Source organism: Pelophylax lessonae (genome assembly GCF_965119305.1).
Source record: "Pelophylax lessonae genome assembly, chromosome: 6".
Lineage (NCBI taxonomy): Eukaryota > Metazoa > Chordata > Amphibia > Anura > Ranidae > Pelophylax > Pelophylax lessonae.
Genome location: NC_138773.1, coordinates 175,646,066 through 175,717,739, shown reverse-complemented (window position 1 = coordinate 175,717,739; position 71,674 = coordinate 175,646,066).

Sequence of the window (71,674 nt, the reverse complement as noted above, 5' to 3'; positions counted from 1 at the left end):
GGGTTTGTCACATCCCTGAGTATCTCTATACCCCCAGTAGGACTTAAAACCTTCTTGACTAGGGGTATTTATGAAGAGTGATATGTTGTCTTTCCTCTTCTTTTACAGAGTCTCCAAATGGAACCCAGCAGGCCCCTAATATAGCACCCCCTATACCTACAGGCACTAGTTCGTCTAAGAAATGTGGTAATTGCCGGGATAGGATACCTAGCTCTCACCAGAGGCGTAACTAGAACCTTCAGGGCCCTGATGCAAGAAACCATGAAGGGCCCCCCAGACCCCTGGCCGGGGCCCTTACCTTCAAGCCCAGGGCTCTTCCCACTAATCCTGGGGCTCTTTACACGCGTTGCATGGCCTTTTATTACGGTCCCGCAGCAGGATTCTTTCACAAGTTCTGCAGTGGGCCCCCTTCCTGCAATCTTGTGGGCCCCTTTCCTGCAATCTTGGGGCCTCCCCACAGTGGTGCAATGCCAGGGTCCGGTCGCAAGTGTGACCTTTGCGATCCTGGAAGTTCACCCACTGGTTTGCTACCGGGCCCCATGGAGCATGGGGCCCGGTAGCGATTGCAACCCCTGTAGTTACGCCCCTGGCTCTCACACTAAGCCTTTTTGTTACAAATGTATTAACAATCTGGCTAGTAAAAAGGCCTCTGGGGTTAATGAAAGATTTCCTAAAATCTATGCAGGAGGAAATGTTAGCCACTATACAGTCTTTCCGTAGCTCAGTTTCTCTTCCCCAGGGTACAGAATCAGGTGAGCTCCCTATTAAAGAGGGCCTGTGTTCCCAGGAAAGCTCAGTATCCAAGACAGGTCCCTCCATCTTTGTATCCCAGGACCTTCCCCCTGCTCAAATAAGAGAGGGAGAAGGTGTAAGGATCATGGAATACCAGGAAAGCTCTCAGGATAGCTCTGAGGAGGAGAGTGAAGTAGACCCTGATAGTGAGGTAGAGGTAGCTAAAAGGAATAGGAACCTTTTTGCCTTGGAGGACTTACAAGGACTCCTCCAAGCGGTTTATACTTCAGAGGAAATTCCTGAGCCCCCTAAGGAAATTTCCGCTCAAGACAAAATGTATAAGGGGTTAGGAAAAACCCATCTAAAGTGATACCAGTTCACCAGTCTCTGAAAGGTTTAATCCTTAGAGAATGGCGATCACCAGAGAAGGCTCTAGTTAAACAGAAATCCTGGAAAAGGAGATTCCCCTTTAAGGAGGATGAAGTTGAAAAGTTTTTCAAAAACCCTAAGCTAGATGCCCCCCTATCTCAAGTAACGAAGAGGTCTGACCTCTCCTTTGAGGATATTGGGAATATTAAAGATGTTATGGACCGCGAAATAGAGTCCCTGCTGAAGAAGGCCTGGGAGGCCAACTCGGCCAGTTTGGGACCAGCCCTTGCAGCCACTTGCGTTGCTAGGAATGCAAATTCCTGGATGGAAAAGCTTACAAAGCACCTGGTACAGGTAAAATCTCAGGATTTATAAAACTCCCTTTCGATCATAGGAAAAGCAGTCGCATATCTAGCAGATGCGGCTGTGGAGTCAGTGGTGGCTTCAGCCAAAACAGGAGCTCTTATTAACTCGGCCAGGAGAGCCACCTGGCTTAAAGAATGGGAAGGTAATTTCACTTCAAAAGCCAAACTCTGTGAGCTACCTTTTGAAGGGTCTCTACTGTTTTAATTCAGGCCTGGATGAGGTCTTGTCTAGGTCCTCCGAGAAGGGGAAAAAGTTTCCTACCAAACCCAAAAGGGAGAGGGCTAGGAAGAATTTTCGTGGCCCCAGAGGACAAAATTTCCCAGAGAGCAAGGAAAGAGCCCATTAAAAGAGGGGGCCTTGGAAGAGGTAAACAAAGGAACAATTTGCTTTTCCCCTCTTCAACCTTTGGCGCCAGAAATAAGTGACGCCAGGTTCAAGATGGGGGGCAGGCTGTGGCATTTTGTTTCCCAATGGGAAAGAATTTCAGTCTGCCCATATATTCACCGACTCGTTCAGGAAGGCTATGTCCTACAATTCTCTTCAAAACCACCAGTTTCAATAACCCTGACTCATCCTCCTATGGAGGTTCAGAAAAGGAGAGCACTGTTACAGGGGATTCAAGCACTAGGAGAACTAGTAATAGTTCCCGTGCCAGAAAACCAGCATTTCCAGGGCTTCTACTCCCACATGTTTGTGGCACCCAAGCCCTTGGGAAAGTTCCATCTTATTATAAATTTAAAGAGCCTGAACAAGTTTCTAGTATACAAGAAGTTTTCAATGGAAAACATTTTTTTCGGTATGCAGAGACCATCAAAAAGATGTTTTTATGACTACCTTGGACCTCAGAGATGCTTACCTTCATGTTCCAATTTATCTGGAACATCAGGCCTTTCTGAGATTTGCGGTGGTCACCGAAAAAGGGACGGAGCATTGGCAGTTCAGGGCACTTCCGTTTGGCCTTGCAGCCAGTCCAAGAATTTTTACCAAAATTCTGGCGGAAGCAGCGACATATATTCATCTCCAGGGAATAGCTTTAATTCCTTATCTGGACGATTTACTGATCTTCGGTCCATCCGCAGATCAAGTGAATTCAGATACCCAGAGGGTATTGACAATCCTGCAGACACTAGGCTGGCTAATCAGCCATGAAAAGTCCTCCCTGAACCAACCCAGGTTCAGACCTACTTGGGGTACCGGATAGAGTCAAGGATTCAGAGCCTTTTTCTCCCCTAGGAAAAGGTGGAAACCCTAAAGGATGCCCCCTTGTGCTCTAGAAAAGAGATTCTGAGAGTTTCAGGGCTCATGACAGCCTGCATCACAGCAGTAGTCTGGGCACAGTTCCATTCCAGAGACCTCCAGTTCTTCCACCTTTTCTCTTGGGACAAGAAGGTAGAGTTCCTGGACGAGATAGTGGTCCTCACCTCCCAGGTAAAGACGTCCCTAGACTGGTGGTTCAATCCAAGCAATCTGAGAAAAGGTAGACCTTGGGGTCAGTGGGACCCCGTAAGGGTCACCACGGACGCAAGAACTTGGGGGTGGGGGGCATATCTAGAATGAGCTCAAGCTCAGGGCATCTGGGACAAGGTGGCACAAGCCTCCTCAAACTTCAGAGAAATGAAAGCGGGACAAAGAGGTGCAGATCTTCTCTGACAATGCTACAACAGTAGCCTACCTAAATCACCAAGGAGGCACCAGGTCAAGACCTCTCTTGGAACTGACCCAGGAAATCCTGGGTTGGGCCGAAGGGAGAATAGTCTTCCTGATGGCCATCCATATAAAAGGCAAAAACAATGGGGAAGCAGACTTTCTCAGTCATCCCATAAAACAAGAGGAGAATGAAGTCCCAGGGTATTTCAGATGCTGGTCAAAAAGTTTGGATGCCCAGAAGTGGATCTGTTTGCCACACGGCAAAACAGGAAAGTAGAAAGGTTCTTTTCCCTGACTCAGGAAAAGGGAATGTCAGGCCGAGATGCCCTGGTCCAAACATGGAAGTTCAGGTTGTTCTACAGAAACTCAGTAATTCCCTGGGGCTCAGCCTCCTCCTGATTGCCCCATGGTGGCCAAGGAGGGCATGGTTTGCAACCCTAAAGACCTTCTCGATAGCTACCCCTTGGAAGCTTCCGAGTTTCCCGGTTCTGCTATCGCAGGGACCAGTTTTGCACCCAAAACCAGACGACTTCCAACTGACGGCCTGGTTAGTGAGCGCCAGGTCCTAAGATTGAAAGGTTGCTCAGACAGAGTGATGGATACACTCTTAATGAGCAGAAAAGCAGTAACAAAAAGATACATCTGAAAGTTCGGAAAACCTTTTGTACTTGGTGTAGGCAGAAGTACACTGCCCCTCCACCTCTGTCCCTACAATCTTGGTAAAAGAAAACTGGTCTAGCACTTGCAATTGTGTACATCTCCATCCCTAAAATTTTGTAAAGACAAGAGAACGGTCGCCCAGGCGGGACTTTATATGAGGTTGCCACAATAGTCATGAAGAGTCAAAGAGTAAAATTTATTAGTAGAGTAAAAGCATACAATCGATATAAATGTATAGCCATAAGTATAGTTACAAAACATGTACAGCATGTAGAAAACAGTTGACAGAATAGCAGCAAATTGCGCATGATGACAGCATTGCAGCATCCGTGTAGCATAGTATTGGGTATATCTTGTATTGTAAACTCTACGCGTTTCGTGAGTCTAATATGCCCACTCATCAGGAGTATATAAGTAGGTCTGTCTAAAAGTAAATAATAAAAAATAAAATATCAATATTTGCTGTGCGTTTATATTGGCCAACAACTGTGAAGTTTCAACAAATGTATGACCCAAGTGGGGAAACAACACTTACATTGGGCCAAATCAGATTGAGAAATGCTGCCATGAGGTGGGGTGCCAACGTCTGATCCGGGAGCTGAAGAGACAAGAGTACCCACAAGAAAATGGGGAGCCGGGCAAGGAAACATGAGTGATGGAAAATGTGATATGACACTGGCTGAAAAATGCAAGAAATAGTATATCAAAGTATTAGAATATGGGCTGTATCACATAGTGAAACATAAAAGTATTCAATGTACAAGGTATGTTCCAGCAGAAACAGTGTCAACATTAGAGAAGGGAAAAAATGCTTTTACTCTACTAATAAATTTTACTCTTTGACTCTTCATGACTATTGTGGCAACCTCATATAAAGTCCCGCCTGGGCGACCGTTCTCTTGTCCCTACAATCTTGGAATTTTTACAAGATGGGGTAGAAAAGGGTGTGGCGGTTAACACCCTTTGGGTACAGATAGCAGCTCTCTGTTTTTTCTAGACGCAAAACTTGTGAAGGAGCCTCTAGTTAAGAGATTTTTGTTAGCCAGGGATAGAGCTACCCCTGTCACTAGAAACAGGTTCCCACCTTTGGATTTGACTAGGGTTCTAGAAAGTTTATTTAGTTGCCCTTTTGAATCTATAGAGGAGATTCCATTTAAGTTCTTAATCTTAAAACGAACCTTCCTGTTGGCCGTCACGACGGCCAGAAGTGTAGGGGATCTACAAGGGATATCTATAAAATAGTTGTTAATCCTCCGGGATAGGATTATTCTCAGGCCAGATCCATTATATCTGCCCAAGGTATCCTCTTCCTTTAACAGGAAGCAGGAAATTTTGCCATCCTTCTGTAATAGCCCGAAGAATGAAAACCAAAAAAATTCACTCCTTAGATGTGAGGAGGTGCCTCCTCACGTATTTACAGAGGACCAAGGAGTTTAGAAGATCTAGTCCTCTTCTAATTCTCCACACTGGACCAAGAAAGGGACTGCAGGCCTCAACCTTCAGTCTCTAGGTGGATTAGACAAGCTATTACCATGTCTTATGAGGTTTCAGGTGTTCCTGTGCCAGCAAAGCGGAAAGCACACTCAACAAGAGCCCTGGCCACATGCTTGGCCAAAAAAGCTGGAGCGTCTTGGGAACAGATCCGCAATGCAGCCACCTGGTCCAGCCATGACACGTTTCTGAAGCACTACCGAGTGGAGGTGCTGTCTCAACCAGATCTAGCCTTTGGCCGAGAGGTCCTACAGGCAGTGGTCCCACCCTAAGGTAGGCCTGTGGTTGATTTATTATCCTCTCATAAGTTTGCCGTCCTGGAAGGTGACAGGAGAAAACCCATCGTTAGTAGACCAGTAATGATTTTTCTACAAACCTTTCAGGATGGCAGGCCTACTTCCCGCCCAGTTAAAAGGGTGTGTGGTAAAAATGTATAAGGTAGGTGGTAAATACCTAAGTGATTATACATTCCTTTTTTTATTGGTTGTGGAAACTACTCTTGTACAACTGAGGAACAAGGGGAAGGGTGGGGCCTTTTAACAAGCTGTGAATTGATTGTGTTTCCGGTAGGGAGGAGCATGAAATCTCTCATAAGTTTGCCGTCCTGGAAGGTTTGTGGAAAAACTGTTACCGGTCTACTAACGGTAAGTTATTTTGGCTATGCTGTCCCAAGGCTTCCAGATAGCATTTTCGGAATTTCAGAAAGATATTTTGTCACAAACCTTCCAAGAGACAACAAAAGCCCTGGCTATGAAGGACCTATTAAAGGACTTGATGCGACAGGGGGTTGAGTCAAATATCATCTGAACGACATCAGGGATTGTATTCCCATATTTTCCTCATTAGGGAGCCATCTGGGGATTGTCGCCTCATTCTCAACCTGAAACCATTAAACATGTCCGTTCTGTACAAAAGATTTCGTATGGATTCAATCTTCACTGTCAAGAATTTGTTGATCAAAGGATGCTTCATGGCATCGATTAAGGGATGCCTATCTGCATATTCCCATAGCCACTCAGTCCCAAAGGTTCCTGAGGTTGGCTGTGGATATGGGGAAGGAAATCCTCCATCTGCAATTTGGAGCCCTTCCTTTCTGCCTTTCATTTGCCCCTCGAATCGTTACAAAGATAATGGCAGAGTGCCTGGCGCCTCTCCGCCTTCAGGGAGGCTCAGTAATTCCATGCCTGGATGACCTCCTCTTCTTTGCTCCTTGCGGGGAAAAATTGCTAGAAGATCTAAGCAAGGCCCGCAGTCACTTGGAGTCCTTGGGTTGGATTGTGACTCCAGCTCAGCAGGTACAGTTTCTGGGCTTCCATATAAATTCAATGGAACAGAAAATCTTCCAGAAGAAAAGAAAAACAAAATACAGTATAGTAACCACGCTACAAACAAATCAGGAGTTATCGGTCAGAAGGGTTATGTCAGCCCTGTGAACCCTAACCTCGGCTATACCAGCCATTCAATGGGAAAAACTCAATTTCAGACCACTCCAATATTTCCTGCTGAAAGTTTGGGATCACAGTCCAAAAACCCTAGAAACAAAAGTAAAGATCCCACCAAGGTCAAAAGGACCCTCTGGTGGTGGAGAAATCAAGCAACTTTGTCAAGGGGCTTATTATGGACCTTCCCAGTCAAAGAGAGTGATAACAGATGCCAGCATCTGGGGATGGGGAGCCCACTGGAATCAGAATCTAGCACAAGGTGTTTGGTCCCAGGCCGAGGCAAGGAAGTCCTCAAACTGGAGAGAGTTAGAAGCAGTCGTTTTTTGCTTTGCCTGCCTTCTCTCCAAACCTCCAGGGGTCCCATGTGCAAATCTTATCGGACAATGCCACGACAGTTGCTTATTGAAACAAACAAGGGGGCACAAGAAGCAGGACCCTTCAGTTGCTGTCGACCGAAATCCTGGATTGGGTGGTAAGTCAGTTACTTTCCTTATCAGTGGTCCATATCAAAGGCACGTTAAACGAGGTGGTGGATTTTTAGAGCAGACGGAAGATTCAGGAAGCAGATTGGAGCCTGAATCCAGAAGTCTTTGCATTAATCACCAGAACTTGGGACAGCCAGAAGTGGATTTGTTTGCGTCAAGAGAAAAAGCAAAGCTCTCTCTTTACTTTTCTCTCCCCTGAAACAATGGTTCCCTAGGGATATATGCCTTGGGGCATCCTTGGAACTTTCTTCTGGGTTATGCTTTATCCCTTTCAGCTCATTCCGCTGGTATTACGGAAAACACAGAAGGAAAGCGTCAGTGATTCTGATCTCTCCATTTTAGCCAAAAAGAGCTTGGTTCTCAACCATTCTACAGTTGGCAGTAAAACCCTTATTTTCAGCTCCCTCTTCGACAGGACTTGCTGCTTTAGGGCCCAGTATGTCTGCCGGAGGTTGCGAGATTTAACCTCACTGCCTGGTATCTGAGGAGTAGATATTAAAAAATAAAGGACTCTCAGAACCTCTAGTAACCACTTTACTTTCTAGTAGGAAGAAAGTTACTAGGGCCATCTACGCTTAAGTTTGGAAAACCTACAATACTTGGTGACATTCAACGAACCAAACTTTGGAAAGTGTTGTATCAGTATTGGAGTTCCTGCAGAATGGTGCGGAAAAGGGTTTGGCAGTTAGTACACTTAAGGTGCAAGTAGCTGCCTTAGGAGTATTTCTGGAGAGACCAGTTGCCTCAGAAGCTTTGGTCGCAAGGTTATTTTAAGGCACTTGCTCGTTCCAGACCAGCACCTGCAAACAATTTTCCCAAGTGAGATTTGTCATTGGTTCTACAGGCCTTCACAAAGGAGCCTTTTGAACCCTAAGAGTCAATTTCTTAAAGGAATCTTTCTCTCAAGACAGTATTTCTAATTGCAATTAACATCCGCAGGAAGGATCAGTGAACTGCACGCTCTTTCAATCATTGAGCCTTTCTTATCTATCTACCATGATAGAATTATACTCAACAGATCCGAGTTTTTTACCAAAGGTGGTGTCGGTTCAAAACCGGTCTCAAGCTATTGAAGAATCCTGTTACACTACCTGGAGGTAACCACAGACTTTAGGTCTTCGAACTCTCTCTTCGTTCTATTTGCAGACAAAAAGAGTCCCCGGGCGGGGATTCGAGCACACTCTACTAGAGCTCTTGCCACTACATGGGCAGAAAAAGCTGGTGCCACCCCAGACCAAATTTGTAAGGCGGCAACGTGGTCAAGCTATCCCGCCGTTTGTATGCCATTATAGTTTGGACCTTCTGTCAGCAGGGGACCAGGCTTTTGGCAGAAAGGTCCTTCAGGCTGTGGTCCCTGCCTAAATTAGTCTCTCATTAATCCTCTCAAGGTACTGTCCTGAAAGTTTTAGGGAAAATTCAAGTTAGACTTACCGGTAACTTGTTTTCCAAGTGTCTTTCACGACAGCAGCAGCCCGCCCTGTTGTATTTTTTGCTGTTATTAACCATATTTGATTGTGTTCCAGCATGGGCCGGAGGTACTCTTCTACAACTGAGGAACTGTGGGGAGAAGCCTCCTTTTTAAAGCTTGGTCGAATGGGTGTTTCCTGTTGGTGAGAGGGAGGAGCCATCTCTCAAAGTGCTGTCCTGAAAAACTCCTGAAAAACAAGTTACGGGTAAGTCTAACTTGAATTTTTTATTTTAGGTGTGTGTTGGACCAGCTTTAGGGTGGTTGGAGGCTGATACCTTTTTATTAGGCATGTGTTGAACTGGCTATTGGTGAGGTTGAAGACAAGGATTTTATTTTATTTTTCTTTTTAGGTGTGTGTTGGATCAGCAAAAAGCAGAAGTTGGAGGCTGGTACTTGTTTTCAGGCATTTGCTGGACCAGCTATAGGTGGAGGTTGGTACTTTTTCTTAGGCGTGTGTTGGGCTGGCTATAGGGGAGGTTGGAGGCCAGTATCACCTGCCATGGGGGGCATTGTCACCTCTTCTCAGGCTCCCACTGCACTGCCTATCTCCTACCGTGGGGGGGGGGGGGGAACCTTCTCTTAGGCTCTATAGGGAGAGGTTGGAGGCTGGTATTTCTATTAGGCGTGTGTTGAACTGGCTATAAGCGAGGTTTGAGGCCAGTCTTTTTTTTTTTTTTTTTTTCTTTTTAGGTGTGTGTTGAATCAGCAACAAGAGGTTAGAGGCTGGTACTTGTTTTCAGGCATTTGTTGGACTAGCTATAGTTGGAGGTTGAAGGCTGGTACTTTTTTAGGCGTGTGATGGATTTGCTATAGGGAAGGTTGGAGGCAAGTATGTTTGTTTTATATTTTAGGTTTGTGTTGGACCAGTTATAGGGTGGTTAGAGGCTGTTACTTTTCTTAAGCGTGTGGTGGGCTGGCTATAGGGGAGGTTGGAGGCCAGCATCACCCGCCTGCTCTTAGGCTCCGCTGCTTTGACCCCCATCTCCCACCAAGGGATGGCGGCGGCACCTCTTCTCAGGCTTCCCTTTGCCCCACTCTCCCTATCTCCTGCCATGGGGAGGGGGCACCTGCTCTTGGGCTCCCCCGCCTCCCCTATCTCCCGCCGAAGCCTACTCTTTGGGTCGCCTCCTCTGCCTATCTACCTGAGAGGTGGCAGTCGCGCCTCTTATGCTCCACCACCCCCAGCTCCATCCATTTCCCACCGAGGGGGGGTTTGGGCATCTGCTCTTAGGCTCTTTTGGGAGAGGTTGGAGGCTTTTATTGGACGTATGTTGGACTGGCTATATAGGAGAGGTTGGAGGCCAGTATTTTTCTTTTTAGGTGTGTGTTGGATCAGCAAAAAAAGAGTTTGCAGGCTGGTATTTGTTTTCAGGCATTTGTTGGACCAGCAATAGGTGGAGGTTGGAGGCTGGTACTTGTTTTTAGACATTTGTTGGACCAGCTATAAGGAAAGGTTGGAAGCTTGTACTTTTTATTAGGCGTGTGTTGGACTGGCTATAGGGGAGGTTGATGGCCAGGCTTTTTTCTTTTGTGTGTTGGATCATTTGTTGAATTGTAATTGTTGGACCAGCTATAGGTGGCGGTTGAAGGCTGGTACTTCTGTACCTGGTGTGCGAGGGAATGGCTATAGGGTAGGTTGGAGGTCAGTATCGCCAGCCGAGTGGGGGCGGCGGTGCCTGCTCTTGGGCTCCCTCGCCCCCAGCTCCTCCTATCTTCCGCTGAGGGTGGGGCACCTGCTTTTAGGCTCCCCAGCCCCCCGCTCCTCCTATCTTCCGCCGAGGGGGTGCCTACTCTTAGGCTCCCCGCTTCGCCTATTTTTCACTGAGGGAAGGAGCGGGGGTGCCACTGATCTGCCTATCTTGCACTGAGTGGGGGCAGGGGCACCTTCTCTTAGGCTCTATAGGGAGATGTTGGAGGCTGGTACTACTTTTAGGCATATGTTGGTCTGGCTATAGGGGAGTTTGGAGGCCAGTCCTTTTTCTTTTTCGATGTGTGTTGGATCAGCAAAAAGAAGAGGTTGGAGGCTGGTACTTGTTTTCAGGCATTTGATGGACCAGCTATAGGTTGAGGTTGAAGGCTGTTACTTTTCTTAGGCTTGTGTTGGGCTGGCTATAGGAGAGGATGGAGGCCAGTATCACCCGCCTAGGGGAGGTGGGGGCGCCTGCTCTTAGGCTCCCCCACCCTTCGCTCTGCCTATCTCCCACTGAGGGGGGGGGGCGGGGGCGCCTGTTTTCCCACGCTCCGACTATCTCCCGGCGAGGGGTGGCGGTGGCTCCTCTTCTCAGGCTTCTCTTCTCCCTGCTCCGCCTATCTCCCACCATGGGGGGGGGGGCGCCTGTTCCTAGGCTCCCCTGAGGTTGGAGGCTGGTACTTCTATTAGGCATGTGTTGGACTGGCTATAGGGGAGGTTGGAGGCCAGTCTTTTTTTTTTTTTTTTTTTTTTTAGGTGTATTGGAGCAGCAAAAAAGTTTGCAGGCTTGTATTTGTTAGGCATTTTGTTGGACCAGCTAAAGGGTGGTTGGAGGCTGATTGTCATGGTCTTACCTTCCTGCTGTTCTCCTTCGTTTGACATGTGCTGGCGGCCATCTTGGTTTCTGGGTTTCTTGTAGCCTCCCACCCTGCGGCTCCTCCTTCCCACTGGGAGGAGCTGGATGCCTAGCTCATATATATAGGAGGTCTGTGGCTTCAGTTCCTTGCTTGGTCCTCCTGTGTTCACATGCTTCTAAGACTGCTGCTGCTTCTGGTCCCTGATCCTGGCTTCGTCTGACTACCCTGCTGGTTCCTGATCCTGGCTTCGTCTGACTACCCTGCTGGTTCCTGATCCTGGCTTCGTCTGACTACCCTCCTGGTTCCTGACCTCTGGCTTCGCAAGGACTCTGCCTCGGTTTCGCCATCCGTTTGGACTTTTGCTTTACAGCTTGATTTTCAATAAAGCCTTCTTATTTTCACTTATCTCTTGTTGTACGTCTGGTTCATGGTTCCGTGACACTGATATTTTTATTAGGCATATGTTGAACTGGCTATTGGGGAGGTTGGAGGCTAGTCTTTTTCTTTTTAGGTGTGTGTTGGATCAGCAAAAAGAGGTTGGAGGCTGGTACTTGTTTTCAGGCATTTGATGGACCGCCCCCAGATGACCAATTTTCGTTTAACCACTTACCGCCCGCCGTCATATGACGGCGGGACGGTGCGGCTATTATCCTGGGCGGCCGTCATATGACGTCCGCCCATTCAAGCAGGGCAGGCGCGCCGCCGTGCACTGCCGGTGTCGGCGTGTCCCCGGGACACAGGCGATCACCGGCAGGGGGTAAACAGCCAATAGGCATGGCTGTTTCCCACGTGATCGGCTGTGTTCCAATGACACAGCCGATCACAATGGAGGCGCCCGGGAGATGACCGCGCATGCGCGATCGGGAGCGCGCAGCGCGGTCATGTCGGTGGCACTGTGTTCCGTAGGAACACAGCTGTCACCGGCGGTAGTAAACAGTCACTGACAGTGACTGTTTACTATGTGATCGGCTGTGAATCCATTCACAGCCGATCACAAAATGTAAACAAAGAGCAGTAACTGACTGTTACTAGCTCTTCTCTCCTCATACAGTTTCCAGTGTGAGGGGAGAAGAGCTAGAAACATTGAGTTACTGCTCTGTACACCTGTAAAAAGTAAAAAGCACACAAATAAAGGTCCCCACACACAGTCCTCAGCCCCCCCCCCCCATGTCACCTGTCACCCAACAGTCACCTCATCAGTGCCCAGAAATTGACACCCATAACGTTCACATGTGAGCGTAGCGATCGCAGGCAGAATAACCGCGATTCTGCCCGCGATCCGGAAATCATTGCAAATCGCGGGGCGCCTGTGCGTTGCCCGTGATTTGCAATAGCACCCCAAACGCTGTGCGATGTTGCCGCCATTTCCGCCTGCCGAATCGCGGTAACATCGCGCAAACATCGCATGACGCCCAAAAAAGGTACAAGAGTTTCTTTGGGGCGTCATGCGTTGTTTGCGTGATGTTACCTCGATTCGGCAGGCGGAAATCGCTGCAACATCGCACAGCGTTTGGGGTGCTATTGCAAATCACGGGCAATGCACAGGCGTCCCGCGATTTGCAATGATTTCTGGATCACGGGCAGAATCGCAGTGATTCTGCCCGCGATCGCTACGCTCACATGTGAATGTAGCCTAAAGTTCACCGGTCACCAGAGACTGCCATCAGTACCGCCGTGCACCGTCACCTGTCACCCATCAGTGACCATCGCCCGTCACCTGTCACCCCATCAGTCATCGTCACCTGTCACCCCATCAGTCATCGTCACCTGTCACCCCATCAGTCATCGTCACCTGTCACCCCATCAGTCATCGTCACCTGTCACCCCATCAGTCATCGTCACCTGTCACCCCATCAATCATCGTCACTTGACACCCCATCAGTGATCGTCACTTGTCACCCCATCAATCATCGTCACATGTCACCCCGTCAGTGATTGTCATCTGTCACCCCATCAATCATCGTCACTTGTCACCTCATCAATCATCGTCACCTGTCACCTCATCAATCATCATCACCTGTCACCCCATCAGTCATCGTCACCTGTCACCCCATCAGTCATCGTCACCTGTCACCCCATCAGTCATCGTCACCTGTCACCCCATCAGTCATCGTCCCCTGTTTGCCATATACATGCAATCACTTACTGACCGCCTAAAGACTATATGCGTCGGCCATTAAAAGCTAAATAGTGGGGTTATGGCAGCAGATAGCCCCCATAACCCCGGTATTTTTTTGAAACGGCGGGCGGTCGGCTTTCAGATAAGGGTGGTCCCAGTGGCGGATTCGCCGCGGAATTACCCTTACGGTGCAGGGGAAGAGGTGCCCCCCCCTCCTGCCGCGTCCCAGACGTTTTCCCAGCTTACCGGACCCGCCGGCAGCGGGGAAAACTATCCGGTCCCGGATCCTCAGAGACAGGAAGTCGAGTGAGGGCAAGATGGCCCTCACTCAACTCTATGGTCTTGGAGGACCGGAGCTACGTCAAAAGACGTTGCCTAGCAACCGGTTTAAAGGGCCGCTTTTTTTTTTTTGCTTTTTTTTTCCTCTTTCAACAATTTTTTTTTTTTTGCTTTTTTAGTGTTTTTGTGAGGTGTGAGGTCTTTTTGACCCCAGATCTCACAATAAAGAGGACCTGTCATGCCTATTTCTATTACAAGGGATATTTACATTCCTTGTAATAGGAATAAAAATGATCAAAACATTTTTTTTTTTAAACTGTGTAAAAATAAAAAAATAATAAATAAAATAGGAAAAAAAAAAAAAATTAAAGCGCCCTGTCCCCGTTAGCTCGCGCGCAGAAGCAAACGCATACGCAAGTCCCGCCCACATATGTAAACGGTGTTCAAACCATACATGTGAGGTATCGCCGCGATCGTTAGAGTGAGAGCAATAATTTGAGCCCTAGACCTCCTCTGTAACTCTAAGCTAGTAACCTGCAGAAATTTTTAAAATGTTGCCTATGGGTATTTTTAAGTACCAATGTTTGGCGCCATTCTGTGAGCATGCGCAATTTTGAAGCATGACATGTTGGGTATCTAATTACTCGGCGTAACATTATCTTTCACATTATGGAAAAAAATTGTGCTAAATTTACTGTTTTCCTTATGTTTTAGTTCAAAAAAGTGAATTTTTTTTCAAAAAAACCTAATTTGGAAGACTGCTGCGCAAATATGGTGTGATAAAAAATATTGCAACAATCTCCATTTTATTCTCTAGGGTCTCTGCTAAAAAAAAATATATAATGTTTGGGGGTTCCAAGTAGTTTTCTAGCAAAAAAAAATGATTTTAGCTTGTAAACACCAAGTGTCAAAAATAGGCCCAGTCTTAAAGTGGATAAATGGACAACTTTGTGTAAAGCGCTACTTGGATGTTAGGCCTATGTATGTGGCCAGGCTGTGAAAAAGTGTTACACATGTGGTATCGCCATACTCAGGAGGAATAGCAGAATGTATTTTGGGGTGCAATTTTTGCTATGTACATGCTATGTGTTAGAAATATTGCATAAATGGACAGCTTTGTGTAAAAAAAATGTGTTTTCATTTTCTTTCCACATTTTCCAAAAACTTGTGGAAAAAAATGACATATTCAAAAGACTCATTATGCCTCAAAAATTATACGTTGGGCTGTTTGCTTTCTAAAATGGGGTCATTTTATGGGGGTTTCCATTGTCCTGGTGCTCCAGGGCCTTCAAAAGTGCGATAGGTTGTCAGGAAATTATATGTGTAATTTGTGCTCCTAGAATGCCGGACGGGGCTACTTGGATGTTAGGCCTCTGTATGTGGCCAGGCTGTGAAAAAGTCTCACACATGTGGTATCGCCATACTCAGGAGGAGTAGTAGAATGTGTTTTGGGGTGTAGTTGCAAGTATACATGTGCTGTGTGAGAGAAATAACCTGTTAATACGGCAATTTGTAAAAAAAAATAAAAAAAAAAATAAATCTTCATTTTGCAAAGCATTGTGGGAAAAAATTACAACTTCAAAAAACTCACCATGCCCCTTATTAAATACCTTGGAATGTCTACTTTCCAAAAAGGGGTCATTTGGGGGGTATTTGTACTTTCCTGACTTTTTAGTGTCTCAAGAAATGAGATAGGCCTTCAGTACATCAGGTGTGATCAAGTGTGATCAATTTTCAATGATTCGCACCATAGCTTGTGGACTCTATAACTTTCACAAAGACCAAATAATATACACTTACTTGGGTTATTTTTACCAAAGATAAGTAGCAGTATAAATTTTGGTCAAAATTTGTGAAGAAAAATTACTAATTTGCAAAATTTTATGACAGAAACAAAGAAAAATGCGTTTTTTCACAATATTTTCAGTCTTTTTTTATTTATAGCACAAAAAATAAAAAACCCAGTATTGATCAAATACCATCAAAAGAAAGCTCTATTTGTGTGAAAAAAAGGACACAATTTTTGTATGGGTACAGTGTTGCATGACTGAGTAATTCTCAGTCAAAATGTGAGAGCGCTGAAAGCTGAAAATCGGTCTGGGCAGGAAGGGGGTGAAAGTGCACTGTAGGCAAGTGGTTAATGTGTATGCAGTACGTCCGTGAAAAATTGGATACGAAAGACCGCGCTTGATCTGAAGTTGCTGACAACCCGGAAGTCTAGGAACAAATGTCCCCAAAAAAAAAATTGTACGAGAAATTTTGTGAACATTTATGCACTGTCAACTAAAACTGATGAGCTGAGCAAGAGAAAAATCTGAGGATATTTCGTCCGATTTCCGTCAAGTGTGTACGGGCCTTTTTGTTTTGGGGGGCGGGGGCGTGTGCTGTTAGGCTCACCTGCTCTGCCTTTGGAAAGTATTGTATCAGTACTGGAGTTCCTGCAGAATGGTGCGGAAATAGGTTTGGCAGTTAGTACACTTAAGGTGCAAGTAGCCACCTTAGGAGTATTTTTGGAGAGACCAGTTGCCTCACAAGCTTTGGTCGCAAGGTTCTTTTAAGGCACTTGCTTGTTCCAGACCAGCACCTGCAAAAAAATTTCCCAAGTGAGATTTGTCAGGGGTTCTACAGGCCTTTTACCAAGCAGCCTTTTGAACCTTTAGAGTTTATTTCTCTAAGGAATCTTTCCCTCAAGACAGTATTTCTAATTGCAATTTTATCCGCAAGAAGTATCAGTGAACTGCACGCTCTTTCAATTATTGAGCCTTTCTTTCCTATCTACCCTGATAGAATTATACTCAAAATGGATCCATGTTTTTTTACCAAAGGTGGCATCAGTTCAACACTGGTTTCAAGATATTGTCCTATTGGCTTTTTGTCCTAACCCTTCAGGGGCTAAGGAAAAACTGTTTCACAATCTAGATGTGAGAAGAATCCTGTTCCACTACCTGGAGGTAACCAGGGACTTTAGGTCTTCGAACTCTGTCTACGATGCCTGATGTTGCCTGAAAAAAGAACAAAGAACAAAGGGATCAATCGCCAGGTGGCTTAGGTCAGCTATTTTAGAGGCTTACTCCCAAATGAAATTACCTCCCCCGCCGGGGATTCGAGCACACTCTACTAGAGCTCTTGCCACTACATCGGCAGAAAAAGCTGGTGCCACCCCAGACCAAATTTGTAAGGCGACTACGTGGTCAAGCTATCGAACATTTGTATGCCATTATAGGTTGGACCTTGTGTCAGCGGGGGACCAGGCTTTTGGCAGAAAGGTCCTTCAGGCTGTGGTCCTGCCCTAAATTGGTAAGTCTCGTTAATCCTCTCAAGGTGCTGTCTTGAAAGACGTTTAGGGAAAATGTAAGTTAGACTTACCGGTAACTTGTTTTCCAAGAGTCTTTCAGGACAGCAGCAGCCCACCCTGTTGTATTGTTTTGCCGTTATTAACCATATTTGATTGTGTTCCAGCATGGGCCAGAGGACTCTTTTACAACTGAGGAACTGTGGGGAGAAGCCTCCTTTTTAAAGCTTGGTGGAATGGGTGTTTCCTGTTGGTGAGAGATGGCTCCTCCCTCTCAAGGTGCTGTCCTGAAAGACTCTTGGAAAACAAGCTACCGGTAAAGCTAACTTGAATTTTTTATTTTAGGTGTGTGTTAGACCAGCTATAGGGTGGTTAGAGGCTGGTACTTTTTAATAGGAGTGTGTTGGGCTGGCTATAGGGGAGGATGGAGGCAAGTATTTTTTTGTTAGGTTTGTGTTGGACTGGCTATAGTGGTTGGAGGCTGGTACCTTTCTATAAGGCATGTGTTGAAATGGCTATTGGGGAGGTTGAAGGCTAGGATTTTTCTTTAGGTGTGTGTTGGATCAGCAAAAAGCAGAAGTTGGAGGCTGGTACTTGTTTTCAGGCATTTGTTGGACCAGCTATAGGTGGAGGATGGAGGCTGGTACTTTTCTTAGGCGTGTGATGGACTGGCTATCGGGAAGGTTGGAGGCCAGTATGTTTATATTTTAGGTATGTGTTGGACCAGTTAAAGGGTGGTTAGATGCTGTTACTTTTCTCAGGCGTGTGAGCTGGCTATAGGGGAGCTTGGAGGCCAGTATCACCCATCAAGGGGGGGTGGGGGCGCCATATCTTAGGCTGCTCCATCCCCCGCTCTGCTTATCTACTGCTGAAAGGGGGCAGGGGCGCCGGCTCTTAGGCTCCCCCGCCCCCTCTCTGCCTATGTCCCACCGAGGAGGGGTGGGGGCGCCTGCTCTTACGCTTCCCCGCTCCGCCTATATTGTGGTTAGAGGCTATTACTTTTATTTGGCGTGTTTTGGGCTGGCTATAGGGGAGGTTGGAGGACAGTGTTTTTTCATTTTAGGTGTGTGTTGGACTGGCTATAGGGGGAGGTTGGAGGCCAGTATTCTTTTTAAGGGTGTGTTAGATCAGCGAAACAAGAGGTTGGAGGCTGGTACTTGTTTTTAGGCATTTGTTGTACAAGCTATAGATGGAGGTTGAAGGCTGGTACTTTTCTTAGGCGGGTGTTGGGCTGGCTTTAGGGGAGGTTGGAGGCCTGTATCACCTGTGGGGGCGCCTGATCTTAGGCAGAGCGGGGAATGGGGGAACCTATCCCTTGCTGAGGGGGGGGCGGGGGCACCTGCTCTTAGGCTTCCCTGCCTATCTCCCGCTAAGTGGGGGTGGAAGCACCTCTTCTCAGGCTCCCTCGCCCCCCACTCCGCTTATCTCCCATCGAGGGGTGGTGCCTTCTCTTAGGCTCCCCCGCTCCGCCCATCTCCCGCTGAGGGGGGGGGGGGCGGTGGCACCTGTTCTTCGGCTCCCTTGCCTGCTCTTATGCTCCCCCCACTCCCCGCTCTGCCTATCTCCCTTGCTGGGAAGGGTGGGAATGCCTACTCTCAGGCTCCCCTGCCCCCCGCTCCGCTTATCTCCCAGCAGCGGCACCTCTTCTCAGGCTCCCCTGCTCCACCTATCTCCTGCCAAGGGGTGGCGGGGGCGCTTTCTCTCAGGCTCCTCCGCTTTGCCTATTTCCCGCTGAGGGTGGGCGACGTCGCCTCCTCTTAGGCACCCCCACCCCCTGTTCCACCTAACTCCCACCGAGGGGGGGGGGGGCATGGGTGTCTGCTCTTACGCTCTATAGGGAGAGGTTGGAAGCTGGTATTTCTACTGGGCGTGTGTTGGACTGGCTGTAAGCGAGGTTTGAGGCCAGTCTCTTTTCTTTCTAGGTGTGTGTTAAATCGGCAAAAAGAAGAGGTTGGAGGCTGGTACTTGTGTTCAGGCATTTGTTGGACTAGCTATAGTTGGAGGTTGAAGGCTGGTACTTTTCTTAGGTGTGTGATGGATTGTCTATAGGGGAGGTTGGGGCCAGTATGTTTAGATTTTAGGTGTGTAGACTCCCCCACCCCCTGCTCCACCTATCTTCTGGCGAGGGGTGGCAGGGGCACCTGCTCTTAGGCTTTATAGGGAGAGGTTGGAGGCTGGTACTACTATCAGGCTTGTGTTTGACTGGCTATAGGGTGGTTGGAGGCCTGTCTTTTTTTCTTTGTTGTGTGTGTTGGATCGGCAAAAAGAGGAGGTTGGGGGCTGGTACTTGTCAGGCATTTGTTGGACCAGCTATTGGTGGTTGAAGGCTGGTACTAAGGCGTGCGATGGAGTGGCTATAGGGGAGGTTGGAGGCCAGTATGTTTATATTTTAGGTGTGGGTTGGACCATTTATGGGGTTTTTAGTGACTGTTACTTTTCTTAGGCATGTGTTGGGCTGACTATAGGGGAGGTTGGAGGCCAGTAGCACCCGCTGGAGTGGGGCGGGGGTGCCTGCTCTTAGGCTCCGCACATCTCCAGCCAAGGGGGGTGGGTCCTACCTGCTCTTAGGTTCTATAGGGAGAGGTTGGGGGCTTGTATTTCTATTAGGCGTTTGTTGGACTGGTTATGGCGGAGGTTGGAGCCCAGTCTTTCTTTTTAGGTGTGTGTTGGATCAGCAAAAAAAAGGTTGGAGGCTGGTACTTATTTCAGGCATTTGTTGAACCAGCTATAGGGTGGTCGGAGGCTGGTACTTTGATTAGGCATGTGTTGAACTGGCTATTGGGGAGTTTGAAGGCCAGGATTTTTCTTTTTAGGTGTGTTTAAATCAGCAAAAAGCAGAAGCTGGAGGCCGGATTTTGTTTTCAGGGATTTGTTGGGCCAGCTATAGGTGGAGGGTTGGATACTGGTACTTTTTTTTTTAAGTTTGTAATGGACTGGCTAGAGGGAAGGTTGGAGGCCAGCATGTTTATATTTTAGGTGTGTGTTGGACCAGTTACAGGTTGGTTAGAGGCTGTTACTATTCTTAGGCGTGTATTGGGCTGACTATAGGGGAGGTTGGAGGCCAGTATCACCCGCCGAGGGGGGGTGGGGGGTATCTGCCCTTAGGCTCCCCCCACCCCCGCTCTTCCCACCTCTTGCTGGGACAGGGTGGGGGCGTCTGTTCTTAGGCTCCCCCGCCCCCACCCGTGCCTATCTCCAACAGAGGGGGGATGGCACCTTATCTCACGCCCCCACCCCCCGGTTCAACTATCTCCCACCAAGGGGGGGGGCATGCTCTTAGACTCCCCTGCTCTGCCCATCTCTCGCCAAGGGGTGACAGCGGCTCCTGTTCTTAGGCTCCCCCTCCCCCGCTCTGCTTATCTCCCGCAGAGGGGGATGGGGTACCTGCTCTTAAGCCCCCCGCTTCAGCTATCTCCTGCTGAGGGGGCGGCGGCACCTGCTTTCAGGCTCCCCATCCCTTGCTCTGCCTATCTGCCACTGAGGAGGGGCGGGTCACCTTCTCGTAGGCTTCCCCACACCACCTATCTCCTGCCAAGGGGGGTTGGTGGTGCCTGCTCTTAGGCTCCCCCCACTCCACCTATCTCCCATGGAGGGGGAGCGGGCGTGCCTTCATGTAAGCTCCCTTGCTCCGCCTATTTCCTGTCGAGGAGGGGGCAGCGGCACCTGCTCTTAGGCTCCCCCACTCTGCCTATCTCCCACCGAGGAGTGGTGAGGGTGCCTGCTCTTAAGCTCCCCTGCCTTCGCTCCGCCTATTTACCTCTGAGGGGGGACAAAGGCCCCTTCTCTTTGGCTCCCCCACTCACTCCTGCTCCGTTTTATCTACTGTCAAGGAGGGGTGGCAGAGCTTTTTCTCAGGCAGAGCAGGGGGTGGGGGAGCCTATCTCTCGCTGAGGGTGGGCAGGGGTTCCTGCTCTTAGGCTCTGCCTATCTCCTGCCGAGGGGGGGGGGCGCCACCTCTTAGGCTCCCCAGCCCCCTGCTCCACCTATCTCACTCTAAGGGGTGCAGGAGCCCCTACTCTTAGGCTCTATAGGAAGAGTTGGGAGGCTGGTACTTCTATTAGGCGTGTCTTGGACTGGCTATAGGGGAGGTTGGAGGCCAGTATTTTAGGTGTGTGTTGGATCAGCTATAGGGTGGTTGGAGGCTGGTCCTTATTATTAGGAGTGTGTTGGTCTGGCTATAGGAGAGGTTGGGGGCCAATATTTTTTTATTTTAGGTGTGTGGGATGTACCAGCTATAGGGTGGTTAGAGGCTGGTACTTTTAATAGGCATGTTTTGGGCTGCCTATAGGAGTGGTTGGAGGCTGGTACTTTTATTTGGCGTGTGTTGGACTGGCTATAGGGGAGGATGGAGGCCAGTCTTTTTCTTTTTAGGTGTGTGTTGAATTAGCCAAAAGAAGAGGTTGGAGGCTGGTAATTGTGTATTTAGGCATTTGTTGGACTAGCTATAGTTGGAGGTTGAAGGCTGGTACTTTTCTTAGGCGTGTGATGGACTGGCCATAGGGGAGGTTGGAAGCCAGTATTTTTTTATGTATGTGTTGAACCACTTATAGGGTGGTTAGAGGCTGGTACTTTTATTAGGCGTGTGTTGGGCTGGCTTTAGGGGAGGTAGGAGGCCAGTATTTTTTCCCTAAACGTCTTTCAAGGCAGCACCTTGAGATGGCTCCTCCCTCTCACCAACAGGAAACCCCCATCCCACCAAGCTTTAAAAGGAGGCTTCTCCTCACAGTTCTTCAGTTTTTGTGTTTCCTCTGGCTGAGGAACACCTGAGTCGGAAGTCAGGGGCTCTCAAGGTGCTGCCGAGAGACCAGGCTCCCTGCCTCCACCTTTAATCTTGTGGAGAGTTTGTTCCTCCCATCCCACGCGATTGGCAGTGCTGTATGGGCTCCCTCTTCCCCTTCAGTGCTCAGGGAGAGCCAGTACCGCTTGTGAGTGCAGCCCCTTGGGGACAAACTACTGGCGGTGAGTCTTTTTTTCACTCCACCGCCACTCCATTTTTATTTTTTTAATTTGCCGCCATTTTTCCAAACGAGAAGATGCTCGTCTGGTCAGAAGTGAGGTATCTGGGAGGGCGGTGCTCGTCGAGCGGGCGCGCTGCGTCACTTCTACCGGAGACGCAGGGTGAGAAGGGAGTAACAAGGCTGGACCCTATTACCGGGTCCAGTCCGACGTAGAGGCGCTTTAGGAGTCCGGAACCGGTATCCTGAAGCCATCGGAACACACTGCCAGCGCCGCTATGGATGGAGTCTCCACAGCAGGTGGGACAGGCACCAGCAAGGCCCAGGTAAGGGCTAATTGGGTACTTGCCCTTATTTTACTGTAGAGTCTCTCCCCTTCTCTCTTTCCCCTCCTTGTGGCTGGGGGCCTGTCTGGGCACATGGGGGCTTATTCTGATACTTTCTGTGCACCTAAGGGACCTTGAGGTTTATAGGCTGATTCATTAGAAAGTTTTTTTGGTATTTTTCTTTTCGTTCTTCCAGGCTAAAAGTATTGACCTAATGGTTAAAAAGAAATTCCCTTCATGCAAAGTTACCTGAACTTTGGAAGAAGACACTTTGCCAGGCATGCATTGACTCCCTTTAGCATGCAGCGAATTAATCGCATCAGTGAGGAAGGGACTAGATGCTACCAATTCAATCTTTTCGGTCCTCTTTAACAGATCCTTCCTTTCAGGGCTCAGTCAATCCCTTCGGTGGAAGTGGAAATGGGTCTTTCTACCCAAGGAAGTTTCCCCCCCCCCTCTCATTCTAAAGAAGTTTCGTAGGAGAAAGGGGTAGAGAATATACCCTCAATGTATAAACTGTCCTTAGAACAAGTAGACGGTTTGTTAAAAGAAGTTTATATCCCTTTAGGCTTGGGAGAAGAGAGATTTATCCCTGCATGATGGAATGTATGCAGGTCTGGGTGAACCTAAAGGTTGCACCTTCCTGGTGCCTTCAACCATCTCAGAGGCAATTAAAAAAGAATGGGCTGAATCAGAGATGAAACCCTTTTTTTTTCCTAAGGCATATAAGAGGCGTTTTCCATTTGATGAAGACATAGGGGAACTTTCGAATAAAGTACCGAAAATTGATGCGGCTTTCTCCCAAGTTTCTAGACCGACTGATTTGGCATTTGAGGATATGGGAATATTAAGATCCCATGGACAAAAGAATGGATCAACAGCTTAAAAGAGCTTTAAAAAGAGCGCAGATTGTTATCCCAAAAAGATCATCCATCCATATCCTTCAGGGCTCCTCTCATTCACAGGAGTTGCAGCGTCAATCAATGCAGTATATATGCAAACAAAAAGACTTTCAATAGCTTATGAAATCCTTAAACAATCAGCTTTTATTAAATAAAGATGGATAAATCTCACTCACATTTGTAGGTGCAACACATGCACTTGGACAATAGCATCAAGTAAATGGTGGAAATCGTGGTGGTATAGTGGGAGAGACTGCACAGCGCCGCCGGTCTCCACAGCGTGCGCCGATAGCTGACAGCCTCACCTAGACAATAGTGTATCGGTCCGTCCGTCCGTCCTTCCTTCCTTTCCCCTCCCCTACGCGTGACGACACAGGGATCACGTGTCTTCCTCAGGGGGATATGATGAATCATATCCCCCTGAGGATATGTGCCCCTCATGTGCCCCTCAAATCTTTACAAAGATAATGGCAGAGTGCCTGGTGCCTCTCCGCCTTCAGGGAGGCTCAGTGATTCCATATCTGTATGACCTCCTCTTCTTTGCTCCTGCCGGGGAAAAATTGCAGGATCTAAGCAAGGCCTGCAGTCACTTAGAATCCTTGGGTTGGATTGTGATCCTTCAAAAGTCAAGCTTCACTCCAGCTCAGCAGGTACAGTTTCTGGGCTTCCAGATAAATTCAATGGAACAAACAATGTTCCTTCCAGAAGAAAAGAAAAACAAAATACATAGTGTAGTAACCACGCTACAGACCAATCAGGAGTTATCGGTCAGAAGGGTTATGTCAGCCCTGGGAACCCTAACCTCGGCTATACCAGCCATTCAATAGGCAAAACTGCTCCATTTCAGACCACTCTGATCCCAAACTTTCAGCAGGAAATATTAAAGTCCAAAAATCCTAGGAACAAAAGTAAAGAACCCCACCAAGGTCAATAAAATGGAGAAATCAAGCAACTTTGTCCAGGGGCTTACTATAGACCTTCCCGGTCGAAAGAAAGAGTGACAACAGATGCCAGCATGTGGGGATAGGGAGCCCACTGGGATCAGAATCTGGCACAAGGTGTCTGGTCCCAGGCCAAGGTAATGAAGTCCTCAAACTGGAGAGAGTTAAAAGCGGTCTTTGGCTGCCTTCTCTCCGAACCTCCAGGGCTCCCATGTGCAAATCTTATCGGACACACCACGACGGTGGCTTATTTAAACAAACAAGGGGGCACAAGAAGCAGGACCCTTCAGTTGCGATCGACCGAAATCCTGGATTGAGCGGAAAGTCAGTTACTTTCCTTATCAGCGGTCCATATCAAAGGCACGTTAAACGAGGTGTCGGATTTTTTAGCAGACGGAAGATTCAGGAAGCAGATTGGAGCCTAAATCTAGACGCCTTTGCATTAATCACCAGAACTTGGGGACAGCCAGAAGTGGACTTGTTTTGCGTCAAGAGAAAACACAAAGCTTCCTCTTTACTTTTCTCTCCACCGAAACGATGGTTCCCTAGAGACAGATGCCTTGGCCCATCCTTAGAACTTTCTTCTGGGTTATGCTTTACCCCTTTCAGCTCATTCCGCTGGTAATACAGAAGGAAAGAGCGTTGGTGATTCTGATCTATTTTGGCCAAAAAGAGCTTGGTTCTCAATTATTCTACAGTTGGCAGTCAAACCTTGTGTTCAGCTCCCTCTTCGACAGGACTTGCTGCTTCAAGGCCCGGTATATCACCCGGAGGTGGTGAGACTGAACCTCACCGCTTGGTATCTGAGGAGCAGATCTTTATTTTTTAATGACTCTCAGAACCTCTAGTATCCACTTAACTTTCTAGTAGGAAGAAAGTTACTAGGGCCATCTACGCTATTGTTTGGAAAACCTACAACCTACTATTTTTTAAATACTTAGGAGTATAATAACGAGGGGTGGTGGTGGCACCACTTCTCAGGCTTTCCTTCTCCCCGCTCCACCTATCTCCCACCATGGGGGGGCTTCTCTTAGGCTCCCCCGCCTTCCCTATCTCCTGCCGAAGGGGGGGGCGAGGGCATCTGTTCATAGGGTTCCCGCCCCCTGCTCTGCATATCTCCCACAGAGGGGGCAGCAGGGGCAACCTGCTCTTAGGCTCCCTCGCTCCTCCTATCTCCCGCCGAGTGTTGGGGGGGGCGCCTCTTCTCATGCTCCTGCCGAGGGAGACTTGGGCTCCTTCTCTTAGGCTCTATAGGGGGAGGTTGGTACTTCTATTAGGCGTGTGTTGGACTGGCTATAGGGGAGGTTGGAGGCCAGTATTTTTTGTTCTAGGTGTTGGACCAGCAATAGGGGGGTTGGTGGCTGGTACTTTTCTTAGGCGTGCGATGGACTGGCCATAGGGGAAGTTGGAGGCCAGTATTTTTTTTCCCTGAACATCTTTCAGGACAGCACCCTGAGAGATGGCTCCTCCCTCTCACCAACAGGAAATGCCCATTCCAACAAGCTTTAAAAGGAGGCTTCTCCCCACAATTACGTTTTTTTTTTTTCCTCTGGCAGAGGAATACCTGAGTGGGGAGTCAGGAGCTCTTAAGGTGCTGCAATAAGAGAAAAGGCTCCCTGTTTTCACCATACCTTTTTAATCTTGGAGAGTTATTTCCTCCCCATCCACGCGATTGACAGCGCTGTATTGGCTCTCTTCCCCTTTAGTGCTTAGGGAGAGCCAGGACCCCTTGGGAGTGCAGGCCCTTGATGGCAAAATGGCTGGCGGTGAGTCTTTCTTTTCCACCGCCGCTTCATTTTTTGAATTTGTCGCCGCCTTTCAGAGAACGAGAGACGTTCGTCCGGCTGGAAGTGATGTATCCGGGAAGGGCGGGGCTCTTGGAGGGGGGCACGTTGTGTCACTTCTGCCAGAGACGCAGGGGAAGAGGGGAGGAGCAAGGCTGATGCTTATTTGGGGTTTGGTCTGCGCAGAGGCGCTTTGGGAATCCGCAGCAGGTGGGAAAGGCACAGGCACCAGTAAAGCCCAGGTAAGGGGTAATTGAGTACTTAACCTTATTTTACTATGGGGTCTCTCCTTCTCTCTCTTTGCCTCCCTGGTGGCTGGGGGCCTGTCTGGGCACATGGGGGGCTTATTCTGATACTTCCTGTGCACCTTGGTGACCCTGAGGTATAGGCTGACTCATTAGAAAGTTTGTTTGGTATTTGTTCGTTTCGTTATGACAGGCTAAAAGTTCTGAGGTAGAGGTTAAAAGGAAATGCCCTTCATGCAAAGCAAAGTTACCTGAACTTTGAAAGAAGACAACTTTGCCAGGTGTGCATTGACTCCCTGGTTAAAGAGGAATCGTCTTCAGCATGCAGCGACTTAATCGCATCAGTGAGGAAGAAACTAGATGCTACCATCCAATGTTTTCGGTCATCTTTAACAGATCCTTCCTCGAGTCAGCCTCACATTCCTCTCAGGGCTCACAATCAATCCCTTCGGTGGAAGCGGAAATAGGTCCTCCTACTGAAGGACGTTTTTTTTCCCTCTCTCCTTCTAAAGAAGTGTCGGAGGAGGAAGGGGTACATAACATACCCTCAAAGTATAAATTGTCCTTAGAACAAGTAGACGGTTTGTTAAAAGCAGTTTATATCACTTTAGGTTTGGAAGAAGAAAAGAGATTTATCCCTGCATGATGGGATGTATGCAGGCCTGGGTGAACCTAAAGGTTGCACCTTCCCGGTCCATTAAACCATCTCAAAGGCCATGAAAAGAGAATGGGCAGAACCAGAGAGGAAACCCTTCTTTCCTAAAGCATTTAAGAGGCGTTTTCCATTTGATGAAGACCCAGGGGCACTTTGGAATAAAGTAACGAAAATTGATGCGGCTTTCTCGCAAGTTTCTAGGTCAACAGATTTGGCATTTGAGGATATGGGAATATTAAAAGATCCCATGGACAATAGAATGGATCAACAGCTTAAAAGAACTTGTCAATCCATCATATGTAACCTCAAACCAGCTATGGCAGTCACTTGTGTATCCATAAACTTGGAGTACTGGGTTAACCAGCTCAGAGCCCATATCACAGCTGATTGGCCAAAACAGGAAATTCTTGATTTCTTTTCCACTGTCCATGGCTATAGCCTTCATTGCGGTTGCATCGGTGGAATCGGTTAGGATGACGGCAAGATCAGCTTTAACCAACTCAGCCAGAAGAGCTCTGTGGTTTAAGACTTGGCCTGGGGATACGGCATCCAAGAGCAAGCTTTGTGGGATTCCGTTTCTAGGGGATCTCCTCTTTGGTCCAGAGTTAGACTCAGTTTTGGACAGGACAGCCGACAGAGGTCATTCCCTATCAAAAAGAAAAGACAGCCACCTTAATGTCTTTTTCGACCTCAAAGGGCTCAGCAGGATAGCAGGCCCCAAGATAAAAGGAAAAATTGGTCGGCACAAAAATCTAGGGGGAAAGGAAACATCCTTTTCCATCCTCCTGCGTCAACCAACAAAGCACAAGAAGGTGTTGCCGGTGGGAGGAAGACTGAAAAGAATTCCTCCCCCACTGGGCAGCTATGACAAAAAAATTAATATATTTTGGCTTTGCTGTCCCAAGGCTACCAGATAGAATTTTCTGATCCTTCTCCAGAAAGATACTTTGTCACAAAGCTTCCAAAAGACACAAAAGCCCTGGCTATGAAGGACCTAGTAAAGGATTTGATGCGACAGGGAGTTGAGTCAAGTATCATCAGAACATCAGGGATTCTATTCCCATAATTTTCTGATAAGAAAGCCATCTGGGGTTTTTCGCCTCATTATCAACCTTAAACCATTAAACATGTCAGTTCTGTACAAAAGATTTGGTATGGTTTCAATCTTCACGGTCAGAAATTGGTTAACCAAAGGATGCTTCATGGCATTGATTGATTTAAGGGATGCTTATCTGCATATTCCTATAGCCACTCAGTCCCAAAGATTCCTGAGGTTGGCTGTGGATAGGGGAGAGGAAATCCTCCATCTGCAATTCAGAGCCCTTCCTTTTGGCCTTTTATTGGCCCCTCAAATTTTTACAAAGGTAATGGCAGAGTGACGGGCACCTCTCCGCCTTCAGGGAATCTCAGTGATTCCATACCTAGACGACCTCCTCTTTGCTCCTTCCAGGGAAAGGTTGCAAGAAGATCAATCTAAGCAAGGCCCGTAGCCACTTAGAATCCTTGGGTTGGATTGTAAACCTTCAAAAGTCGAGCTTCACTCCAGCGCATCAGGTACAGTCTGTGCTTCCAGATAAATTCAATGGAACAGAAAATGTTCCTTCCAGAACTAAAGGAAAACAAAATAGTGTAGTAGCCATGCTACAGACAATTTAGGAGTTATCGGTCAGAAGGGTTATGTCAGCCCTGGGAACCCTAACCTTGGCTATACCAGCCATTCAATGGGCAAAACTCCATTTCAGATCACTCCTATATAAAGTTTGGGATCACAGTCCAAAAACCCTAGAAACAAAAGTGAAGATCCCCACCCAGGTCAAAAGGACCCTCTGGTGGTGGAGAAATCAAGCAACTTTGTCAAGGGGCTTATTATGGACCTTCCAGGTTGAAGAAAGAGTGATAACAGATGCCAGCATGTGGGGATAGGGAGCCCACTGGAATCAGAATCTGGCTCAAGATATTTGAGGACTTCCTTGCCTCAGCCTTGGACCAAACTGGAGAGAGTTAAAAGCGGTCGCTTTGGCTTTGGCTGCCTTCTCTCCGAACCTCCAGGGGTCCCATGTGCAAATCTTATTGGACAAAGCCACAACGGTGGCTTATCTAAACAAACAAGGAAGCTCAAGAAGCAGGAGCCTTCAGTCGCTGTCGACCGAAATCCTGGAGTGGGCAGAAAGTCAGCTACTTTCCTTAGCGGTCCATATCAAGGGCACATTAAACGAGGTGGCGGATTTTTTGAGCAGACGGAAAATTCGGGTAGCAGATTGGAGCCTGAATCCAGAAGTCTTTGCATTAATCACCTGGACTTTTTTGCGTCAAGAGAATGCAAAGCTCCCTCTTTACTTTTCTCTCCACCGAAACAACGGTTCCCTAGGGATAGATGCCTTGGCACATCCTTTAACTTTCTTCTGGGTTATGCTTCCCCCCCCCCCCCCCCTTCAGCTCATTCCGCTGGTATTACGGCAAATACAGAAGGAAAGAGCATCGGTGATTCTGATTTTCCAATTTGGCAAAAAAGCGCTTGGTTCTCAACTATTCTACAGTTGGCAGTCAAACCCTGTTTCAGCTCCCTCTTCTTCAACAGGATCTGCTGTTTCAGGGGCCAATATGTCACCCGGAGGTGGCCAGGCTGAACCTCACTGCCTGGTATCTGAGGAGCAGATATTAGAAAAAATAAAGGACTCTTAGAACCTCTAGTAACCACTTTACTTTCAAGTAGGAAGAAAGTTACTAGGGCCATCTACGCTGAAGTTTGGAAAACCTACAATACTTGGTGTCATTCAAGGAATCAAACCTTGGAAAGTATTGTATCAGTATTGGAGTTCCTACAATATGGTGCGGAAAAGGGTTTGGCAGTTAGTACTCTTAAAGTGTAAGTAGCCGGCTTAGGAGTATTTCTGGAGAGACCAGTTGCCTCAGAAGCCTTGGTCGCAAGGTTCTTTAACCACTTTACCACTGGAGGATTTTGCTGTCTTACGTCCAGGCCACTTTTTGCGATTCGGCGCTGTGCGACTTTAACTGACAATTGTGCGGTCGTGCGACGCCATACCCAAACAAAATTTATGTCCTTTTTAGAGCTTTCTTTTGGTGGGATTTGATCACCTGTGCGATTTTTTACTTTTTGCGCTATAAACAAAAAAAGAGCGTTTATTTTGAAAAAATAACAATATTTTTAACAATTTTTTTTATATGAAATTCCCCCCCCCTCCCCAAATGTAAAAATCAAACTTTTTTAAATTTTTGGCCAATTTGTTTTCTGCTACCTATGTTTGGTAAAAAAAATCACAATAAGCGTATTTTGATTGGTTTGCACAAAAGTTATTGCGTTTACTAAGGGAAAGATTTCTGTCATTTTTGGTGTTTTTTTTTTTAACGCGTAATGTCGGCGATCTGCGATTTTTTTTTTTTTTTTTTTTTTTTTTTTTGCGGGACTGCGACATTGCGGAGGACAGATCGGACCCTTGACTGACATTTTTGACACTTTTGGGGGTACCAGTGACATTACTGCAGTAATCAGTGCTATATATATGCACTGTTACTGTAAAAATGACAGTGGCAGGGAAGGGGTTAATTTTATTGGAGAGGGAGGGGTTAATGTCTGCCTTGTGCTTACTAACGTGTGGGGGGGGGGGTGACTGAGTGAGTCAGGAACAGATCGCATGTTCATCTGTCCCTGCCTGTCACTTAGGAGATCTGCCCACTCTGTTTACACAGGCTGGCGGATCTCCAAACTAGATTCCCCGACGATCGGGGAAAAGCAGCGGCGATCGCCGCCGCTCCTCCCCTGGCCCGACTCCCGCTGTGACTGAACACAGCGGGAGCGAGCCTCTGGCGGCACGCGCACGCCGCCCACAAGGGGCGGAGTCCAGCGACGTAGGTCTACGTCGCTGGACGATAACGAGCCACATTGCTGCAGTAGCAGCAATGTGAGCAGAGTTAAAGTGGTTAAGGCACTTATTCGTTCCAGACCAGCACCTGCAAACATTTTTCCCAAATGGGATTTGTCAGTGGTTCTACAGGCCTTCACAAAGGAGCCTTTCAAACCTTTAGAGTCTATTTCTTTAAGGAATCTTTCACTCAAGACAGTATTTTTAATTGCAATTACATCCACAAGAAGGATCCGTGAACTGCACGCTCTTTCAATTGAGCCTTTTTTATCGATCTTCCCTGATAGAATTATACTCAAAACAGATCCGAGTTTTTTACCAAAGGTGGAGTCAGCGCAAAACCGGTCTCAAGAATAGTGTCCTACCGACTTTTTGTTCTAACTTTTATGGGGCTAAGGAAAGACTGATTCACAATTTAGATGTGAGAAGAATCCTGTTACACTACCTGGAGGTAACCAGGGACTTTAGGTATTCGAACTCTCTTTGATGCCTGGTGACCCATTTTGTTGCCTGAAAAAGAACAAAGGGGTCAATTGCCAGGTGGCTTAGGTCAGCTATTTTAGAGGCTTACTCCCAGATGAAATTATCTCCCCCACCGGGGATTCAAGCATATGTGGCTACGTGGTCAAACTATCGAACATTTGTACGCCGTTATAGGTTGGACCTTCTATCAGCAGGGGACCAGGCTTTTGGCAGAAAGGTCCTTCCGGCTGTGGTCCCTCCCTAAATTAGTAAGTCTCGTTAATCCTCTCAAGGTGCTGTCTTGAAAGACATTTAGGGAAAATTCAAGTGACTTACTGGTAACTTGTTTTCCAAGAGTCTTTCAGGACAGCAGCAGCCCGCCCTGTTGTATTCTTTTGCTGTTATTAACCATATTTGATTGTGTTTCAGCATGGGCTGGAGGTACTCTTCTACAGCTGAGGAATTGTGGGGAGAAGCCTCCTTTTTAAAGCTTGGTGGAATGAGTGTTTCCTGTTGGTGAGAGGGAGGAGCCATCTCTCAGGGTGCTGTCCTGAAAGACTATTGGAAAACAAGTTACCGGTAAGTCTAACTAGAATTTTTATTTATGAGAGTTGTACAAGCTATTGGGTGGTTAGAGGCTGGTACATTTTTAGGTGTGTTGGGCTGGCTATAGGGGAGGTTGGAGGCCAGTATTTTTCCCTAAATGTCTTTCAGGACCGTACCTTGAGATGGCTCCTCCCTCTCACCAACAGGAAACACCCATTCCACCAAGCTTTAAAAGGCGGCTTCTCCCCACAGTTCCTCAGTTTTTGTGTTTCCTCTGGCTGAGGAACACCTGAGTGGGGAGTCAGGGGCTCTTAAGGTACTGCCCTGAGACCAGGCTTGTGAGTGCAGCCCCTTGGCGACATACTGGCAGCGAGTCTTTTTCCTTTTTTCACTCCACCGCTGTTCCACTTTTTGAATTTGCCACCGTCTTTCCAAATGAGAAGATGCTCGTCTGGCCGGAAGTGAGGTATCTGGGAGGGCCGGCGCTCGTGGAGCGGGCGCATGGCGTCCCTTCCACCAGAGATGCAGGGGGAGAGGGGAGGAACAAGGCTGGTGCTTATTTCCGGGTCCGGTCTGGTGCAGAGGCACTTTGGGAATCCAGGATTAGTATCCTGAAGCCAACAGAACACGATGCCAGTGCCGCTATGGACGGAGTCTCCGCAGCAGGTGGGACAGGCACAGGCAACAGCAAGGCCCAGTTAAGGGGTAATTTGGTACTTGCCCTTATTTTACTGTAGGGTCTCTCTCCTTCTCTCTTTTCCCCCCTGGTGGCTGGGGGCCTGTCTGGGCACACGGGGGCTTATTCTTATACTTCCTCTGCATCTAGGTGACCCTGAGATTTAGACTGATTCATAAAAAAAATTTTGTTTGGTGTTTTTCTTTTCGTTATGGCAGGCTAAAAGTTCTGGCCTAATGGTTAAAAAGAAATGCCCTTCATGCAAAGCAAAGTTACCTGAACTTTGGAAGAAGACGCTTTGCCATGCACGAATTGACTCCCTGGTTAAAGAGGAAGCGTCTTCAGCATGCAGAGACTTAATCGCATCCGTGAGGAAGGAACTAGATGCTACCATTCAATCTTTTCGGTCCTCTTTAACAGATCCTTCCTCGGGTCAGCCATCAGCCTCCCATTTTCTCTCAGAGCTCAGTTAATCCCTTCAGTCGAAGTGGAGATTTGTCCTTCTACCCAAGGAAGTTTTTTCCCCCTCTCATTCTAAAGAAGTTTCTGAGGAAGAAGAGGAGGTAAGGGTAGAAAATATACCTTAAAAGTATAAACTGTCCTTAGAACAAGTATACGGTTTATCACTAGTGATGGACGAACATGGGGCGGTTCGCGAACGTCAGCCACAAATTTTCTCAAAAGCCTGTAAACCGCAAGTTTGCGCCGGGCCCCATTGACTTTAATGAGGCGAACTTTAATAACCTTTAGGTCATATTTGCAGCCACAAAAGACGTACTAGCTGTGCACAAATAGTCCCAGCACATGGACAATGTCTTAACAGAAGTATTGCAATTGGAAAAGTTGCCCTAAATTTTTTTTTTTTTTTTCATAAATCATCCAGAACTGACAGCAGCTGGTAAATACATGTCTAATACATATAGGGTCCATTCACACATCTGTAAAATGGGTCCGCATCCATTCCACAATTTGGCGGAACGTTTACAGACCCATTGTTTTTAATTTTCAGTCTGAAAAATTAGGCATTCACAGGATAAATATGTATCGGCCATTCCAGGCCCCAAAAATTTGCCCACATGCGTTTACCTGACAGCTAAGAACGTTGTATTCTGTGGCTGAAGGTACATTAGGCATTCACACGATACAGAAGTAAGTGTCAGCCAGTATTGGCCCCAAAAAGTAGCCCACATGGGTTTACCAGACAGCTAAGAACGTAGTATTCTGTGGCTGAAGGTACATTAGGCATTCACAGGATACAGAAGTGTTGACCAGTATTGGCCCCAAAAAGTAGCCCACATGGGTTTAACTGACAGCAAAGAATGTAGTATTTGATGGCTGGAGGTACATTAGGCATTGACAGAAAAAATAGTCGGCCCTGAAAGGCCCCAAAAATTTGCCATTCAATGGACATGAAATGCCTTTTATGCCGCTGTATGTAGCGAAGCCAAGGACCAGGAATTGCTGTGGGTGCATGGCAGTCTGTCGGACATTTGTGGCCTGGTATGAGGAATTTCAATGAAACATGGTCTACTGGTCAAATGTGTTGAATTCCTCAGAGATCCATGCCTCATTAATTTTTAGAAATGTGAGGTAGTCTACACTGTCATGAGCTAGGCGAGTGCGCTTATCGGTCACGATCCCCCCTGCTGCGCTGAACGTCCTTTCAGACAGGACACTGGATGGGGGGCAAGCCAACATTTCCATTGCAAATTGTGCAAGCTCTGGCCATAGGTCAAGCCTGCACACCCAGTAGTACAGGGGTTCATCACTCCTCAGAGCGTCGACATCGGCCGTTAACCCGATGTAGTAGGACACCTGGCGGTCTAGGCGTTCCTCGTTGCTGGATCCGGAGTACAGCTGTCGATGGTTCGGCTGAAAGAAGGATCTCATATCTGACGTGACCAAGACCTCTTTAAACCGCGCTCTTCTTGCAGGCGCTGTTGGATTGCTACCCACAACTGTCTCTGTGACTGGAAATTCCTCTGCCAGCGCACGCAAAAGCAGAATGCAGCATTTCCCGCAGCAAGGCCTGGAAGCGCTGCATTCTGACCGCCCTCTGTGATTGTGGTAACATTTTCCGCCATTTTATGTTTGTACCCGGGGGTATAAGTATGTTGCCACCCAGTACTGGTCCTTGGCCTTTATGTATTTTATACGGGGGTCCCCCTTAAAACACTGGAGCATGAAGGCCCCCCATTCGTACTAAACTGGAAGCGGTGTAGTGGCCTGCTTCCAGCTCATCATCCAGGATAATGACGTCCTCGTTCTCCTCCCCCCATCCACGGATAACACCAGGGATCCCAGAAAGGTTTAAAGCATGCTCTTCTTGCTCCTCTTCATCCCCCCCAGCACCGTCCTCCTCTGACTCCTCTTCAGACTCCTGCTGTTGATTTGTCTCAGATGGAGCAGCACCCTCTGGGAATTCATCCAACATTGCGACTTCCTCATCTTCCTGCTCCTGCTCCTCGACGGCTTGATCAATGACACGACGCAATGCACGCTCCAGAAAGAAGGCGTAAGGTATGATGTCACTGATGGCACCCTGGCCGTGACTGACCAGTTTGGTGATGTCATCGAATGGCCGCAGAAGTCTGCATGCGCCCCGCATGAGCAACCACTGGCGAGGTGAAAAAAACCCAAGCTCCCCAGAACCTGTCCTGCCGCAGAGTTTGTACAGGTAGTCGTTAGGCTGCTCCAGCAGAAACGTGCAGTTATCAAGCATATGCAACTTTGAGTTCCATCGCGTCGGGCAGTCACAAATAAGACGCCTGACGGGCAGGTTGTGTCGACGCTGAATGTCAGCAAGGTGAACCATGGCTATGTAAGGTCTTCGGAAATGGACCGAGATTTTCCTGGCCTGCCGCAAGACGTCCTGGACCCCAGGGTATTTGGCAACGAATCGCTGCACCACCAAGTTCAGGATGTGTGCCATGCATGGCACGTGTATTATTTTGCCCTGTTTCAGCGCGCTCAGCAGATTGGCACCATTGTCGCACACCACTTTACCAACTGTCAAATTCAGCAGTGTAAGCCACTGATCTGCCTGTGAATGCAAAGCTGAAAGGAGTGCAGGACCAGAGTGACTCTTGGCTTCCAAGCACAACAGACGCAGCACAGCATGGCAACGTCTCACCTGGCATGTGGAATAGGTTCTGGGGATCTTGGGCGGCGCAGCTGACGAGACGGTAGCAGCGGAAGAGGAGTCAGCCGAGGAGGAAGGATGGAGGAGGAGGAGGAGGAGAAGAGGCAGGCCTGCTTGCAATCTGTGGCGGTACAACTAAATCTACACGGGTGCCACGGGTTACATGCTTGACGCCCGTCAGAAGGTTCACCCAGTGGGCAGTAAAAGTGATATACCTTCCCTGGCCGTGTTTGCTAGACCATGTGTCTGTGGTCAGATGTATCTTGGCACCAACACTGTGTGCCAGAGATATATTCACTTGCCGCTGAACATGGCCATACAGCTCTGGAATGCCCTTCTGCGAGAAATATTTCCTGCCTGGGACCTTCCATTGTGGTGTTCCAATGGCCACAAATTCACGAAAGGCCTGAGTCCACCAGTCAATATGGCAGTAGTTGGCAGGCTATCAGTTCCGACAAGCCAGCAGTCAAACGTTGGGCAAGAGGGTTATCCGGCGTAATTTTTTTCTACTCCAACATTTGGACCACAGAAGCCTGCCTTTTTCCAGAACAACGTGACGACGGCATCATGGAAGGTGGAGTGGAGGACAAATGTGAGGAGAGAGAAGGGGCTGGACGGTGAGAGCCTGGAGTGTGGCTTTGTGGGTTCTGACGGTGTTGCTCCCACTGGGCTTGGTGATGGGATTTCAGGTGCCTTCTTAAGGTGGTTGTCCCTAGGTGAGGATTGGGCTTACCGCGACTTATGCGAGGACTGCAAAGGCTGCAGATGGCAACACTGTTGTCAGCAACGGACACATTAAAAAAAGCCCACACTGCGGAGCCATGTGCCGGCGTCCTGGGAGCGCCAGATGTGACTGTACATGGTTGATGGCTCGCCCCTGATACATTTGCAGTCTTTCTACCTCTTGTGCAATGCCTGCCTCTCCTCCCTATCTGCCGGTCCATCTCTTCCTCTCTTGTGGCCACCTACGCGACGTCCATAGACATGTCGTCATCCACGTCACCTTCCCCACCACTAACATTCGAGATCTCGGAGTAGGCAGCAACAGCGGGGACCATCCTCCTTGGGCTGATCTGGGTACTGTCGTCAGACTGCTGGGTAGCGGCTGTTGCTACCTCCTTTTCCTGATCCGAGTCCAACAATGGCTGCGCATCGCAAACGTCTTGTGATGGATCAAAGAAATAATTCCAGTGATTCAAGTATGTGGTGGTGTCTTTGGAGGTGCACACAGCAGAGATTGAAGAGGGTGCAGATAGAGAGGAGGAGGGTGCAGAAGAGGAAGGCTGAGTGAGCCACTCAACCAAGTCTGGTGTGTCCTTTGACGTAATCAAACGCACCTTCTGAAACTTCACACTTTGGCTCTGGCCTACTGCTCCTGCCCTACCCCTACCACCTCTGCGGAAGGGCCTGCCTCTTCTTCTGCCTGTCATTTTTTAAATTACCCCTTGACAAAAGTCTCTAGAGAATCGCAGTATATCTGGAAAAAGGTAGATGACACCTCACTTCAATCTGTAGTATTGGGGGGCCACAGCTTTATCACACCAGTTCTACAAATAATTGGCCAGTAACTGTTGGCACTGTGTGTAGCACAGTTAACACAGCAAAAGAGGACAAATTTTTGGGGACTAAAATACACTCTTAGAAAAGTATACTGTTAAATAACACCCCACTTCAATATGTGGTATTAGGGGGCCACTGGTCTATCACACCAGTTGTTCAAAAAATTGGCCAGTGAGTTTGGCACTGTGTGTATCAGAGTTAACACTGCAAAAGAGGCGATATTGTTGCAGGACACAAATACACTTGTAAAAGTATACTCAGATAACACCCCACTTCAATATGTGGCATTGGGGGGCCACTGGTCTATCACACCAGTTGTTTAAAAACTTGGCCAGGGAGTTTGGCACTGTTTGTGCTACAGCAACGCTCAGTCACCACACCTGTCACAATGCTGCACAGTGCACAATAATACTACTAATCCACTATAATATGCTTTCTACAAATTATATTATACTGTGGATTACCCCCCTCCCCCTATATACCTAAATACCAAAAAAATTGCAGCCCTTTTAAATTACTTTTGTGGACATTAACAGAGCGATTTGTGTGACTTCTGCCGATCTCTAACTGCCCCTAAAGCACAGACTGGATACCTGTCCCTAACCTGAAAAGAGACTGGACCTATACCAACAATTGCAGCCCTTTAAATGACTTTTGTGGACATTAACAGAGCGATTTGTGTGACTTCTGTCGATCTCTAACTGCCCCTAAAGCACAGACTGGATACCTGTCCCTAACCTGAAAAGAGACTGGACCTATACCAACAATTGCAGCCCTTTAAATGACTTTTGTGGACATTAACAGTGCGATTTGTGTGACTGCTGCCGATCTCTAACTGCCCCTAAAGCAATCAAATATCAATATTTCTCCTCTCACCTTCCAGGACGGCAAACTTATGAGAGATGTCATGCTCCTCCCTACCGGAAACACAATCAATTCACGGCTTGTTAAAAGGCCCCACCCTTCCCATTGTCCCTCAGATTGTTTTTCCCCACAGTGAAACCTTTATTATTTTCACTGACCAAAAAGTTTTGATGGTACCCCTGTGAGCCAGGTACAGGAATGGCGGTGAGAGCTGCACTCTACCTGCCTGCCCCCCAGGCTTCTCACAGGTCGCCCCTGAAAGACACTCGCCGTCGGTCACCTGGGTGGTCCCTCTAGGCTTGTGTCCTGCTGGTTAGCAGAAGTCTCCTCCATTTTCCGGCGGCCTCCGGAAGATTCAAACAGTCCGCCGGAAAAGCCCGCTCTAAGCCTCGCTTGAGAACTGAACTTCCGGTGAATCGTCACTGGTGGAGCATGCGTGATGCTACCCGGAAGAGGTAAGCAAACTTGGAGGAGACGCCAGATCCGCATGGAAGTGGGGGAGCAGAGTCCCAGGCCCCGAAAGCCAGGAAACCTGCCAAGGCAATGAAGCCTGCCGCAACCAACCTCACGGACAAAGAGGAGGGAAGACCGGGACAGGCAATGTCCGCAAAACCCAGGTCGGAACCCAGTAAGTGCGGTCCTTAATGCCTTTTCTATTGGAGATGTATACGGGGTCTATCACATCCCTAAGTATCTCTATAGCCCCAGTAGGACTAACAACCCATCTTGACTAGGGGTATTTATGAAGAGTGATATATGTTGTCTCCAAATGGAACCCAGCAGGCCCCTAATATAGCACCCCCTTTATCTACAGGCACTACTTCCTCTAAGAAATGTGGTAATTGCGGGGATAGACTACCTAGCTCTCGCACTAAGCCTTTTTGTTAAAAATGTATTCACAAACTGGCTGGTAAAGAGGCCTCAGGGTTAATGAAAGATTTCCTAAAATGTATGCAGGAGGAAATGTTAGCCACTATACAGTCTTTCCGTAGCTCAGTTTCTCTTCCCCAGGGTACAGAATCAGGTGAGCTCCCTATTAAAGAGGGCCTGTGTTACCAGGAAAGCTCAGTATCCAAGGCAGGCCCCTCCGTATTTGTATCCCAGGACCTTCCCCCTGCTCAAATAAGGGAGGGAGAAGGTTTAAGGATCATAGAAGACCAGGAAAGCTTTCAGGATATCTCTGGGGATGAGAGTGAAGTAGACCCTGATAGTGAGGTAGAGGTAGCTAAAAGGAATAGGAACCTTTTTGCCTTGGAGGACTTACAAGGACTCCTCCAAGCGGTTTATACTTCAGAGGAAATTCCTGAGCCCCCTTAGGAAATTTCCGCTCAAGACAAAATGTATAAGGGGCTAGGAAAAAACCCATCTAAAGTGATACCAGTTCACCAGTCTCCTAAAAGGTTTAATCCTTAGAGAATGGCGATCACCACAGAAGGGTCTAGTTAAACCAAAATCCTGGAAAAGGAGATTCACCTTTAAGGAGGATGAAGTGGAAAGGTTTTTCAAAAATCCTAAGCTAGATGCCCCCCTATCTCAAGTAATGAAGAGGTCTGACCTCTCCTTTGAGGATACGATACGGGGAATATTAAAGATGTTATGGACCGCAAAATAGAGTCCCTGCCGAAGAAGGCCTGGGAGGCCAACCCGGCCAGTTTGGGACCAGCCCTTGCAGCCACTTGCGTTGCTAGGAATGCAAATTCCTGGATGGAAAAGCTTACAAAGCACCTGGCACAAGTAAAATCCCAGGATTTACAAAACTCCCTTTTGATCATAGGAAAAGCAGTCGCATATCTAGCAGATGCGGCTGTGGAGTCAGTGGTGGCTTCAGCCAAAACAGGAGCTCTTAACTCGGCCAGAAGAGCCATCTGGCTTAAAGAATGGGAAGATGATTTCACTTCAAAAGCCAAACTCCGTGGGCTACCTTTTGAAGGGTCTCTACTGTTTTGGTTCAGGCCTGGATGAGGTTTTGTCCAGGTCCTCAGAGAAGGGGAAAAAGTTTCCTACCAAACCCAAAAGGGAGAGGGCTAGGAAGACTTTTCGTGGCCCCCAAGGACAAAATCCCCAGAGAGCAAGGAAAGAGCACATTAAAAGATGGGGCCTTGGAAGAGGTAGACAAAGGAACAATTTGCTTTTCCCCTCTTCAACCTTTGGCACCAGAAATAAGTGACGCCAGGTTCAAGGTGGGGGGCAGGCTGTGGAATTTTGTTTCCCAATGGAAAAGAATTTTGGTCTGCCCATATATTCACCAACTCATTGAGGAAGGCTATCTCCTACAATTCTCTTCAAAACCACCAGTTTCAATAACCCTGACTCATCCTCCTATGGAGGTTCAGAAAAGGAGAGCACTGTTACAGGGGATTCAAGCACTAGGAGAACAACTAGTAATAGTTCCTGTGCCAGAAAACCAGCACTTCAGGGCTTCTACTCCCACGTGTTTGTGGTACCCAAGCCCTCTGCAAAGTTCCGTCCTCATTATAAATTTAACTTGTTCCCATCCGCGCTACAGCCTATATACGGCTGCAGCGCGGACTTGAATTTTTGGGAGGCCGTTTTTAAACGGCCTCCCAGTGACACGCACCCCGCGCGCTCCCGCGAGCGCGCATCTGGGAGAATCTGTGTCGGCCGTGTCCCTTGGACACAGCCGATCACAGATCGTGGTGAATGGCCAATCACAGCGGCCATTCACCACGTGATCAAGCCGTCCAATGAGAGATGATCTCATATGTAAACATATGAGATCATCTCTCATCGCCGGCGCTCCTTCCTCACACGGAGCCTGCAGTGTGAGGAAGGAGGGGGAGCCGTTAGCCGCCGGGGACACACAGGAATGTAATCAGGGCACTGATCACCAGTGCCCTGATTACTAAAGGTAAAAAACATACACAAATTGCCACCATCAGTGCCCCCCATCAATGCCCACAATCAGTGCCCATAGTGCTGTCAGTCAGTGCCCATCAGTGCCTGCTCACCTAGGCACTGATGAGCACAGACTGGCAGCACTATGGGCACTGAGTGTGGGCACTGATGGTGCTGCCCATCAATGCTCATCAGTGCCACTCATCAGTGCCACACGTCAGTGTCTATCAGTGTCATCCGTCAGTGCCGCCCATCAGTGCCGCCTATCAGTGCCGCCTATCAGTGCTCATCAGTGCGGCATATTAGTACCTCCTCATCAGTGCCCATAAGTGCCACCTCATCAGTGCCCATAAGTGCCACCTCATCAGTGCCCATAAGTGCCACCTCATCAGTGCCCATCAGTGCAGCCTATCAGTGCCCATCAGTGCAGCCTATCAGTGCCCATCAGTGCCGCCTCATCAGCGCCCTTCAGTGAAGGAGAAAAATTTATTTTCAAAATTTACTCGCAGAAAATAAAACTTTTTTTTTTTTTTCAAAATTTTCTGTCTTTTTTTCTTTTTTTTTGTAAAAAATAAAAAACCCAGAGATGATTAAATACCACCAAAAGAAACCTCTATGTGTGTGAAAAAAATGATAAAAATTTCATATGGGTACAGTGTAGCATGACCGCGCAATTGTCAGTCAAAGTGTGAGAGCGCTGAAAGCTAAAAATTGGTCTGGATGGGAAGGGTGTTTAAGTGCACAGTAGGCAAGTGGTTAAAGAGCCTGAACAAGTTTCTAGTATACAAGAAGTTTTCAATAGAATTTTTTTTTCGGTATGCAGAAACCATCAAAAAGATGTTTTTATGACTACCTTGGACCTCAGAGATGCTTACCTGCATGTTCCAATTTATCCGGAACATCAGACCTTTCTGAGATTTGCGGTGGTCACCGAAAAAGGGACGGAGCATTGGCAGTTCAGGGCACTTCCGTTTTGGCCTTGCAGTCAGTCCAAGAATTTTTACCAAAATTCTGGCGGAAGCAGCGATATATATTCATCTCCAGGGAATAGCTTTAATTCCTTATCTGGACAATTTACTGATCTTCGGTCCATCCACAGATCAAGTGAATTCAGATACCCAGAGGGTAATGACAATCCTGCAGACATTAGGCTGGCTAATCAGCCATGAAAAGTCCTCCCTGGAACCAACCCAGGTTCAGACCTACTTAGGGTACCGGATAGTCAAGGATTCAGAGCCTTTCTCCCCTAGGAAAAGGTGGAAAAAATTGTGTCGGCTGTGAAAACCCTAAAGGATGCCCCCTCGTGCTCCAGAAAAGATATTCTGAGAGTTTTGGGGCTCATGACAGCCTGCATCACAGCAGTAGTCTGGGCACAGTTCCATTCCAGAGACCTCCAGTTCTTCCACCTTTTCTCTTGAGACAAGAAGGTAGAGTCCCTGGACGAGATAGTGGTCCTCACCTCCCAGGTAAAGACATCCCTAGACTGGTGGTTCAATCCAAGCAATCTGAGAAAAGGCAGACCTTGTGCTCAGTGGGACCCTGTAAGGGTCACCATGGACGCAAGCACTTGGGGGTGGGGGGCACATCTAGAAGGAGCTCAAGCTCAGGGCATCTGGGACAAGGTGGCACAAGCCTCCTCAAACTTCAGAGAATTGAAAGCGGGACAAAGAGTTGCAGATCTTCTCCGACAATGCTACAAAAGTAGCCTACCTAAATCACCAAGGAGGCACCAGGTCAAGACCTCTCTTGGAACTGACCCAGGAAATCCTGGGTTGGGCCGAAGGGAGAATAGTCTCCCTGATGGCCATCAATATAAAAGGCAAAAACAATAAGGAAGCAGACTTTCTCAGTCGTCATCCCATAAAGCAAGAGGAGAATGAAGTCCCAGGGTATTTCAGATGCTGGTCAAAAAGTTTGGATGCCCAGAAGTGGATCTGTTTGCCACACAGCAAAACAGGAAAGTAGAAAGGTTCTTTTCCCTGACTCCGGAAAAGGGAATGTCGGGCCTAGATGCCCTGGTCCAAACATGGAAGTTCAGGTTGGCTTATGCCTTCCCCCCCTCTAGTCCTGATTCCTCGAGTTCCTACAGAAACTCAGTCATTCCCAGGGGCTCAGCCTCCTCCTGATTGCACCATGGTGGCCAAGGAGGGCATGGTTTGCAACCCTAAAGACCTTCTCGATAGCTACCCCTTGGAAGCTCCCGAGTTTCCCGAATCTGCTATCGCAGGGACCAGTTTTGCACCCAAAACCTGACTTTTTCCAACTGACAGCCTGGTTAGTGAGGGCCAGGTCCTAAGATTGAAAGGTTGCTCAGACAGAGTGATAGATACTCTTAATGAGCAGAAAAGCAGTAACAAAAAAGATACATCTGAAAGTTCGGAAAACCTTTTGTACTTGGTGTAGGCAGAAGTACACTGCCCCTCCACCCAGTGGTGTATTTTGGTTTTGTGCTGCCCTAGGCAAGACTAAAATTTAAAATTGGGCGCGCCCCCCCCCCCAACCTATGTAACTTTTCCCCACTCCTTCTTTTTTAATGGATGTGGCTCCCTCCAAAATTGAAGGACTACAAGTCCCAGCATGAACCCCTGAGATCTCACGAGAGAGCAATAAAGGGGGGATAGGAGGGGCGAGCGAGAGAGGGGGGGCGAGCGAGAGAGGGGGGCGAGCGAGAGAGGGGGGGTTAAGAGAGAGGGGGGGAATGAGAGAGGTGGCTCTAGCAACCAGTGGCCAATAGAAACTCAGGTGGAGGGGGGCAGTTTCTTTGCTGCCCCCCTGCAAAGTGCCGCCCTAGGCCTGGGCCTTGTTGGCCTAGGCCAAAATACAGCACTGCCTCCACCTCTGTCCCTACAATCTTGGAATTTTTACAAGATGGGGTAGAAAAGGGTGTGGCGGTTAACACCCTTTGGGTACAGATAGCAGCTCTCTGTTTTTTCTAGACGCAAGACTTGTGAAGAAGCCTCTAGTTAAGAGATTTTTGTTAGCCAGGTCACTAGAAACAGGTTCCCACCTTGGGATTTGACTAGGGATCTAGAAAGTTTATCTAGTAGCCCTTTTGAACCTATAGAGGAGGTTCCATTTAAGTTATTAATCTTAAAACTAACCTTCCTGTTTGCCGTCACGACGGCCAGAAGTGTAGGGGATATACAAGGGCTCTTTATAAAAGAGCCATTTATGTTAATCATCCGGCATAGGATTATTCTCAGGCCAGATCCATTATATCTGCCCAAGGTAGCATCTTAATTTAACAGGAAGCAGGAATTAAATTTGCCATCCTTCTGTAATAGCCCTAAGAATGAAAACGAAAAAAATTCACTCCTTAGATGTGAGGAGGTGCCTCCTCACGTATTTACAGAGGACCAAGGAGTTTAGAAGATCTAGTCATCTTCTAATTCTCCACACTGGACCAAGAAAGGGACTGCAGGCCTCAACCTTCAGTCTCTAGGTGGATTAGACAAGCCATTACCATGTCTTATGAGGTTTCAGGTGTTCCTGTGCCAGCAAAGCGGAAAGCACACTTAACAAGAGCCCTGGCGACATGCTTGGCCAAAAAAGCTGGAGCGTCTTGGGAACAGATCCACAATGCAGCCACCTAGTCCAGCCATGACCCGTTTCTGAAGCACTACAGAGTGGAGGTGCTGTCTCAACAAGATCTAGCCTTTGGCTGAAAGGTCCTACAGGCAGTGGTCCCACCCTAAGGTAGGCCTGTGGTTTTTGATGTATTATCCTCTCATAAGTTTGCCGTCCTGGAAGGTGAGAGGAGAAAACCTACCGTTAGTAGACCAGTAATGGTTTGTCCTACGAACCTTCCAGGATGGCAGGCCTACTTCCCGCCCTGTTAAAAGGGTGTGTGGTAAAAATGTATAAGGTAGGTGGTAAATACCGAAGTGATTATACATTCCTTCCGGGGGTGTGTGTGATCCCTGCGCTATCTGAGGTGGCAAGAGAATCCCTGCTGCAGCGCCACTGGGACTGATACTAAAGCAGTAAATGATATAATTAAAGGAGTAGTGGTGCGCTTCAGGGATCAGCTCTCATGGATCTCTATTTGGGTTGGTGGCAGTGGTGTGTACAAGTCTTGATTTGAAGGTGCTCAGCGTGATAAATATAACATTTATATTCCAAAATAATTAGGTGATGAAAGTGCAGGTGTGTCAATCAAATCAATGCGTGTGTCTATAAATACATAGATCAATAAATATCAAGGTTTTTCTTAAAATAAATAAATATATGAGTACAGTGTGTATCAATAGATGAATAGATAAATAAATAAATATCAGAATGCTACTTCTTTACCAGTGACATCAATAAATAAATTATATAAATCCAGTGTTAGTCTTCAATCTGATTCATAAACAGTAAAACAAATTTATATTGTGCTCAAAATAAAGTGCTACATGCAATTCTATTAAAACGGTGCTAGAAGAGATATCTGTGAATAGTTCGATTGCAATCCTTCAAATACCAATATTTAACTGAGATAGTCCAAAAGAAAAAAATATTTTAAATATATATAGAGAACATCCAAAAAAACTTGTGTGAATACGTTCCTCGCTTATATCCGTGCTTCACTCATGCAATTAAGTGACTATGATCTCCTTCACCTTGTGTGTCACCTCTGAGTGCTCTAGCCTCTCACCTTATAGGCAAGATCAATATGCCTTTGGTATCTATCCAAGCTCAACGATAGACTCAATTTCTCTCAATCCGGATCCTTTCTTACTTAATGGAGCTGCTTTCTTGGATTCCTATAAGTGTTTGTCTTGATCGTTTTTCTAGTACTATCCTCCTTGTCCGGTCTTTAGTGTGCCTCAGAGACAAAGACTATTCATGGTGCAGTATATCCAACTCATTTATTAAAATATAAAGATTTGCACTTACAATTTAGGCATAATACTTCAGCATGTAAACAAAAAACCAGCCGCCGCTGTGGAGATCGGGCTCCGTTGTAACGTCACTTCCGGCTCCTCCTACGCGTTACGTCACGAGGTTCCAAGGAAGTCACGTGACCTCGTGACGTAACGCGTAGGAGGAGCCGGAAGTGACGTTACAACGGAGCCCGATCTCCACAGCGGCGGCTGGTTTTTTGTTTACATGCTGAAGTATTATGCCTAAATTGTAAGTGCAAATCTTTATATTTTAATAAATGAGTTGGATATACTGCACCATGAATAGTCTTTGTCTCTGAGGCACACTAAAGACCGGACAAGGAGGATAGTACTAGAAAAACGATCAAGACAAACACTTATAGGAATCCAAGAAAGCAGCTCCATTAAGTAAGAAAGGATCCGGATTGAGAGAAATTGAGTCTATCGTTGAGCTTGGATAGATACCAAAGGCATATTGATCTTGCCTATAAGGTGAGAGGCTAGAGCACTCAGAGGTGACACACAAGGTGAAGGAGATCATAGTCACTTAATTGCATGAGTGAAGCACGGATATAAGCGAGGAACGTATTCACACAAGCTTTTTTGGATGTTCTCTATATATATTTAAAATATTTTTTTCTTTTGGACTATCTCGGTTAAATATTGGTATTTGAAGGATTGCAATCGAACTATTCACAGATATCTCTTCTAGCACCGTTTTAATAGAATTGCATGTAGCACTTTATTTTGAGCACAATATAAATTTGTTTTACTGTTTATGAATCAGATTGAAGACTAACACTGGATTTATATAATTTATTTATTGATGTCACTGGTAAAGAAGTAGCATTCTGATATTTATTTATTTATCTATTCATCTATTGATACACACTGTACTCATATATTTATTTATTTTAAGAAAAACCTTGATATTTATTGATCTATGTATTTATAGACACACGCATTGATTTGATTGACACACCTGCACTTTCATCACCTAATTATTTTGGAATATAAATGTTATATTTATCACGCTGAGCACCTTCAAATCAAGACTTGTACACACCACTGCCACCAACCCAAATAGAGATCCATGAGAGCTGATCCCTGAAGCGCACCACTACTCCTTTGATTATACATTCCTTGTTTTATTGGTTGTGGAAACTACTCTTGTACAACTGAGGAACAAGGGGAAGGGTGGGGCCTTTTAACAAGCTGTGAATTGATTGTGTTTCCAGTATGGAGGAGCATGACATCTCTCATAAGTTTGCCATCCTGGAAGGTTTGTAGAAAAATTGTTACCAGTCTACTAACGGTAGGCTATTTTGGCTATGCTGTCCCAAGGCTACCAGATAGCATTTTCGGATCCTCCTTCAGAAAGATATTTTGTCACAAACCTTCTAAGAGACACAATAAAAGCCCTGGCTATGAAGGACCTATTAAAGGACTTGATGCGACAGGGGGTTGAGTCAAATATCATCTGAAGAACGACATCAGGGATTCTATTCCCATATTTTCCTGATAAGGAAGCCATCCGGGGATCGTCGCCTCATTCTCAACCTGAAACCATTAAACATGTCAGTTCTGTACAAAAGATTTCGTATGGATTCCATCTTCACTGTCAGGAATTTGTTGATCAAAGGATGCTTCATGGCATCGATTAAGGGATGCCTATCTGCATATTCCCATAGCCACTCAGTCCCAAAGGTTCCTGAGGTTGGCTGTGGATATGGGGAAGGAAATCCTCCATCTGCAATTTGGAGCCCTTCCTTTCTGCCTTTCATTTGCCCCTCGAATCGTTACAAAGATAATGGCAGAGTGCCTGGCGCTTCTCCGCCTTTAGGGAGGCTCAGTGATTCCATACCTGGATGACCTCCTTCTTTGCTCCTTGCGGGCAAAAATTTCTAGAAGATCTAAGCAAGGCCCGCAGTCCCTTAGAATCCTTGGGTTGGATTGTGACTCCAGCTCAGCAGGTACAGTTTCTGGGCTTCCAGATAAATTCAATGGAACAGAAAATCTTCCTTCCAGAAGAAAAGAAAAACAAAATACAGTATAGTAACCACGCTACAAACAAATCAGGAGTTATCGGTCAGAAGGGTTATGTCAGCCCTGGGAACCCTAACCTTGGCTATACCAGCCATTCAATGGGCAAAACTCCATTTCAGACCACTCCAATATTTCCTGCTGAAAGTTTGGGATCACAGTCCAAAAACCCTAGAAACAAAAGTAAAGATCCCACCAAGGTCAAAAGGACCCTCTGGTGGTGGAGAAATCAAGTAACTTTGTCAAGGGGCTTATTATGGACCTTCCCGGTCGAAGAAAGAGTGATAACAGATTCCAGCATGTGGGGATGGGGAGGCCACTGGGATCAGAATCTGGCACAAGGTGTTTTGTACCAGGCCGAGGCAAGGAAGTCCTCAAACTGGAGATAGTTAGAAAGGGTCACTTTTTGCTTTGGCTGCCTTCTTTCCAAACCTCCAGGGGTCCCATGTGCAAATCTTATCGGACAATGCCCTGACGGTTGCTTATTGAAACAAACAAGGGGGCACAAGAAGCAGGACCCTTCAGCTGCTGTTGACCGAAATCCTGAATTGGGTGGAAAGTCAGTTACTTTCCTTATCAGCGGTCCATATCAAAGGCACGTTAAATGAGGTGGCGGATTTTTTGAGAAGACGGAAGATTCAGGAAGCAGATTGGAGCCTGAATCCAAAAGTCTTTGCATTAATCACCAGGACTTGGGGACAGCCAGAAGTGGATTTGTTTTGTGTCAAGAGAACGCAAAGCTCCCTCTTGTCTCTCCCCTGAAACAGGGATATATGCCTTGGCGCATCATTGGAACTTTCTTCTGGGTTATGCTTTCCCCCTTTCAGCTCATTCCGCTGGTATTACGGAAAACAAAGAAGGAAAGAGCGTCGGTGATTCTGATCACTCCATTTTGGCCGAAAAGAGCTTGGTTCTCAACTATTCTACAGTTGGCAGTCAAACCTTGTTTTCAGCTCCCTCTTCGACAGGACTTGCTGCTTCAGGGCCCAGTATGTACCGCCTGGTATCTGAGAAGCAGATATTAAAAAATAAAGGACTCTCAACCTCTAGTAACCACTTTACTTTCTAGTAGGAATAAAGTTGCTAGGGCCATCTACACTAAAGTTTGGAAAACCTACAATAATTGGTGTCATTCAATGAACCGAACTTTGGAAAGTATTGGAGTTCCTGCAGAATGGTGCGGAAAAGGGTTTGGCAGTTAGTACACTTAAGGTGTGAGATTTGTCAGTGGTTCTACAGGCCTTCACAAAGGAGCCTTTTGAACCCTAAGAGTCTATTTCTTAAAGGAATCTTTCTCTCGAGACAGTATTTCTAATTGCAATTAACATCCGCAAAAGATCAGTGAACTTCACGCTCTTTCAATTTTTGAGCCTTTCTTATCTATCTACCCTGATAGAATTATACTGAAACAGATCTGAGTTTTTTTTACCAAAGGTGGCGTCTGTTCAAAACCGGTCTCAAGATATTGAGAAGAATCCTGTTACACTACCTGGAGGTAACCATGGACTTTAGGTCTTCGAACTCTCTCTTGTTCTATTTTCAGACAAAAAAAAAGGGTCACCAGGCATCGAAGGGGTCAACCGCCAGGTGGCTTAGGTCAGCTATTTTAGAGGCTTACTCCCAAATGAAATAACCCCCCCCCCCCCGCCCCCGGGGATTTGAGCACACTCTACTAGAGCTCTTGCCACTACATGGGCAGAAAAAGCTGGTGCCGCCCCAGACCAAATTTGTAAGCTGGCAACGTGGTCAAGCTTTCCCGCCGTTTGTACGCCATTATAGGTTGGATCTTCTGTCAGCAGGGGACCAGGCTTTTGGCAGAAAGGTCCTTCAGGCTGTGGTCCCTCCCTAAATTAGTAAGTCTCGTTAATCCTCTCAAGGTACTGTCCTGAAAGACGTTTAGGGAAAATTCAAGTTAGACTTATTGGTAACTTGTTTTCCAAGAGTCTTTCAGGACAGCAGCAGCCCGCCCTGTTGTATTTTTTGCTGTTATTAATTATATTTGATTGTGTTCCAGCATGGACCGGAGGTACTCTTCTACAATTGAGGAACTGTGGGGAGAAGCCTCCTTTTTAAAGCTTGGTGGAATGGGTGTTTCCTGTTGGTGAGAGGGAGGAGCCATCTCTCAAGGTGCTGTCCTGAAAAACTCCTGAAAAACAAGTTACGGGTAAGTCTAACTTGAATTTTTTATTTTAGGTGTGTGTTGGACCAGCTTTAGGGTGGTTGGAGGCTGGTACCTTTTTTATTAGGCATGTGTTGAACTGGCTATTGGTGAGTTTGAAGGCCAGGATTTTTTCTTTTTAGGTGTGTTGGATCAGCAAAAAGCAGAAGTTGGAGGCTGGTACTTGTTTTCAGGCATTTACTGGACCAGCTATAGGTGGAGGTTTGGTTTTTTTCTTAGGCGTGCGATGGACTGGCTATAGGGGAGGTTGGAGGCCGGTATCATGCCATGGGGGGCGGCGGCGCCTCTTTTCAGGCTCCCCCTGCTCTGCCTATCTCCCGTCGAGGGGGGGGTGGGGGCACCTTCTCTTAGGCTCTATAGGGAGAGGTTGGAGGCTGGTATTTCTATTAGGCGTGTGTTGAACTGGCTGTAAGCGAGGTTTAAGGCCAGTCTTTTTTCTTTTTAGGTGTGTGTTGACTCAGCAAAAAGAGGTTAGAGGCTGGTACTTGTTTTCAGGCATTTGTTGGACTAGCTGTAGTTGGAGGTTGAAGTCTGGTACTTTTTTAGGCGTGTGATGGATTTGCTATAGGCGAGTTTGGAGGCTAGTATATTTGTTTTATATTTTAGGTGTGTGTTGAACCAGTTATAGGGTGGTTAGAGGCTGTTAATTTACTTAGGCATGTGGTGGGCTGGCTATAGGGGAGGTTGGAGGCCAGCATCACCCGCCTGCTCTTAGGCTCCGCTGCTTCGACCACCATCTCCCACCAAGGGGTGGCAGCAGCACCTCTTCTCAGGCAGAGTGGGACAAAGGGAAGCCTATCTCCCACCATTGGGAGGGGGCAGTGGCACCTGCTCTTGGGCTCCCCTGCCTCCCCTATCTCCCGCCGAGTGGGGGCGGGGTTGTCTGCTCTTAAGCTCCCCACTCTGCCTGTCTCCTGCTGAGGGGTGGCGGGGGCGCCTGCTTTTAGGGTCCCCCGCTCTGCCGATCTCCCTGAGGGGTGGCGGTCGCGCCTCTTATGCTCCACCGCCCCCAGCTCTGCCTTTCTCTTGCCGAGGGGGGCGCCTCTTCTCATGCTCCACTGCCCCCCGCTCAGCCTATTTCCAACTGAGGGGGGGCTTGGGCTCCTTCTCTTAGGCTCTTTTGGGAGAGGTTGGAGGCTGGTACTGTTATTAGGCGTGTGTTGGACTGGCTATAGGAGAGGTTAGAGGCCAGTATTTTTCTTTAGGTGTGTGTTGGATCAGCAGAAAGAAGAGTTTGCAGGCTGGTATGTTTTCAGGCATTTGTTGGACCAGCAATAGGTGGAGGTTGGAGGCTGGTATTTGCTTTTAGACATTTGTTGGACCAGCTATAAGGAAAGGTTGGAAGCTTGTACTTTTTATTAGGCGTGTGTTGGACTGGCTATAGGGGAGGTTGATGGCCAGGCTTTTTTCTTTTTGTGTGTTGGATCATTTGTTGAATTGCATTTGTTGGACCAGCTATAGGTGGAGGTTGAAGGCTGGTACTTTGGTATGCAAGGGACTGGCTATAGGGTAGGTTGGAGGTTAGTATAGCCAGCTGAGTGGGGGTGGTGGCGCCTGCTCTTGGGCTCCCTCACACCCCGCTCCTCCTATCATCCGCTGAGGGGGGGCTCCTGCTCTTGGGCTCCCTTTCCCCCCGCTCCACTTATCTCCTGCTGAAGCCGGGGCGGGCGTGCCTGCTCTTAGATTCTTAGAGGGGGGATGGGGCATCTGCTCTTAGACTCCCCTGCCCCCCGCTCCACCCATCTCCCGCCTAGAGGGGGTGGCAGAATCTCTTCTCAGGCTTCACTGCCCCCCGCTCTGCCTATCACCCGCCTAGGGGACGGGGCACCTGCTATTAGGCTCCCCTGCTCCACCTATCCCCTGCCAAGGGGGACGGGGGCACCTGCTCCCCCACCCACTGCTCTTCCTATCCCCAGCCAAGGGGGCAGGGGCGGGGGCTCCTGCTCTTAGGCTCCCCAGCTTCCCCCTCCTCCTATCTTCAGCCGAGGGGAGGTGCCTGCTCTTAGGCTCCCCCCTTTGACTATTTTTCGCTGAGGGAAGGAGTGGGGGCAGGGGCGCCTTCTCTTAGGCTCTATAGGGAGATGTTGGAGGCTGGTACTACTTTTAGGCATGTGTTGGTCTGGCTATAGGGGATGTTAGAGGCCAGTCCGGCTATAGGGGATGTTAGAGGCCAGTCCTTTCTCTTTTTCGACGTGTGTTGGATCAGCAAAAAGAGGTTGGAGGCTGGTATTTGTTTTCAGGCATTTGATGGACCAGCTATAGGTTGAGGTTGAAGGCTGTTACTTTTCTTAGGCTTGTGTTAGGCTGGCTATAGGGGAGGATGGAAGCCAGTATCACCCACCTAGGAGGAGTGGGGGAGCCTGCTCTTAGGCACCCCCACCCCTCGCTCGCCTATCTCCCACGCTCCGACCATCTCCCGCTGAGGGGTGGCGGTGGCACCTCTTCTCAGGCTTCTCTTCTCCCTGCTCCACCTATCTCCCGCCATGGGGGGGGGGGGAGGGCGCCTGTTCATAGGCTCCCCCACCCCCTGCTCCATTTATCTTCCGCGAGGGGCGACTTGGGCTCCATCTCTTAGGCTCTATAGGGAGAGGTTGGAGGCTCGTACTTCTATTAGGCATGTGTTGGACTGGCTATAGGGGAGGTTGGAGGCCAGTCTTTTTTTCTTTTTAGGTGTGTTGGAGCAGCAAAAAAGTTTGCAGGCTGGTATTTGTTAGGCATTTGTTGGACCAGCTACAGGGTGGTTGGAGGGTGGTACTTTTATTTGGCGTGTGTTGAGCTTTCTAAAGGGTAGGTTAGAGGCCATTAATTTTTTATGTTAGGTTTGTGTTGGACCAGCTAAAGGGTGGTTGGAGGCTGATATTTTTATTAGGCATATGTTGAACTGGCTATTGGGGAGGTTGAAGGCCAGGATTTTTCTTTTTAGGTGTATGTTGGATCAGCAAAATGCAGAAGTTAAAGGCCGGTATTTGTTTTCAGGCATTTGTTGGACCAGCTACAGTTGTGTTCAAAATTATTCAACCCCCACTGAAATTGATTGTTTTGGCCAGTTTGACATTGATTTTGATCATTCAGTCATCTTGCTTACAATTAAATCAAAGAGGCACGTGTAGGTCAGACAAATATATAACATAACATTTATAATGAAATAACCACAAATGTCTTTTCTGAGCTCACATCATTATCAGTTTTATTCAACCCCCAAGTGACATTCAATCTTAGTACTTAGTACAACATCCTTTTACAGTTATAACAGCTTTTAAATGTGAAGCATAGCTTGACACAAGTGTCTTGCAGCGATCTACGGGTATTTTCGCCCATTCGTCATGGGCAAAAGCCTCCAGTTCAGTCACATTCTTAGGCTTGTGCACTGCAACTGCTTTCTTGAAGTCCCACCAGAGGTTCTCAATCGGATTTAAGTCTGGTGTCTGTGATGGCCACTCCAAAATGTTCCAGCCTTTAATCTGCAACCATGCTCTAGTGGACTTGGAGGTATGCTTGGGATCATTGTCCTGTTGAAAGGTCCAACATCTTCCAAGCCTCAGGTTTGTGACGGACTGCATCACATTGTCATCCAATATCTCCTGGTACTGAAGAGAATTCATGGTACCTTGCACATGCTGAAGCTTCCCTGTACCTGCAGAAGCAAAACAGCCCCAAAGCATGATTGACCCCCCCGCCATGCTTCACAGTAGGCAAGGTGTTCTTTTCTTTATAGGCCTTGTTCTTCCTCCTCCAAACATAGCGTTGATCCATGGGCCCAAACAGTTCTAATTTTGTTTCATCAGTCCACAGAACACTATCCCAAAACTTCTGTGGTTTGTCCACATGACTTTTGGCATACTGCAGTCGACTCTTCTTATTCTTTGGAGACAGCAAGGGGGTGCGCCTGGGAGTTCTGACATGGAGGCCTTCATTACGCAGTGTGCACCGTATTGTCTGAGCAGAAACTTCAGTACCCACATCTGACAAATCTTTTCTCAGTTCCTTAGCAGTCACACGGGGACTTTTCTCCACTCTACGCTTCAGGTAGCGCACAGCAGTCAAAGTCAGCATCTTCTTTCTGCCACAACCAGGTAGCGTTTCAACAGTGCCCTTTGCCTTGAATTTGTGAATGATGCTTCCTATGATGTCTCTTGGTATATTTAACATCTTTGCAATCTTCTTATAGCCATTGCCCTTCCTGTGAAGAGTAATCACCTCTTCTCTTGTCTTCCTGGACCATTCTCTTGACTTCACCATGTTTGTAACCACACCAGTAAATGTCTAGAAGGAGCGGAGTATCAGTCATTTTAAAGCTGCCTAGTTGGTGCTTATTAGGCTTTATTGCTGCTCCCTGACATCCACAGATGTTTTCAATTCCTGATTGAAAACACTTCAATGAACCTCTGTTCTTCAGAGTGGTCTTTAAGGGGTTGAATAATTGTGTCAATGAAGAATTCACAAAAGAAACATTTACTACTGTTTTAAAAAAACAATTGATGTAATTTTAGTTGCATATGGTTCTTTAAGAAGTCCTTGTAGGATTTCATTCTGAATACAATTACAAATGTACACTAAATTCCCTAAACCCTTTACAGCATTGGGGGTTGAATAATTTTGAACACAACTGTATAAGGAAAGGTTGGAAGATTGTACTCAGGCGTGTGTTGGGCTGGCTATAGGGGAGGTTGCAGGTCGGTATCTTTTTGTTTTAGGTGTGTTGGACCAGCTATAGGGTGGTTGGAGGCTGGTACTTTTATTAGGTTTGTGTTGCACTGGCTCTAAGGGAGGTTGGAGGCTAGTCATTTTCTTTTTAGGTGTGTGTTGGGTCAGCAAAGAGAGGTTGAAGGCTGGTACATGTTTTCAGGCGTTTGATGGACCAGCTATAGGGGGAGGTTTAAGGCTGTTACTTTTTCTTAGGCTTGTGTTGGGCTGGCTGGTTTCTTTTCTTAAGTGGGGTACACACTAGTAGAAAATCTGCCGAAAATTCCAGTCCGAGGAAAAATCGTACGATTTTTGACTAGTGTGTACAAAACTTTCAGCAGCCGATGCCGAAATTTTCAACGAAAAAAAAAACGGAGGGACAAACACCAAAATTTTTATCGTCCGTCCCCAGATGACCAATTTTCATTTAATGTGTATTCAGTACGTCCGCAAAAAATCAGATACGAAAGACCGCGCATGATCTGAAGTTACTGACGACCTGGGAGTCTAGGAACAAATGTCCCAAAAAAAAAAAATCGGACGAGAAATTTCGTGAACATTTATGCACGATCAACTAAAAATGGTTATGAACGCTGAGCAAGAGAGAAAAATCGGAGGATATTTCGTCCGATTTCCATCAAGTGTGTACGGGCCTTTAGGCTTGTGTTGGGGGGTGGGGGTGTCTGCTGTTAGGCTCCCCCGCTCTGCCTATCTCCCGCTGAGGGGTGGCGGGGGTGTCTGCTTTTAAGCTCTCCTGCCCCCCGCTCCGCCTATCTGCTGCCGAGGGCGGGCGGCGGAACCTCTTCTGAGGCTCCGCTGATCTCCCGCCGAGGGAGGGCAGGGACGCCTGCTCTTAGGTTCCCCTGTTCCACCCATGTCCTGCCGAGCAGGGGCAGCAGCGCCTGCTCTTAGGCTCCCCTGCCCCCGCTCCACCTATCTCCCCTGAGGGACAAAGGCCCCTGCTCTTAGGCTCCTCGACAGGAAATAGATGGAGTGGTAATGGAGCCTATTCTCAAGCTCCCCCCCTCTGCTCTGACTCTCTCCCCCTGCTCTGCCTATCTCCCGCTGAGGGGGGGCAGGGACGCTTGTTCTTAGGCTCCCCTGTTCCTCCTGCCGAAGCGGGGCAGGGGCGCCTCATCTTAGGCTCTATAGGGAGAGGTTGGAGGCCGGTACTTCTATTAGGTGTGTGTTGGACTGGCTATAGGGGAGGTTGGAGGCCATGGTTTATTTTTTAGGTGTGTGTTGTCCCAGTGATAGGGTGGTTAGAGGCTGGTACTTTTATTAGGTGTGTGTTGGTGTGGCTATAGGGGAGGTTGGAGGCCAGAATTTTTTTATTTTAGGTGTTGGACCAGCTATAGGGTGATTGGAGGCTGGTACTTTTATTAGGCGTGTGCTGGACTGCCTATAGGGGAGGTTGGAGGCCAGTCTTTTTCTTCTTAGGTGTGTGTTGGATCAGCAAAAAGAGTTTGGAGGCTGTTACTTGTATTCAGGCATTTGTTGTACAAGCTATAGGTGGAGGATGGAGGCTTGTACTTTTCTTAGGCGTGCGATGGACTGGCCATAGAGGAAGTGGGAGGCCAGTATTTTTTCCCCAAATGTCTTTAAGGACAGCACCCTGAGAGAATGCTCCTCCCTCTCGCCAAAAGGAAACACCCATTCCACCAAGCTTTAAAAGGAGTCTTCTCCCCACATTTCCCCAGTTTTTGTGTTTCCTCCGGCTGAGGAACACCTGAGTGGGGGGAGTCAGGAGCTCTTTGAGGTGCTGCCCTGAGAGACCAGGCTCCCTGCCTCCGCAATACCTTTTTAATCTTGGAGAGTTTGTTTCCTCCCATCCACGCAATTGGCAGCGCTGTATGGGCTCCCTCTTCCCTTTTAGTGCTCAGGTAGAGCCATGACCCCTTGGGAGTGCAGGCCCTTGACGGCAAAATGGATGGCGGTGAGTCTTTTTGTTTTCTTTCCACCGCCACTTAATTTTTTGAATTTGCCGCCGCCTTTCTGAAAATGAAAGACGCTCGCCTGGCCAGAAGTGAGGTATCCGGGAGGGGCGGCGCTTGTGGAGGGGGGCAGGCAGCGTTACTTCTGCCAGAGATGCAGGGGGAGAGGGGAGGAACAAGGCTGGTGCTTATTTCGGGTTCGATCCAGCGCAGAGTCGCTTTGGGAATCCGAAACCGGTATCCTGAAACCACCAGAACACGCTGCCAGCGCTACTGTGGACGGAGTCTCCGCAGCAGGTGGGACAGGCACAAGCACCAGTAAGGCCCAGGTAAGGGGTAATTGGGTACTTACCCTTATTTTACTGTGGGGTCGCTCTCCTTCTTGCTTCCCCCCCCCCCTGGTGGCTGGGGGCCTGTCTGAGCACATGGGGGCTTATTCTGATACTACTTGTGCACCTAGGTGACCCTTAGGTTTAGATTGACTCATTAGAAAGTTTTTTGGTATTATTCTTTTCGTTTTGGCAGGCTAAAAGTTCTGAGGTAGTGGTTAAAAGGAAATGCCCTTCATGCAAAGCAAAGTTACCTGAACTTTGAAAGAAGACACTTTGCCAGGTGTGCATTGACTTTCTGGTTAAAGAGGAAGCGTCTTCAGTATTCAGCGACTTAATCGCATTAGTGAGGAAGGAACTAGAGCCGTGGTCCTCAATAGGCAGACTCCGGGCCGCCTCCGGACCCACAAGCACTTAAATCTGGTCTCCTTCCTTCTGTCATCAGCGGGGGGGCAGAATGGAGAGGATCGGAGTGGCTGTGTCTTACACTGGCAGTGCTGCATGATTACAAAAAGCCGAGTTCTTCTGCTTACCTGGCGGATAGGCTGTCATTCGAAGTCCCGCCTCCTGGGCCGGCTCTTACCTATGATAGACAGAACACTGGTGATGTCTATCATAGGAGCCGGTGTGCAGGAGGCGGGACTTTGTAGGACAGCCTCCTGGACACTGTAGGCTTTTTGTAATTATGCGGCGCTGCCAGTGTAAGACACAGCCACTCCGATCCTCTCCATTCTGCCCCCCCGCTGATGACTTGGCTTTTTATAATCATGCAGTGCTCTGATCCGCACTGGTCACTCTTCATTAATGGGGGGGCATGGGTCACTGGTCACTCTTCATTAATGGGGGGGCATGGGTCACTGGTCACTCTTCATTTATGGGGGTACGCACACTGGTCGCTCTTCATTTATGGGGGCACGCACATGGTCGCTCTGCATTAATGGGGGCACGCACACTGGTCGCTCTGTATTAATGGGGGCACGCACACTGGTCTCTCTGCATTAATGGGGGCACGCACACTGGTCGCTCTGCATTAATGGGGGCACGCACACTGGTCGCTCTGCATTAATGGGGGCATGCACACTGGTCGCTCTGCATTAATGGGGGCACGCACACTGGTCGCTCTGCATTAATGGGGGCACGCACACTGGTTGCTCTGCATTAATTGGGGCACGCACACTGGTCGCTCTGCATTAATGGGGGCACGCACACTGGTCGCTCTGCATTAATGGGGGCACACACACTGGTCGCTCTGCATTAATGGGGGCACGCACATGGTCGCTCTGCATTAATGGGGGCACGCACACTGGTCGCTCTGCATTAATGGGGGCACGCACGCTGGTCACTCTGCATTGGATGGGGGCAAGTTTTGGGGAATGCCTTTTTTTGTTGTTGGCGTTCTCTTTTTGGAATTTGACGGTCACTTTTCCGGACCTCAGACTGAATGGAAAATTTGTAAGTGGACCTTTCAAGTTTACATTTGAGTACCCCTGAACTAGAGGCTACCATCCAATTTTTCCGGTCATCTTCAACAGATCCTTCCTCGAGTCAGCCTCACATTCCTCTCAGGACTCACAATCAATCCCTTCGGTGGAAGTAGAAATGGGTCCTCCTACCCAAGGAAGTTTTTCCCCCTCATTCTAAAGAAGTATCAGAGGAAGAAGAGGATAAACTGTCCTTAGAACAAGTAGACGGTTTGTTAAAAGCAGTTTATATCCCTTTAGGTTTGGAAGAAGAAAAAAAGATTTATCCCTGCATGATGGGATGTATGCAGGCCTGGGTGAACCTAAAGGTTGCACCTTCCCGGTCCATTAAACCATCTCAGAATGGGCAGAACCAGAGAGGAAACCCCTCTTTCCTAAAGCATTTAAGAGGGGTTTTCCTTTTGATGGAAACCCAGGGGCACTTTTGAATAAAGTACTGAAAATTGATGCGGCTTTCCCCCCAAGTTTATAGGTCAACAGATTTGGCATTTGAGGATATGGGAATATTAAAAGATCCCATGGACAAAAGAATGGATCAACAGCTTAAAAGAGCTTGGAAATCCATTATGGGTAACCTCAAATGGCAGATATCTGCTTATCCAGAAACTTACTGGGGTTAACCAGCTCAAAGCCCATATCACAGCCGATTTGCCCCAAAAGGAAATTCTTGATTCCTTTTCCACTCTGTCCACGGCTATAGCCTTCATTGCGGTTGCATCGGTGGAATCGGTTAGGATGACGGCAAGATCATCAGCTTTAACCAACTCAGCCAGAGGAGCTCTGTGGTTGAAGACTTGGCCTGGGGATACGGCATCCAAGAGCAAGCTTTGTGGAAATCCATTTCTAGGGGATCTCCTCTTTGGTCCTGAGTTAGACTCAGTTTTGGACAGGACAGCCGACAAAAAGAGGTCATTCCCTATCAAAAAGAAAAAACAGTCACCAAAATGTATTTTTCGACCTCAAAGGGCTTAGCAGGATAGCAGGCCCCAAGAGAAAAGAAAAAATTGGTTGGCGCAAAAATCTAGGGGGAAAGGAAGCGTCCTTTTCCATCCTCCTGCATCAACCAACAAAGCACAATCACAAGGTGTTGCCGGTGGGAGGAAGACTGAAAGAATTCCTCCCCCACTGGGCAGCTATGACAAAAAAAAATCAATATATTTTAGCTATGCTGTCCCAAAGCTACCAGATAGAATTTTCGGATCCTCCTCCAGAAAGATACTTTGTCACAAACCTTTCAAAAGACACAAGTCCCGGCTATGAAGGACCTATTAAAGGACTTGATGCGACAGGGAGTTGAGTCAAGTATCAGAAGAATAACATCAGGGATTTTATTCCCATATTTTTCTGATAAGGAAGCCATCCGGGGTTTTTCTAAAACCATTAAACAGGTCAGTTATGTACAAAATATTTCTTATGGTTAACAAATTTGACAGTGAAGATTGAATCCAAAGGATGCTTCATGGCATTGATTGATTTAAGGGATGCTTATCTGCATATTCCCATAGCCACTCAGTCCCAAAGTTTCCTGAGGTTGGCTGTGGATAGGGGAGAGGAAATCTTCCATCTGCAATTCAGAGCCCTTCCTTTAGGCCTTTCATCTGCCCCTCAAATTACAAAGGTAATGGCAGAGTGCCTGGCACCTCTCCGCCTTCAGGGAATCTCAGTGATTCCATACCTAGATGACCTCCTCTTCTTTACTCCTTCCAGGGAAAGGTTGCCAAAAGATTGCTCCAAGCAAGGCCCGCAGCCACTTGGGTTGGATTGTAAACCTTAAAGTCAAGCTTCACTCCAGCGCAGCGGTTAGTTTCTTGGCTTCCAGATAAATTCAATGGAACAGAAAATGTTCCTTCCAGAAGAAAATGAAAACACAATACAAAGTGTAGTAGCCATGCTACAGACAATTTAGGAGTTATCGGTCAGAAGGGTTATGTCAGCCCTGGGAACCCTAATCTCGGCTATACCAGCCATTCAATAGGCAAAACTCCATTTCAGACCACTCCTATATTTTCTGCTGAAAGTTTGGGATCAGAGTTCAAAAACCCTAGAAACAAAAGTGAAGATCCCCGCTAAGGTCAAAAGGACCCTCTGGTGGTGGAGAAATCGAGCAACTTTGTCAAGGGGCTTATTATGGACCTTTCCGGTCGAAGAGAGTGAAAACAGATGCCAGCATGTGGGGTTGGGAAGCCCACTGGAATCAGAATCTGACACAAGGTGTTTGGTCCCAGGCCAAGGCAACGAAGTCCTCAAACTGAAGAGTTAAAAGTGGTCACTTTGGCTGCCTTCTCTCCGAACCTGCAGGGGTCCCATGTGCAAATCTTATTGGACAAGGCCACGACGGTGGCTTATCTAAACAAACAAGGGAGCACAAGAAGCAGGTCCCTTCAGTCGCTGTTGACCGAAATCCTGGAGTGGGCGGAAAGTCAGTTACTTTACTTATCAGTGGTCAATATCATGGGCACGTTAAGCGAGGTGGCGGATTTTTTGAGCAGACGGAAAATTCGGGAAGCAGATTGGAGCCTGAATCCAGAAGTCTTTGCATTAATCACTAGGACTTGGGGACAGCCAGAAGTGGACTTGTTTGCGACAAGAGAAAACGCAAAGCTCCCTCTTTACCTTTCTCTCCACTGAAACAATGGTTCCCTAGGGATATGCCTTGGCGCATCCTTGGAACTTTCTTCTGGGTTATGCTTTCCACCCTTTCAGCTCATTCTGCTGGTATTAAGGAAAATACAGAAGGAAAGCACGTCGGTGATTCTGATCTATTTTGGCCAAAAAGAGCTTGGTTCTCAACTATTCTACAGTTGGCAGTCAAACCTTGTTTTCAGCTCCCTCTTTAACAGGACTTGCTGCTTCAGGGCCCAGTGTGTCTGCCGGAGGTGGCGAGACTGAACCACACTGCCTGGTATCTGAGGAGTAGATATTAAAAAATAAAGGACTCTCAGAACCTCTAGTAACCACTTTACTTTTTAGTAGGAAGAAAGTTACTAGGGCCATCTACGCTAACGTTTGGAAAACCTCCCAATACTTGGTGTCATTCAACGATCCGAACTTTGGAAAGTATTGTATCAGTACTGGAGTTCCTGCAGAATGGTGCTGAAAAGGGTTTAGCAGTTAGTACACTTAAGGTGCAAGTAGCCGCCTTAGGAGTAGTTCTGGAGAGACCAGTTGCCTCAGAAGCTTTGGTCGCAAGGTTCTTTAAGGCACTTACTCGTTCCAGACCAGCACCCGCAAAAAAATTTCCCAAGTGAGATATGTCAGTGGTTCTACAGGCCTTCACCAAGGAGCTTTTTGAACCTTTAGAGTCTTTCTTTAAGGAATCTTTCCCTCAAGTATTTCTAATTGCAATTATATCTGCAAGAAGGATCAGTAAACTGTACCCTCTTCCAATTATTGAGCCTTTCTTACCTATCTACCATGATAGAATTATACTCAAAACAGATCCATGTTTTTTTACCAAAGGTGGCGTCACTTCAAAGCTGGTTTCAAGATATTGTCCTACTGACTTTTTGTCCAAACCCTTCAGAGGCTAAGGATTTCACAATCTAGATATGAGAAGAATCCTGTTACACTACCTGGAGGTAACCAGGGACTTTAGGTCTTCAAACTCTCTATGATGCCTGATGTTGCCTGAAAAAAGAACAAAGGGGTCAATCGCCAGGTGGCTTAGGTCAGCTATTTTTTTTTTTTTTTTTTAATGAATCTTTATTTAGTGTACAAGAGAACAGACAAGAATGAGACATCAACAACAAAACAACAAAGTAGGGGAGGCAGCATAACATCGCCGCTTCCCAGTGGGCATAAAAGTGCAATACAGTGCATAACATAATAAAAATAAAACAGTAACGTGCGTCAGCACACCATAGTGCAAATCAATATTCAGCAGGACAGATTAGAGGGCGGTCTGCCGGGTGTCATGCGTCGTGGTCAGCAACAGACGTCTGTGGGTCCCAGAGGGTGCAACTGCAAGCCCGAGGGAGCCCCAAGCGGGAGCACGCCGCCGGGGGGCATCCGCCTCCATCATACCGCCCCCAGTGCGACGACCCCAGCCGGCTCCCCCCCCCCAGGCAACTCGAACCCCTCACAGCTACTCGCGGGGGTACAATAGGCGACTGGGAGGTACCACACAGCAGGGGGGGCGTCGACCTAGGGCCAACCCTGCAAGCGGGAGGGCCAAAGGGGAGAAGGACGCTTTGTAGCCAACACCGGCAGACCCTCCAAAACATCAACCATTAACGCCCACTCAAGGTGAATGAGGCAGCATGTAGGAAAAAAGGAAAGGAGGAGAAACAAGAGAGAAGTCTAGAAACAGGGACACCGGAAAGGAGACCAGAGGGAAGGGTAGGCCGAGGGGAAAGGGAGGGTATCCCAGGAAGAAGAGGGAGGAAGGGAGAGAGAAGAGCATACCTGCCGGAATCCGGAGCACTGCCAACGCCACGCTACTGCGGGATCCTCCAGTCCACTTGAGGGCCAAGGACCACTAATGGGGGTTTTAAGGACCGGGTCTGGGAAGGGCAGCTAGGGAAGGGTCGGCCAACACCAGCAGGGCGTGGTCTAAGCTCGAGGGCAGTGCGTAAAGACCACCAGAGTGGTCGGTCCACGGCTGCCACCTCAGGTCATTGCGCTCCCGCGTCCCACGACATCTAGCGACCCAGTCCTCCGCATCTCGTATAGTATCCACCATCCGCCGCTACTCCGCCCTGCCCGGGACCTGCTGCCGCTTCCAATAAATCGGGATCAGTCTCCTCGCGGCATTGAGGAGATGAGGCAGCAAGCTACATCTATAGCGGCTGAGCGGCATGCAGGGCACGTGCAGGAGAAAATGGAGGGGGCTGAATGGCACATCCAGATCCAGGATAGACTTGACCTGGTCCCGGACGTCGTGCCAAAAAGGGGCGATCACCGGGCACTCCCACCACAAGTGCAGCAGGGTACCGGTACCGCCACAGTTTCGCCAACATGCGGAGGAGGCCGAGGGGTAGATGCGTGCTAAGTCCGCCGGTACACGGTACCAGCGTGTCAGGAGCTTATAATTTGTTTCTTGCATCTTTGAGTCCGCCGAACTCGAGTGGGTCAGTTGGTAGAGGCCAGAAAGCTGAGCAGCCGTAAACCGCATTCCCAGGCCCCCGCTCCCAAAGCCTAACACATATAGGTGCGGAATCAGAGGATGCAGCTCCCAACAGTTGGCACAACTCGGAAACCATGTGGGGGATAGGGTCTTCCTGAATGAACAGACGTTCGAAGGGTGTAAGAGATGCCTGAGGACGAATCCTCGGGCCATGAACAGCGAAGAAATGGTGTAGTTGCCTGTACCTCCAAAAATTCATAGGGGACCCGCCGTGACGCGCCTTCAGAGTCATAGGACAGAAGTTTACCATCTTCCATTAGTTTCCCGCAACTGGCGTTGCCATCATCCACCCATGGGTCGAAAAAGGCCATCTGTTCCCCCGGAGGGAACCAGAGGTAGCCCCCCAAGGGGGCCAGCGGGGACACAGGGGGCGCCAGGTCCAGGAGCTTATTCACACGGTCCCACACTTTCAGCGCATGGACCGTGAGGGGGGGAGACATTGTCTGACAGCCCCCGGTATTCCCGAGAAAGCCAGGGGGCGTAGGCAAGGTTCCTACCCGCCATGAACTTTTCAAGAGGGACCCATAGCTTGGATCGAGTGTGGAAGCGCCAGTTGAAGATGCGCTGAAGGACAATAGCGCGGTAATAACGCCGCACATCTGGAAGGCCAAGGCCTCCCAGATGTTTAGGGCGTTTTAGGGTGGCCAGGGCAATGCGGGGGCGTCTACCATTCCAGACGAAACCCGTAATCAGGCCGTCCAGAAGGCGGAAGAAACTGCGAGGCAGAGGTAAAGGCAACATCTGGAGATAGAACAACACCCTGGGGAGGACGTTCATCTTAATAATATTCACACGTCCTAACCAGGTAAAGGCCGTTATAGTCCAATGTAGGAGGTCTTGTTTAATGTCAGCCAAGAGGCGGGGGTAGTTAGTCTTGTAAAGTGTGTCAAAGCGGTCAGTAAGTTGTATGCCCAGGTACTTCAGGGAAGAGTCAGTCCACCTAAAAGGGAAGGCAGCCCGCAGGGAAGCAGATAGGGGTGGGGGCACACAGACGGGGAGAATCTCGGATTTGCCAAGATTGATCTTAAAATTAGAGACCAGGCTAAACCGTTCGAGTTCCCGCATCAGGACCGGCAACGAGAGCAGGGGATCAGTAAGGTGGAACAGGATGTCATCGGCGTAAGCCGAGAGCTTATGCTCCATTGTCCCAACACGCACGCCTCTGATGTCCCCATTCGCCCTGACCTTGGCCAGGAAGGGCTCCAGGACCAGGGCGAAAAGAAGGAGCGAGAGAGGGCACCCCTGTCTGGTGCCGTTCCGGATCCGGAACCCGGTGGAGAGACAGCCATTAACTCGGACCCTAGCACTCGGGTCTCTGTACAGCGCCATGATCCACGCCAGCATACGCGGCCCCAGGCCCAACGACTCCAGGACCTCCCTCAAATAAGTCCAGTCCACCCGATCGTACGCCTTTTCGGCGTCGGTCGAGAGGATCAGGTAGGGCGGGGAGTCAGATCGGGTGGTAGCCCAGTGGATTAGCTGTATCGCCCGGATGGCATTGTCTCTAGCCTCACGACCGGCAATAAACCCGGTCTGGTCCAGGTGAATAATCTGGGGCATAAGATGTTTCAGGCGGTTTGCCAGGAGCTTAGCGAAGATTTTGACATCCACATTGAGCAATGAGATGGGGCGGTAGCTCTGTGGGGCTGTGGGATCCTTGTTAGCCTTCAGGATCACCGTTATGTGGGCCAGTAAGGCTTCCGAGGGTATCTTCCCCATCTGCGGCCAGCGAATTGAAGTAGGCACACATGGGCTTCTGCAGGAGAGGGAGGAACGTTTTGTAATAGGCCTTCGTGTAGCCGTCAGGGCCGGGGCTTTTGCTGTTAGGCAGGGAGAGTATGGTGCGGTCCAGTTCAGCCAGCGTAAAGGGGGCGTCTAGATCAGAGCCCTGGTCAGCGGAGAGGGAGGGGAAGACGTGGTCCGAAAGGTAGTCTCTAATGGCCGTCAACTTAGTCGCGTGGGAGTCCGCCGTGGAGGAGCCGGAGAGGTCGTAGAGGCCCGCGTAGTAAGTGCGAAATTGGTCAGCAATCTCCGAAGGTTTAATAATGGGGACACCGGAAGGGGAGCGCAGTTTGTGTACACACATCTGGGCATGTTTCCGATGCAGGGCCCGGGCAAGCATGCGGCCACACTTGTTGCCTCGTTCGTAGAATTTGTGAGAGACATGACGCAAGCGGGCCCGGGTATGTCTGTCCAAAAGACGGGAAAATAAGAGGCGCAGGTCAACCAGCTTAGTCGGCGCGTCAGGGTTGCCCGTTTGTTTGTGTGAAAGTTCAGCCTGCTGCAGAGAGGTCAGAACACGGTTAAAGTCCGCCTGGCGTTCCCGCTTAAGCCTAGCCCCCAGGGAGGTGAGCTCACCCCGCACCACCGCCTTGTGTGCCTCCCATATCAACCCCCCACTCAGCTCATCCGATGCATTCTCCGCAAAATAACACCTCAAGACCTCCGAGACCCTGGAGACCACCTGCGAATCGTCCAACAAGTTTTCATTCAGCCTCCAGGTCCAAGACCTAGAAGAGCCATGGGGCAGAGATAGCTCCGTAACAACCGGAGCATGATCTGAAATTGTGATGTTACCAATGGACGACCGCAGGAGGGACTCCAGGGTGGAGTGATCGATGTAAATGGCATCGATCCGTGTATACACCTCGTGTAGGGAGGAGAAGTAGCTAAAATCCTTATCCTGGGGATGAAGTACCCGCCAGGAGTCAATAAGGAGATGTGACTGCAGAGTCTTGCGGTAGTGCTTCAGGAAGGAGAATGAGTGGGAGGAGCGACCATGAGAGGTGTCCAGGAGTGGGTCGGAGCAGACATTGAAGTCGCCGCCAACGATCAGGGAACCCTCCCTAAACGAGGCCAGGCGCTCAAGTGTCGCATCAATAAAAGTAAGCTGACCCGTGTTGGGGGCATAAACAGACGCAAACGTGTACATCCTACCCATGATCGTTCCCTTCAAGAACACATAGCGGCCCAGGGGGTCCACCAGGTGAGCCACCGGCTGGAATGGACATGCCCTATGGATGGCAATAGCCACGCCCCGGGATTTGCTAATCGGGGAGGTGCTGTGGAACCACTGTGTGAATAGGTGGGAGGGCAGCTTAGGGAGAGATCTAGGGGTGAAGTGGGTCTCCTGTAAGAGGACCACCTGTGCCTTGAGCCGTTTCAGCTCCCACCACAGGCGGTTACGCTTATGCGGAGAGCACAGACCACGGACATTGTACGATATTACCTTAAGCGACGCCATCAGTAGACAGGAGGGAGAGGAGGATCCACAGGAGGCAGCAGGCTCGTCTCAAAGTGCAGGGCAGTGAACAGATCCAAGGCGGCAGGCACTGCAGGGGACCGAAAGAAAAAGGGAGGAAACAAAAGTACAAAACATGAGAGATCAAGAGAAGACATGTAAAACACAATAAACATACTGGGGCCACTACAAGTGACCAACATAGCCCGCCGACAGGGGAGAAACCATCTAAGGGTCCGACCAAGGGTGGGCCCCCCAAGGGGGACACAGCCCGGGCCGGAGCCATCGTCCAACAAAGGGGACTATAGAACCCGTTAAGGTAGGGCCTACTGGGAGGTATTGTGGGCCAACCACAGAGGCGGGGGGGAGGCACTGCACCCCAACTCAAAAAAAAAAGTAAGGAAAGGGGGGGTACAAGGGGGGACTCCCACCCCGCACCCGCCAGCCCAACACAAGCGTGCCACCAAACCCAGGGGCCGTAATAAAGGTCCAACCCAACCCTACCCTGAGCAAAAACAGTCCCGCCCAGCACAAGTCAAGGGCAACAAGAACAGGGGCCCGAGTTAAGGGGACCGTGAGCAGCATGGGGGGGGACAGTGAGCTTCAGTCAATGGGAGGGACAGAGGGTGAGATATAAGGGGCCATCCGGGCCGCCGGTCAGGGATCCACAACCGGGGCAGCCAGCGGCTGCGCATCCGTTGAGCGCGGGCGGTTCCGCTTGCGGCGTTTACGAGAGGCCGACTGCCAAGGCTGGGGCAGAGGCATTGCAGGGAGGTCAGCGACATTCCTCCAGTCGGGAAAGTCCACAGGGTCCAGGTCCAGGGTGGATAGGAATTCGGGCAGATCATCCTTGGTGCGGAGGGTAGCCGAGACCCCATTCCTGGAGGCCTGAAGATAGAATGGGAAACCCCAGCGGTAGGTTATGTCAGCAGCGTGGAGGGACTCCAGGAGGGGGCGCAGAGCCCTGCGTTGCATCAGTGTGCGACGGGACAAGTCCTGGTAGAAATACAGGCGGGCCCCATCAAATTCAAAAAAGGGCTTGGCGCGCATTTTCCGCATAATGCTGTCCTTGAGAGTGAACTTGTGGAGTTTGCATATGACATCCCTCACGGATTGTTCACGTCCTGTGAAGGAGGCCGCAGGGCCCTATGAGCTCTGTCTATCTCAATTGGAGCAGTGGCAGGGAGCTCCAGGATGGCTCGGAAGACATCAACCAGAGTGGGGATGATGTCTCTCGGTGCTGTAGCCTCAGGCAGACCACGGATGCGGATATTACCGCGTCTGCTGCGGTTCTCAAAGTCATCAAGTTGACTCAAAAGGGTCTCAATCCTCCTGTCCTGGTCCATACACCGGGCCTGAAGCTGGGAGATGACAGGAAGGGCTGCATCCAGTCTTTGTTCCACCGATTCCAGCCGGGACCCTAAGTGGGACGTGTCAGTTTTAAGCTGGGCAATATCCTCCTTAAAGGCAGTTTCCACCCTAGTGATAAATCTGTCCAGGTCAGCCTTAGTAGGCAGAGCCCAAATATGTTTCCTCAGATCCCCATCACACAGAAATCCAGCGGCCTCAGAGCCCCCTCCCTGGGACTCCTGTGGGGAGGGGGGGGAGGTGGAGGGGAGAGGTGTAAGGTCAGCTATTTTAGAGGCATACTCCCAAATTAAATTATCTCCCCCGCCGGGGATTCGAGCACACTCTACTAGAGTTCTTGCCACTACATGGGCAGAAAAAGCTGGTGCCACCCCAGACCAAATTTGTAAGGCGGCAATGTGGTCAAGCTATTGAACGTTTGTACGCCATAATAGGTTGGACCTTGTGTCAGCAGGGGTCCAGGCTTTTGGCAGAAAGGTCTTTCAGGCTGTGGTCCCACCCTAAATTAGGAAGTCTCGTTAATCCTCTCAAGGTACTGTCCTGAAAGACGTTTAGGGAAAATTCAAGTTGGACTTACCAATAACTTGTTTTCCAAGAGTCTTTCAGGACAGCAGCAGCCCACCCTGTTGTATTGTTTTGCTGTTATTAACCATATTTGATTGTGTTCCAGCATGGGCCAGAGGACTCTTCTACAACTGAGGAACTGTGGGGAGAAGCCTCCTTTTTTAAAGCTTGGTGAAATGGGTGTTTCCTGTTGGTGAGAGGGAGGGGCCATCTCTCAGGGTGCTGTCCTGAAAGAATTCTGGAAAACAAGTAAACGGTAAGTCTAACTTTAATTTTTTATTTTAGGTGTGTGTTAGACCAGCTAAAGGGTGGTTAGAGGCTTGTACTTTTTAATAGGAGTGTGTTGGGCTGGCTATAGGGGAGGATGGAGGCCAGTGTTTTTTTTTATGTTAGGTTTGTGTTGGACCAGCTATAGTGTGTTTGGAGGCTGGAACTTTTTTGTATTAGGCATGTGTTGAAATGGCTATTGGTGAGGTTGAAGGCCAGGATTTTTCTTTGGGTGTGTGTTGGATCAGCAAAAAGCAGACGTTGGAGGCTGGTACTTGTTTTCAGGCATTTGTTGGACCAGCTATAGGTGGAGGTGGGAGGCTGGTACTTTTCTTAGGCGTGCGATGGACTGGCTATAGGGGAGGTTGGAGGTCAGTATGTTTATATTTTAGGTATGTGTTGGACCAGTTATAGGGTGGTTAGATGCTGTTACTTTTCTTAGGCGTGTGTTGGGCTGGCTATAGGGGAGCTTGGAGGCCAGTATCACCCACCAGGGGGCGCCTTACCTTTAAGCTGCCCCATCCCCCGCTCTGCCTATCTCCTGCTAAAAAGGGGCGGGGGGCCTGCTCTTAGGCTCTCCCGCCCACCTCTCTGCCTATGTCCCGCCGAGGGGGGTGGGGGCGCCTGCACTTAGGCTCCCCCACTCCGCCTATAGGGTGGTTAGAGGCTAGTACTTTTATTAGGCGTGTTTTGGTCTGGCTATAGGGGAGGTTGGAGGCCAGTGTTTTTCATTTTAGGTGTGTGTTGGACCAGGTATAGGGTGGTTGGAGGCTGGTACTTTTATTAGGTGTGTTGGACTGGCTATAGGGGAGGTTAGAGGCCAGTATTTTTCTTTTTAAGGGTGTTTTAGATCAGCAAAACAAGAGGTTGGAACCTGGTACTTGTTTTTAGGCATTTGTAGTACAAGCTGGAGGTTGAAGGCTGGTACTTTTCTTAGGCGTGCAATGGACTGGCTATAGGGGAGGTTGGAGGCCAGATGTTTATACTTTAGGTATGTGTTGGACCAGTTATAGGGTGGTTAGAGTCTGTCACTTAGGCATGTGTTGGGCTGGCTTTAGGGGAGGTTGGAGGCCTGTATCACCCACGAGGAGGGCGCCTGCTCTTAGGCAGAGCGGGGAATGGGGAAACCTATCCCCTGCTAAAGGGGGGTGGGGGCACTTGCTCTTAGGCTCCCCGCCTATCTCTCGCCGAGGGGGGCAGCGGCACCTCTTCTCAGGCTCCCCCGCTCCACCTATCTCCTGCCAAGTGGTAGCGGGGGCGCTTTCTCTCAGGCTCCTCCGCTTTGCCTATTTCCCGCTGAGGGTGGGCGACGTCGCCTCCTCTTAGGCACCCCCACCCCCTGTTCCACCTAACTCCCACCGAGGGGGGGGGCATGGGTGTCTGCTCTTATGCTCTATAGGGAGAGGTTGGAAGCTGGTATTTCTACTGGGCGTGTGTTGGACTGGCTATAAGCGAGGTTTGAGGCCAGTCTCTTTTCTTTCTAGGTGTGTGTTAAATCGGCAAAAAGAAGAGGTTGGAGGCTGGTACTTGTGTTCAGGCATTTGTTGGACTAGCTATAGTTGGAGGTTGAAGGCTGGTACTTTTCTTAGGTGTGTGATGGATTGTCTATAGGGGAGGTTGGGGGCCAGTATGTTTAGATTTTAGGTGTGTAGTGGCCCAGCTATTGGATGGTTAGGGGCTGGTACTGTTCTAGCCGTGTGTTGGACTGGCTATAGGGGAGGTTGGAGGCCAGTCTTTTTTATTTATATATGTGTTGGACCAGCTATAGGGTGGTTGAAGGATGGTACTTTTATTAGGAGTGTTTTGGTCTAGCTATAGAGGAGTGTCAGGGGTCTGGCGGCAAGTTTGGCATGCAGATGGTAGCCTCACAGTAACCAGAGCATGGAACACAAGACAAGTCACCTTGGTAGTAGACACAGGCTAACCCGAGGTGCATAATCTAAGTGCCAACTGATCTTCAACAGAGCCTCTGATGGTGAGGATGGATTTCGCTGCATGTAAAGCACCAGGTCGCTGTCCTCAGGGTCGCCCCACCAGGAGGTGAACAGGTGCAGATTTGCTGGCAGATGAACAGACAAGGGTAAGACAGGAAAATGGTCACAGGACAAGCCAAGGTCAGGATGGACAGCAGACAAGCGAGGTGTGGGACAAGCCGGGAGTTCAAACAGGAATCGGGCAGAATACAGCAGGTTTCGGGATCGGGAACACGAGACGAGCTGCAGACAAGACAGCAAAGTGTAAGTGTACTAGGCACCCTTAAATAGGCCATTTGAGCGCCAAAACGTAAAAGGTCATTGCGTGCATGTGCACCTGCGCGCATGGTCGGATGGCCGCAAGGCACAGGCTGTCGCGCACACACATGAGCATTGGCGAATGCCTGTTTGCCATTGAATGGGCAAAGGAAAAGTTTGCGCCTGCACACTTTAGTGCACATAGGGGAATGGCAGAGCATTCCTGACATTACCCTCCCCTTATGGGCAACCTCTGGGTGCCCAATAGATTTCTCTTTTTCAGATGGCTGCGAAAGAAAGCCTGAATTAGCTCTATAGCATGGACGTTTCGTTCAGGCTCCCAAGAGTTTTCTTCTGGGCCATAGCCCTTCCACTTGACGAGGTATTGTAACGGTTTCCTCTCTTCTGCCAGTCCACAATAGCCTCTACTTCATATTCCACATCTCCATTAACAATCACAGGTTCGGGTGGTTCTGAACTCCTGCCAGGGAAGGAATTAGGAACTGCAGGCTTCAACAAGGAGATGTGAAATACTGGGTGGATACTGAGTGAATTAGGTAAAGATACAGTGCCTTGCGAAAGTATTCGGCCCCCTTGAACTTTTCGACCTTTTGCCACATTTCAGGCTTCAAACATAGATATAAAACTGTAATTTTTTGTGAAGAATCAACA